Here is a 70,421-nt window from a genome sequence, read left to right on the forward strand (position 1 = left end):
TAAAAGGGCAGATATCTCCCCCTTGAAATATTAAGAACATCATCTCAGGATGCTTGTAATTAAAGGTGCTGGAGAGAGGAATATTCTAGAGTCACATGTTGAGAGAGATAAACCAAGCAATGAATTGGCTCACTCTCAGGGCAATGTCTTCTCCTCACTCTTTTATTTCTTTTAGCTATTGTAACATTCCTATGGATCTTTTTAGTGACTTGGGGTCGTGCTTCCCCGTCTTGTGTAGCATATATTGTTCACATAAATAAACGAATAGTAAAAACAAACACATGTAAAAAGGGCTGCATGTACGGACAATTTCTCTTGATTTGTTAAAATCGCCAAATTGAAAGTGGGATTTTTTTTAGCGACAATAAAAATACAACTTTTTGACAAAACTGTAATGAATTCAAATCAACCCCCACAACGTCCTACAACACGTCTCCGTCGTGTATTAAAAGCATTTTTCGATGATGATATTCTCCATTCACAGCGGAAATATGCCGTGCGATGTTGTGAAAGGCAATCTTTGAGAGGCTGATCTGATCACAACTGTTACCCACAACGTCCTACAACACGTCTCCGTCGTGTATTAAAAGCATTTTTCGATGATGATATTCTCCATACACAGCGGAAATATGCCGTGCGATGTTGTGAAAGGCAATCTTTGAGAGGCTGATCTGATCACAACTGTAATCGGGTGAAAAAAAAATTCTATTATATCCAAAATAGTCGTTTCCCTAATATAGGTAGATAGCCCCTGAGAGTCTGGGACAAGTCGTTGGGTTAAACGACCATTTTACCCTTCCATTACTACCTAACCACATAACCCAAACATGTCTTCAGGTCAAAATGGTCAGAAAGATATTTTACCGAAACCATTTATTTCCCGGTAAACTCCTTATCCGACGTCCGATCTATATGTATTTTACGATTTTTCACTGATCCGAAGACCTCCAATTCTATAATCAATTGTGTAGTTCTTTGTCGTTCTCGCACTGAGGAAGGTTTTCCCGGTTGAATTCATCGTTATTCATTTCTAAGGAGAGAGAGACAGAGAGCTCTTTTCGTCATTCAGTCAGTGGTTGAATGTTTACACTTAATCTCTCAAGTCTTAATCGATACCTACCTTCAGTAGATCTCTATGTTGACGCTCTAAAGTGCTACCTCTGATGCCTCTTTGGAGTTCGATTGACTTCTGCTTTCATTCATTCCTCGGGTTCTTTGAAGAATTGAAGCTTCTTGAAATTGTTTCTGTAGAGTTGAAGTTAGGACGGAGTTAATTGTATGTCTGGGGCTGTTTTATCAACTTTCTGATAGTTGATAGTTCAGTATCTTGGTGGTCTTCGACATGGAAAGGAGTGTCCCCGGAAGACTTGCAGGTTCGGAAATTCATGGGTTTCGTACAATGGAAGGTAAAACGAAAAAGGCATTAGATTCCACTTGTTAGATTCTTTTTCTTTCTTTCTTTCTCTTCAAGAATTATTGTTTTAGCCTTTTATCTTTGATTAGTTTGGGAATTGAACTGTCTTGGTTATTTCTATGGAGTCTCTCTGTTTGGGATATGCAGTAATTTAGTTTGTTTTTGGGTTTTTTTCGTAGTATGAACTTTGTTGGCAGAGTTTAGTATTGGTTTTATGCTTTGTAGGTGTGAGAATAGTGTCTTTGGTTCATACTGTATCCTATTGATGCTCCTCCTCGATGGTTTCACTAATAAAGTATTTTTCATTGAATTCATGGTCCACAAGCGTGTCGGTTATGCTCCATACTTGATCAACTGGTTCTTTTTCAGTGCCAATTTACGACTTATTAGATTTCCCCAATTCCCTGTGATAAGCAGATATTTCTTGTATTTTCTCAATTTCAGTTGTTTAGTAATTCTTTGTTTTCCTTGTTATATCCAGATTTGGATGTCCCAAGTATGATGGAGGAAGCCAGGACGAGGTGGCTGCGCCCAAATGAAATTCATGCAATACTATGTAACCACACTTATTTCACCGTCAATGTCAAGCCAATCAATTTGCCCCAAAGTAATAATCTTTTTTAAGTGTTTTTCTTTATCCGGAAACCTATGTTTAATGTAAAGTACTTAAATATTGTTTTTGATTACATAATATGCAAGAGCTATGCTTATATGGGGAATGAGTAAACTTATCCACCCCCAATACCCTATTATTTTCCTTCTCCTTTATAATTTTTTCAACAGCCTGGATTTTCCATTTGCTTTCTTACCAAATTACTTGTCTCAAGCACTGACCATGTAGACAATGAGACCAATAACACACCCAAAAGGGATCCATGAAACATAAGCATCCCTACTTTACTTTACTTGCTTAATTATTTTTGCATTAGAAGTTATGCCTTAATTGTTTCTCACATGGTAAGGCACATGAGTGCAATGGTTGGTTTCGTAAGTAAAAGCTGTAGCGGTTTTTACAAAGATGGATAACTTTGTTCTCAATCCCTTGTAATTCCTTAGAATATGCAAGACATACAGTTGTTTCTGCCTTTTGAGTTACCATATGCAGCCCTATCTAGGAGTCTAGGATTGGTCCCAAGTTGTACAAGTTTAGATTTGGCTGAGCTTAGTGCCCAAGAAGAGTTTTTTACAAACTTTGATGTATGTGGAAACAGTTATGCCCTGTGAGGTTGTGATGAAGGACATGCTTGAAAAGCATCTCCTTAAAAATGAATCTGGATCTGTTGGAAACAGGTGCAATAGTTGCTATCTATGATACCCAGATACCTCTATACAAGGGTTCCGTGTCATGTTGGATGCTTCAATTTTTAGTGTAAATTTTGCATCTGATACTGTGTCCAACCATGTACTCGCCATATCAGGGTAACATAGGTTGGTACTACACCAAATGAAAAGTAAATTTGTGTATTAGCAACTATACATGTCTTGTTTCCAGCAGATACAGACCATTAAGACTATTCAAAAAATACTTTAGTGCCCGATCCTATACATATAAGCAAGAGGACAAGAATGCAAAGGCTTGCTTCTCTTTTTTTAGTATGGTAGAAATGGATTACAATGCAGACTATGGTTGTGATAAGGCATAGATGATGATAATGATGATATATAGTTGCTTCCACTTCATAAATCGACCTCAACAGAACAGAAAGCTCCTCTGTACTCTCTGCAAAGCGTGAGCACCTGGTTTACCAGATAAACATAAAAGAAGAAATATCAATCTTCTTGATAATTTCTTTAGCTGCCATCGGTATTCCTGCTCATAAAGGAAATATAATCTTCTTCTCATGTATCCTGGAAGTTTAAAAGTTATCATCGGAACTTTTTCCCAATCATTGTGGACATACAATTGCACTTGAAAACAATTCTTTGGTTGGAATTAATTTTTTGCTATAGCATAGATTTTTCTTTTCTCCATTTTTTGTTTAGTTAGGAATTTAGTTTTTTCTCAAAAAAAAGTCTTATTGGCCACACCTATCCTGTTTTTACTATTCTCTTTAGTTTCACCAGTTAAGGCATATTAGTCTGAAATGTCAATTCTCAATTTTCTTCCACATGCCATTAACAAGGAAATATAACAAAGTCAGTGCTGATGAGGAGAATTTGAAATGGACTGGTAAGGTGGTGTCATGTGAAGTTGCTCTTTCCTTTACCTGTTAGTTAAGCACTTCTATATATGTTAGTTTGAGATGGAAATGGTCTTGTAATTCTCACTCTGTGATGGACTGAAAATGTCATTTTGTGGTTCTTGCGAAATCTATTTAGCATAGCTTTTTGACAATACAAATTTGATAAGTGCTTTTAGTTGTCTGAACTTTTTTTTTTTGGCAATGCAACCTAGGTGGCACAATTATATTGTTTGACAGGAAAGTGTTGAGAAACTTTCGAAAAGATGGGCACAACTGGAAGAAGAAAAAGGATGGGAAGACTGTTAAAGAAGCGCATGAGCATTTAAAAGTGAGATGCTTCATTTCGCCAAATGTTTTGTTACTTCAAGGAATTCCACGCGCCTTGCTGAAGTTATAATTCTATTAGCTCAATGAACTAAAGCTACTACTAACTATGCACTTTTAGACAATCATTTCGGGAATATGATTCTGACAGTATTATATGTTGCTTATCTCTGTATTTATGTTGAGCATGTATTTTCCAGTCACCTAGCTGTCTAGCTCACAACCATACCTTTTAACTGGATGATTGTTGTACTTAATGTGCTAGACTTAGTATTGTAGAGTAACAGATATTACTTTTGCACCTATTTGTGGGTACATGATAGATTGGTCACAAGTGGTGCAGACCAGGAAGAAGAAAAAGCTGATCATCCATTTTTCCTAGGAGGCTCTTATGAGCTCCACCACCCTAGGCTATCTCTAGAAGGAACTTAATAGGATTAGTAGGTTAAAAGTTATTTGACTACACAATTTTGGTATTTGGAAGGCTATTTTAATATTTTTTATATATATGTCTGGACTAGACTTCCCATATTGTTGGGACAAGGCTTTGCTGAGTTTAGTTGAGTCTAGATTTGGAGAGTTTTTTGAATGTTATTAGTAGGTATTTATCAGTTTAAGATGAGTTTTAGGGTGTGAAGTTCTAGGAAGTATGTAATGGCTATATTGTGGGTCCAAAAAGTTTTGTTGGACCTTAAGTTGAAATATGCCACTTTGTAGGTCTATTTTGTAGTTATCTGACTGTTTTCATTAAATACCTTTGCAATTACGAACCCAAAAGATCTTGTAAATCGGGAAACCTATGGCCATTTTATTGGTAAGGTTTGAATGACAGGATTGAGTCTTAGTGAAAGTAGGAAAGTTTTTTGTTGTTCCAAGATCTTTTGAAAAGGCTAGTACAACCCTATTGTCTACGTTTATAAGAGGCCCAGAATTGTAATAAAATGAGATAGAGTGAATGAATGGAATAAGTATGAATTTGGTTTATTGTGAAGTGAATCCTATGCCTTCTCTCCTTTCTTTTCCTTTCTCAATCTTCTTCTGTTACTTCTTTATATTTCTCTGCTTCCATCTCTATTTTTTTTTATCAGTAAGTTTGTAGCTCTATTAAAAGAAAAATAAGGTGTACACATATACAGGAACCCTAACGAGATAAAATCAGTTATCTCCTTCCCTCATTCTTTTTATTTTACAACTGCACCCAAAACATCTTTTCTATCCCACCCCTTGTTTTGCTAGAGTTTCAGCCATACAATTGGCTTCCTTTTGTACCCATTGAAATTTTGCTTCCATGATCCTAGTTAGCCACTTTTACTCTCTTCATTTCATTCCTGTAAGTCCAGACTCTCTTTTCTCTGTTCTACAGCCACCCTATTACGAGTTGGGAATCCCCTTCAATAAGCAATTTGTTGATATTCATATCCCTCACTCTTTGTTCCCCCTGCATTACAGCCATTATCTCAGCCCTTAGTGAATCACCAGCTCCAATTTGGCCTGAGAATAATAATGTTATAATGTGACCTGTCTCATTCCTGAAGATTCCTCCCACTCTATTTTCATCTTCTATCTCTCTTCATAATCCACCATGTACACACCAATATGACTGTTCTACTCCCCATTATATCAACATGCTACAAATATTTTTCTTCAAATATAGAATAGCATGTTTCTGAAAGGGGAACAAATAACTAAATTTTCAGACTGAAGCTTATAATGAAAATTAGTCAAGGCAATAACCAAAACTGAAAAAAAGGGTCCACGTCATGCATTTAAGCAACTTTTGCAATCAGGAATGTCTGTATCTTTGTATCCAACAGCCATATGTTGATAGCATCCATCTTGTAAATGAGTCATCCTATAAAGATCATGTATCTCTTTGCTTCCATAACGTCCTTGAATTTCTAGTCCTGATAACAAGCCCTGTTTACCTAAAATGGCCTTTGGTGGATATTTCTGGTTGCATGTCACAGGTTGGTGATGAGGAAAGGATCCATGTGTATTATGCACATGGTGAGGATAATCCGAATTTTGTCCGCAGGTGTTACTGGTTACTTGATAAGTATGTAATGGTTATTATTTATTGCTTTTGTAAAATTCGATTTGTTTATTTACCATTTAGCATGTCATAAAACTTGATTCTATTTTCCTTCTTTGTCAGGAAACAAGAGCACATAGTCCTTGTACATTATCGTGAAACATTAGAGGTTGTTTTCTTATGCCTTATACTTACCTTATAATTAGTTGTTTAACGTAACATCTCATTGAGCAACCCAAGCTGAGCCTTTAAATTAACTTGACCCAGCCAAGCTCCTTTTGTTGTTCCTTGTAATAGTTTTAAGAACAAAGAAGCTTGCAGTCCTATTTATACATTTGCCCCTCCCTGACCCCAGAATGGGTCTATAGTTGGGAATGACAAAATTGTGGAATAGGATTCATGTAGCCAACTCATATGGTCTACTCTGGTATAGCTCACTCATAGTACAGCTCTGCCCTTTGACCTTTTTACTCTATGAATTCGAGTTGAGAGTTTAATGTAATGTTTTCTTTGCTTCTGGCTGGAGTATGTTTCAGGCACAAGGTTCTCCAGTCACACCTGTTAATTCAAATTCCAGTCCAGAAAATTCAGGCCCATTTGCTTCTAGAGTATTATCAGAAGAAAATGATTCTGGAGCTAATCATGGGTTTTATGCTGGTAACAATTATCTTCAGAGTTTTCTAGTTGCTTTTTTTATGCAATTTGGAAAGACACCCATTGTTTTCTTAAAAAATATGAATACTGTTTAACTTTATCATTATCACTTATGATAATGGTTCAACTTATGGCCTTACAGAATTCTTGATCCTAACAATGTTCTTTTTGTTCTCCTAAAAGCAAAATCTCATAATTGTACTAAAAAAATGAATTTATTAGGTTCTGGCTCACCACTTGTCAGTGAATCAGCAGAGCTTGATGATCATTTCTCTGTACTACACGAAATTAACACACTTGAGTGGGAAGATCTATTGGGGGCACAAGATGCCAGTAATCCTAGTCCACTTAAAAGTGGTAATTCTTAGGATCTATTTCTGATTAGGCCAGCAATTAATTTAGGAAACAATTAACTGTAGCTAACTTTATTGGCAGGTGAAGTTGCACACCTTGAGCAACAAAATTTATATGAACTAAGGGGCTCCTTGCATAGTGTAAGTAAAATTACTGGTGTCTCTAAAAAATGATTCCCAAGCCCTTCCCATGTTCCAAACTATTAGAAATTTAAGGAATTTATTGAATGAACTTAATTTTCTAAAATAATTGAATCCACTAATCTTTTTAATCTCTTTGCTTCTTTGGTAACTAGAGTTCCTACATTAATCAATCAGTTATTCATTGTAGCAGGGTAGCTTTCTCCCAACCAATAGTCTACCTACAACATTATCTTCTTTCAGGCATCCGACTGAACAGATGGCTAAGAGTGCTTCAATTGACATCAGACCACCAAACAGTGGTTACGTTCAGACTGCAGGAGTGATATCAAATAACCAATGGAAGGACTTCGAAAGAACAGATGAATCCTTGAATGCTTCTTTTGGAAACAGTTTGCAAACTCAAGATAGTTTTGGAAGATGGATGAACTGCATAATATCTGACTCCCCAGGATCAATAGATGATGTGCAACTTCAGTCCTCTATTTCAACCACTCATGAAACAACTCTATCTGAAATTACTGATCATCATCATCAATCCTCTACACAGGGTCAAGTTTTTAGTATAACTGATGTTTCACCTTCATGGGCATTCTCAACAGAAGAAACAAAGGTTCTTTTCTTCAACCAGACTTTATTAGTGGCACTTATTTACAGCTGCATGTATAGATTTTCATTTCCAACATTGATAATGGCCTTTAACTTCTTTCCCACTGTTCTGCCATTTACATAGTATCTTGTGCACATTAACTTGTTTGAAAACATTTCTTGTATTATATGACATAAACTGAAGAGACCTGAGTCTTGGGTCTTCAAAAGTTACTGCTATGGACACCTCATATCATGTTGGAGTTGTTTCATAGGCCTCCATTCTTTGCATATCATTAATTTTCTGTTATTTATTTGAATGTAGAGGGTTACACCAGAAGAAACAGTTTAAGGAGATAAAATTTAGAAAATCCATAAAATTGGTTCTCTTGAATAAAACCTGACTCCAGCTAAATCTCCTAGAAGAAATTTATATTGATAAACTAGGGGTTGCAGATGACGAAATAGTACATTTTTTAATGTTAATTTGCGTTTTTTATCCATGTAGTTCTGCATTTATTATAAATGTGTTAGTTCTGATGTGGGATGATAGAACCATATTTAAGAACTTGGTTAGCGGTTTACTTTTCAATCTCAACATAAGTTGGACTAGGATTAAAATGTTCATTGTGAGAAGTTAATATTAGCTAATGGTTTTTGCAGGTCATCATGGTTGGGTTTTTCCATGCAGAGTATTCACATATTGCAGAGTCCAATTTACTTTGTGTTATTGGTGATGTATGTGTTCCTGTAGAAATGATTCAAGTTGGAGTATTTCGCTGCATGGCATCACCAAATAACACTGGATTTGTGGATCTCTATTTGAGTCTCGATGGTCGTACACCAATTAGCCAAGTTCTGACTTTTGAGTATCGCTCCCCTTTAATAGATAACCAGGGAGCTTCACAAGAAGACAAGTGTAAGTGGGAAGAGTTTCAAATTCAGTTGCGACTTGCTCGATTATTGTTTTCTACAAACAACAGCCTTAACATTCTGTCTAGTAAGGTATTACCAAATGCCCTGAAGGAAGCAAAGAAATTTGCACTCATGACCTCAGCTATTGAAAAAGATTGGGCATATTTAATTAAGTCAATTGGGAACAGTGGGGTCCCATTTCTGCAAGCCAAAGACATTTTGTTTGAGCTCACTTTGAAGAACAAGTTACAGGAGTGGCTTTTGGAAAGAGTAGCTGAAGGGAGTAAAACCACTATTCGTGATACTCGAGGTCAAGGTGTGATTCACCTGTGTGCTATCCTAGGTTATACATGGGCTGTTTACCCATATTCACGTTCAGGTCTCTCTTTAGATTTTCGAGATGCATATGGATGGACAGCACTTCATTGGGCTGCATTCTATGGAAGGTACTATTATTTTCTTTCTGCGGCATTAAATTTTACAGTATATGTTATCTGCAGATTAGGTTATCACATAATTAATTGTGCTTGTATATTTTGAATTAAAATTGGTTTAGATTTTCCTCTATTTGAAATGAGATCCCAAGTAGATCCTAAATATTTACTCTGTTTTGTATTTTCTTATGGACTATTTTCTGTTTTCAAATAATATAGAGGTATCCTAGTCCTACTCATATTAGTAGAAAAGCAACCTGCATGGCCTCCCTTGTTGGATATCATGTTTGATGAATTGAGGGTATTTTACTGATTTGATAGTGAGATGTCTTGGAAAAGCATCTTTCACAACTTACCAGGTTCCTTCTTGAAACAAGCACAATGGAGAGCAGGTTTAGAACTAGCCAAGCATTTCTCAACAGTAAAAAATTCTGGGCTTCACTATTTCATGACTTCATGTGACTTTAATCAAACTTGTGTTTCTCAAGTCATGGAATCTGTGGTCCAATCTCAAAGGGGTTTTCTTTAAATCTATATTCTTGGAAATTTCCATATGCAGGGAGAAAATGGTTGCAGTCCTTTTATCTGCGGGTACTAAGCCAAACTTGGTCACAGATCCTACCCCAGAATTCCCTGGTGGACGCACTGCTGCTGATCTTGCATCTAAGAATGGTTATGAGGGATTATCTGCTTATCTTGCAGAAAAGGCTTTAATATTCCAATTTTATGAGATGAAAATATCTGGAAATGCAAGTGGCTCCTTGGGAACTAACACAACCACTTTCACAAGCCCTGAAGCATTAAATGAGGATGAACTGTGCCTGAAGGATACATTGGCTGCATATCGGACAGCTGCTGATGCAGCAGCCCATATACAGGCTGCATTCAGACAACACTCACTAAAGCTAAAGGAGAAAGCAGTTCAGCTTGCCAATCCAGAGATGGAAGCATGCAATATAATTGCAGCCATGAAGATTCAGCATGCCTTCCGTAACTATGAGACACGAAAGAAGATGGCAGCTGCAGCACGAATCCAATACAGATTCCGTACTTGGAAGATCCGAAAAGATTTTCTTAATATGCGTCGACAAGCTATCAAAATTCAAGTAAGGTCCTTCACATATTGGTTTATTAACATTCTATTTTTTAGACATTGAATCATGGGGTTGTTGGGGCTCTCTACGAATCACACCAGCAATTGTTCAGATTTGTGATAATTCTCAATCCAAAGAATGTGTGTTGTCACAATTAGATGTTTTAATGCCAATTTCATCCAGAGTTTAATCCAAATCAGCCCCATTCAAATGGTTCTTCAAGCCAGTTGTCTATAGCCCTGTCATATGCATGTCTTAACTCAATTCCTACTGGCTGGATTAGCCTCCAAAAAAATCTTCTTCTTTGGTGCCTGGTGTTAAGTTTCAGAATAATTCACAAAATTTAACTTTACAAAACAAAACCTGCTAAACTTTAGCTGAATGTATTTCAGTCAGAAATTCAGGATTTCATCCACTTATTTTGCCTGGGATTTCATACTTAATACTAGAATCAATGAAAAGAGTAATATAAATTGAGTTTTGTTAGCTTAACCACTATGGTGAAACTCCAATTTTAGCACCCACTTAAAATATGACATGTCAATGAAAGGAAAAGGGTGCCCTGATAAAATATGATAAAAGAAGAAAACACAGACAAAGAAAGGGAAGGTAAAGAACGAACAAAAAAACTGAGGGACCTTCAAGTTTCAGATATCACATTTATGCTTCAGACTTTTCATGAAAAATTCCTCTCAACTTTAGAATTCAATCTACAACGTATCTTTTCCTAAGATATCTCCACCCTTACCACACTTTTCTATCCAATCTTTCGAAGAAACCTCAGGGTATCTCTGCTTTTATTCTAGGAAAAATTCAGGCAGTCATGAAGATTTATGAGAAAAAAGATGGAATTAAGCATCTGCTTTCCCATCAAAATATCCTCATTCAGGGCCCATAACTCTCTCTCTCTCTCTCTCTCTCTCTCTCTCACACACACACACACACATGCATGCATGCATGCATACAAATTAAAAGATTTTTTTTGTTTTAAATTAAAAAAAAAAAGATAAAACATATATGCATTTTCCACATGTTGGACCTCTAATATCTAAAATCATACTGCTATGGTTAAGCTAGCATTTTCAATATGAATGTTAGAAAGTATTTTAGATTAATGTAAAAATTAATAAGTAGACCTTTTTCAGAATACCAAAGTTTTCATTGTGAATTTAAGGGGTCCAAAATGGAAAAAAGAATTCAGGAACTTAAAATCATGCGTGAACATGGTTTGGATCTTGGATCATTGTACCACACTGTATCTCTGTTATGTGTTCCCATTAGAAAATAAAATAAAAGAGGTCATTACCTGATTTTGGCCCCAGAATTGGGGTTTTGGGAGGGATAGGCTGGGTATGGTCCTAACCTTTGGCATTTTTTGCACAAAGTGGTTGCTATCAAACTCAAACCCGCTTTCTCATGCTTGCCAGCCCAAGATTTTACCATGAAACCAAGTAATGGCCCCTATGTTTCTAAATACAAAATCCATATTAAAAAAAGGCCTTTTTACAGTCCACTCCACCTCAGAATTCATAAATTAATTCCCAAATGTATTTATCCCCACCTCCCTGTAAACAGCACCCTCCTGGTGAATCTTTCCCCCTGCTTGACGCTGACCCAAACTGTACGATCGCATTATGAATTTTGAGGTGGATTGAACTCAAATTACTCCCCCCCCCCCACCACCCCCCACCAAAAAAAAAAAACTAAAAAAAAATCTTGCTGACTATTTATGTTTCCCAACTTAGGCTGTTTTTCGAGGCTACCAAGTACGAAGACAGTACTGCAAAATTCTTTGGTCAGTTGGAGTACTCGAGAAGGCGATTTTACGCTGGCGTCTTAAGAGAAAAGGCTTTCGTGGTCTTTCTGTCGAACTCGAACCAACTCAAGAAATGCCAGTAGATCAAAAGCAAGAAAGTGATGTGGAGGAGGACTTCTTCCGGGTTAGTAGGAAGCAAGCTGAAGAACGTGTTGAGAGATCTGTTGTACGGGTCCAGGCCATGTTCCGATCAAAGCAAGCACAACAAGAGTACCGGAGGATGAAATTGGCCTATGATCAGGCAGCGGTAAGTAATTTTTGGTGAGAGCCCTAGGACTGCAATATGGATATATGGGTTAGATGACTAAATAAAACCTTAAATTACGCAGTTGGAATATGAAGGTCTTCTTGATCCTGAAGTCAGAAATCAAAAGTGAAGAAGCACTAGTTGCTCCTGGGTGATTCTGAAAACTCCAGCAGCGCAGCCGGAAAAAAACACCGGTCCATTGCGGGTTTGTGTTTTTCAATCATATACACATCATCTCATCGAAGTAGATGTATAGTTTGATCATTTCCGACCGATCTTTGTATGTTGAGTAGGCCATGGAGCTGTGTTCTTTGTATGTTGTGTAGGCCATGGAGCTAAAACGATTTTTTGTCAATGTAAATCCATATAAGAAACTAGTGATAGTCTATGATTCAGCATGTCCAACCAAAGTGTAATGTTGACAGACACTGTTTTAATGATCCGCAAAAAAATAGAAAGTAACTTAATTTGTAAATTCCCTGCCTATTTTACTGAGTTTCTTGTCTACCTCCGCTGTTTGTATCAACGATCCCTGAATGTTGAAGTCATGAGTGTCAGGGGAAACAAGAATTTGAAGTTTCCCCCAACGCCTCATGTGCATAAGTCAAAGCATTTCTATTTTTAATATTAACCAAACAGTGATTTAATGCAATAAACACCAATGCTTCATATGCATAAGTCAAAGCATTTCTATTTTTAGTATTAAAACCAAATGCACAATAAACACGAACGCCTATGTAACGTTTATGTAATGGTGTTTTCTAATAAAGGACGATGAAATCAAACATAGTCTACAGTATAATGGGTTTCTTTTTACAAATGTTCAGACGGAAATTTGTTATAATAAATTTGCCTTGGGATTTCGCTTCATGGTCATGGGTAGAGCCTTGGAAAAACTTTGGCAACTTCTTAGACATTACATTAGGGGTTTGAGGATTGACTGATCTACGACAGCTTTATCCCTGGTGTTTCGCAGAGTGCTCCCTATACCGATCTCATAGCATGTCTTGGCCATACATTGAGAACATATCCCATACTTATATTTATTATTTATGGGGAGATGTTACCAATACAAAGGTGGAGTGCGGTTGTGAGGTCCAACACTCTTTGTGGGATCAAATCTATAAAATTGTAGGCTTTTTGTGGTAACTAGTAGGGTTGTTCATGGGTCGGGTTGGGTCGGTTTATTGAGGTTTTTTCAATCGACCCGACCTAGTCGGGTTACCTAAACTTGAAACTAAAACCGATCCAGTGTTAAGCAAAACCGACCTGGTCGGTTTGAGTCGGGTTGGGTCGATTTTGGTCGATTTCGGCTCTAAGTTCAACCATGCCCCCCATGTGCCTGTGTGGTGTAAGTTTGGGTTGTCAGTTTGAGAATTTATTCTCACTAGAAGTGAATATGGCAAAAAGAAGACAAATTGATAAGCATCTAAGATTAGAGATTAGTTTCACCACGAAAATTGAAATCATGAACTTCAAACATTATATCAACTTGTATGCACTGCACAAAGGATTATGAGCAACTAAACAAAGTATACAATAACATGCTTCTTTAGCTAAGTCGGTTCGGTTCGGGTCGGTTTCGATTTTCACACAAAAAAATTGAAACCGACTCGAACCATCGGTTTATGATGTTTTACAACCCGAAATCGACCGGTGCTGAAGATAACCTGGCCGACTCGGGTTGGGTCAATTCGGGTTGGTCGGTTTGGTCGGGTTGGGCCTTCTTATGAACAGCCCTAGTAACTGGTAAGGTCTCTTGGGTTGGATTGAGAATTTGTTAATATTTGAATGCATTTTGTGATAACTGATAAGGTCATCTATAAAACTGTAGGCTTTTTGTGGCAATTAGTAAAGTCTCTTGCGCTAGATTGAGAATTTATTAATATTTGAATCAACGTTTTAAAAAGGCCTAAAAATGGAACCGTTCTAGTCACTGGTTTCCGGGTTGATAATCCGATTATTTGGTTCGAATGGATGGTCCGTTTTGACAAATAAATAAAAATAATAATAAAATAATTAAAAATAAAAAAATGGTCAAAAACCATTGAACCGATCGATAGATCGACCGCCTGAATCAAAGAGTTGTTAACTTTTTCAACGGTTTTTGATCAAAGGGTAAAACAGAATTGATTGCCTACACGTCCGACTGTACGAATCAACGGCGGTTTGAAAACCTTGATTTGAATGGACCTAACCCGCGAGCTGCAGCCCTAAAGGTCAGTAGACATCATCCCCACCCCTGATGTGTTGAAAAAAAAAAAAAAACCAACAAAACGACTCTTGTTTTACTTTTATCATTATTTGTACAAGCATTGCTTCTATAAGACTATAACCATTCTTTACATGCATATAAACACACCTGGAAGCCTGAACATGATCACACATCAGTCCTAAGTCCTACTCCTATTCAAGGCAGATTTTGGAAGCCTCCAGGCTCCAACATATGTATTCCACCTTCCATGGGTGTCTAAATTAAAACAACCAATGAGGAAACTTTCTCTCACCACCCTTCTCCTCAATGGTATCTAAGGTGGGCTTCCACCCTTTCCCGGATGCTTGCTTGCTCAAACACAAGAACTCTGACCTTATATCGACCATCTCTGCCAGAAACTCTAACTCTGGTTTCTCCACCAAAGTCTCTTTATTTTTCTTATGCAAGAGCAGTTCTGCCTCTTCTCCTGTCCCGATGCCTGCTGGACATATCCTGGCGAACAGAGGAAGAAACCTTGACGATAAAAGAGATCCTGAACTCAGAACCGACTTGGCCCTCGTAACAATCCTGCGGGCTTCATCAGACGACAATGCTGCTGCCACCTTCCCCCTCTTCATTGGAAGCATTAAGTAGACCTTTTCCATCTCTAGCATGGTATCAGCAGGCAACGGAGCAGGTTTGTTTCCGGCAGCGAGTGAATGGAATTCAACCACAATCTGTTGGGGATGCTCTAACATGAGCTCCGCAACAGCTAAGGGCTGGTCAAATTCATGGACTGAACCGTCCGGAAGTATGACTTTGCCGGTTCTCTTTGCTGACTGATGGGAGATGTAGTTCCCCATGACCGTGAGAGAGGAAGAGAGATGGCTGAAGAATTTATAGAGCAAACCAGCAAGAGAGATCGATCTAGAGAGAGAGAGAGGTGCACCGCTTATTGGAATTGAATAAAGGCGTGATATTGTTTGTGTTTTATTAATGCGGGAGGTGTAAACGATTGTGGGAGGTGTTTGTTTAACCGCTCCAACTTGTGATAAAAAGGAGGGAGTGGTGGACTTGGTAACTCCAGACACAGAGTAAAGATGGAGTCGGTGGAGTTTTTAAGGAAGAAGGTGCTCCTCCATTTCTTTCTTTCTTGAGTCCGTCTCATAAGTTAATACCTGCTCCTCTAAAAGGTACTAATGTAATCTAACACAGAGGATCTCATTAAGCTTTTTCTTTGTTTTTTCAACCTCCCTGATAGCTTGTTATTAACGTGTATGTTTATTGAGAACTAGTTCAATAATCAAAATCAATCTGATGATGACTGTGGTTCTTGTCATAAGTTATAACCTTGTGAGAGCCCCGAGTCGGCACCAACACACCAACCAGAAGTACAAGTCAAGAAGCCGGTGAGCTAAAAAGTGAAAAAGGCTAAAAGCATGTTTCTGGTGTCGTCTCATCTCATCCGATCCAGCATTTTACTCTCTGAGTTACCACGGTCGAGTTCAAGTAACATTGAAATTTGGTAATTACTCACGATTCACGAACCATAAAGCTACCTGTCCTACAGACATAGGGATCAAAATTTGCCTTCTATTTTTTTTTTCTTTGGTAAGCCGAGAGGTGGTCCCACAGAATACAATTAATAGAAACACTCCCGCCAGACATTGTATTACGCGCCAGCCAATCAAAAATTGCCTTGGTGACACTTCAAGCCTCAACAAACTAGGAGAACAATTTGATGCATTCGTTAGTAGAGGTGTAAATCGGGTGCCGGCCAAAGCCCGGTATGACGGTCCATGGGCTGTGGCAAGTTAAATATGATCATGTGCGCCGTGTTGGGTATGGGGCTTTAAGTCCACGGATTGATATTTATTATATTATATAAATATATATAAGTAAAATAAATATTTTTTTAATTTTATTATACTAATTTATTTAATTATTGTATATATAAGTAATTGTATACAAAATTCATATAAAATTAAAATTTTAAGTTTTTTGTCATTTTTTTTAAATAAATAGCTTTGGCCTGATTAGCCCGATCTGGTCCAAGGCTCGACCCACAGGCCAGCCCAGCCCAAGGCACAACATGACATGGCACAGGCCCACACGGGCCTGGGCCATGGGCCGTGTCAGGCCGGCCCCCAAATTGTTCACCGGAGAGGGCAGCACGGTCCATAACGGCCAGCGGGCTAGCACGACACAACATGCACTTTGCGCGGGCCGCTCGCGAGTTGTGTACCTCTATTCGTTAGATGTATTCTATCTATCCTATGAGGATCAATTTTAGGTAGGGTTGTCAATGGGTCAAATCCGACCCAACGTACCTGAACTACTGATTGTGTTGGTTCTGGTTTTCGGAATTGGAACATATATATATATATGTGTGTGTGTGTGTGTGTGTGTGTGTGTGTGTGTGTGTGTGTGTGTGTTTGTGTGTGTGTGTGTGTGTGTTTGTGTGTGTATGTGTAATGTATAATATATTAAATAAATAAATTATATATAGTATACATATAATATAAATTATGATATATATAGAATATTTAATATATATTAAACATAAAATATTTATTTTTATTTATTATAATCGGGTCTATCAACTCAGACCAAATTGTCATGAGAACCGATTGATTTGTTTCGGGTCTAAAAATTACAAACCCTATCGGGTCCTGTTCCAAGTCTAGCTCCTCAACATTTCATGTTGGGTCAGTTCAGTTCCGGTTTCAACTAGTTCTGACCGAGACCCAACCCATTGATAGCCTTATTTTAGGGCCAGTTTTGCCTTTATCTGTTCTAAGGTTGATTCTAGGGTCTATTCATGAAATCTATTGTTTGTTTGATGAAGTGTGAATGTAATTTATACAATAGCAATTGGTGGCACATATTAATATTTAGATTTGATATTTGAATTATATTTGTTATTTATGTAGGTATGCGTGTTATTTGAACATTCTAATTGGATTAAGATCAATAGAATGGCCCAAATCGTATTAGAAACTAGAAAAAACTGTAATAGAATGGTTTGTGATGATGCACGATCCGGTCGGTCTTAGCTGCTGGTAACCTTGCCTCTGACGGAGTTGAAGATGCCTGAAACAAGGAAGAAATTGGAGATCTCTGGGGAAGAACCTGGTGGGAATACTCCGAAGCTCAATTTAATACTCTTGAGAAGGCAAGGGAAAATAAGAGATTTCAAGACTAGAAAGCACAAATATCACATACCCCTTTCTCTGGGGGAGAAGATCTTTTATAACCACCTGGTGCACTCACTCCCAAGTTTCTGCTGAGTCAGGTATAACCGCCTTTGTGGGGGGGCAGACATAACTGCCACTGTCCTCTCTGTCAGGGCCATTCTGCCACAACTGAGATGGCGGTAGCAGGTGGCCATTATGGTGTGATTGCCATCTGTCAGATCCAGACCAGTCAAGCGTGTTGCCTCAGAGTACGGACCTGTCAGGTACGGTTTCACAGTTGCACGACCTGGAGCCGAGGTGCCGGAGTGGTGCGCGAAGTGAAGTCTTGAGTTCGAATGGGAGTATGTCCTATTGTCCCGAGGTGCCGGCATATGGTCTGGACTGACCCGAGGTGGGCTAGTCCGGGCTTGGCCCCTTGTGGGCCTCTGTTAACCTTAGGATTCTTAGGGAGAGCTCGGGTTTCAACTCCTAGGAAGTGTAGGTTCCTTTTTGGGGAGCTCGGGCCTCTTCTTGGGGAGCTAGAGAGCTCGGGCCTCTTATTGGAGAGCTCAGGAAGCTCAAGCCTCTTCTTGGGATATGGCTGTGCTATGTCGCCGTGCCAAGCTGGCGTCCTTGCCAGGTCACCCTGTTTTCTTCCACGTGTCGCACAGCCAAGGGGTTGGGCCGAATCTACCTCCATCAATTGCCCCTCACTCCCCATGCCCGGGGTCTTGACCCGACGTGGGGAGTTCACAGACTGACGGGTGGATTCGCTTCGTGGCGTGCTTAGTCCAGCTCAGAGATTTCCCGGTCTGACCCGCCAACGTTCTTGGCTCAACCAGGGTCAACGCGGCTTGACCAGATTCAGCCCGGGTCACGTACAGCTCACGCACGGATGTCAAACGATTTATCAGCTATTGAACATCAAAATTTGGCGCTAAACCGATTTCACCTCAGGGGTCGTGCAGTCGGTTTTCCTGAGAGTCGTTGGATGGCTTTGATCTCGACCGTTGATGCGTGGGTACAATGGCTATAAATAGTGGGGTCCCTGGTCACTTTTCCTTCGTCAATATTCAGCGATCGTTCCTTGAGCTCGCGTCCAAGGTCCTCAGCTCGTGTCACTTTCCCTAGTTCGATAGCGTTCCCTTGGTGAATCCCCTTAGCCTTTTCAATTTCCATTACTTTCCTTTTGCGATGTCTAGTTCGAGTAGTTCGGGTAGCTTAGATAATCTCTTAGAAGGGCTTGAGGTGGAGACCTCGGGTCGGGCTGACTCTTTTGACAGCCTTCTGGATGAGCCCGAGGTAGGGCCTTCAGCCCAGGTCACCCCGGGTAGCCTAGAGTCCACTTCTCGTCGAGTTCGGATGCCAAACACATCCGGACCCTCCACTATGACGTCTGAGAGACTTCGGTCCCTTGTTCGTCAGTTCAACCTACCCAGGGAGTATGCATATAGCTTACCTTCGGGCAACTTCTCTTGGGAGCACGGTCCAAATGAGATCGTGGTCTTCTGGGAGCAGCTCATCGTCGGGCTACGCCTTCCTCTCCACCCCCTAATCATCAAAGTCTTGAACCACTTTGGCTTCTCAGTCGGTCAGCTTCACCCGAACTCTACGAATATGTTATTCCTTTGGACTTAGAAATTTTTTCTGCTCTTCTCATGCTCAAAAAACAAGCGAGCTTCCTTCTCGAGCACAAGCGGGCTTACTACCCATCTCCCCGCCCGGGATTCAAGCTTCTTCCCAAACATCCAAACAAGGTCTCGGCGTGGAAGCGAGACTACTTCGTTGTCTGAAGTGTTACAGGGTGGTCGTTTCCTACTCAATGGAGGGTGGCTGTCCCTGATCCCGGTGTCATGTTAGATAAAGACATGGCGGAGACCTTTCAGTCCTGGGCCCAGGTCGGGCTCGAGTGCGAAGAATACCTCTCGGAAGCTAAGCTTATTCAGGTCGGTCTAAGTGCAGTCTCCTTAGGCCACCAAGCGTGCTCGCTTGGAGTCTCCTCAGGCCATGGAGTCCGAAGCCCCGAGCCACCCTCCGGTCATCAACTTGGATTCTCCCAGGGAACCTGAGGCAACGGGGCCTATCCCCGAAGTGGTAGCGGAGCCCGACGTTGCAGAGGCTCGGGAAGCTTAAACAACAGAGGCTTCTCGAACTCCGACAATGTTTTCCAGCTCGGGGAGCCAGGAGGGGGGCAGTGTGCTGACTCCGAGCTGTGCTCTCCAGAAGAGTCAGAAGGTCGTTTACCCAAGCGAGGTCACGGCATGGTCCGAGCTTCCTCCAGGCCACATCAACGCGCGTGTTGCGTCTCATGTCATGGTGGTAAGTTGACACGGTTTTCCCTTTGTGCTTTTATCCTTCTTTACTTTCTTGCCGAACTGACTCCTTGTTTGGTAGGCAAACTCCTCCATCCATGCCCTAAATATCCAATCAGAGAGGAACCTGAAGCGAGCATAGACTACCGAAGAGGCTTTAGAATCAGCTCGAGAGCGGGCGCAAACTGCCGAAGAGGCTTTGGGATCAGCTCGTGAGCGGGTCTAGCGTCTTGAGGGCGAGACTTCGGCTCAAGGGAGTGTGTTGGAGAGACTCCGAAGGGAGAACGATGCCCTGAGGCTCGTCGTGAAACACCTCGTGACCTCGAAAGGGGGAACGGAGCACGAGGTGGAATACCTCAAGGCAGACATCAAGGAGAAGTCCGAGATCTTCTTCCAGGCCCTTGAGGACACCAAGGTGAAGGCTATCAACGACTACATAGCATCGGAGTGATTCAACAACCTGATGGTGGGCTCATACCGGAGGGGCTTCAAACTGAGCCGGTGGATGATAAGGCACGCCTACCCCGAACTTGATATTCATGCCATCACCACCTTGCGTATTACTCCGGAGATGGTTGTTGCGGCTGATGAAGATCCAAACTCTGATGATGAGGTTGACCCCCCGAATGTTTCTGAAGTCCCTTTTGAGGGCAAGGGGGATGTAGTCCTGAAGTGATGTGTATCGGGCCTGTGAGCCCGAAGTGATATGTATCGGGCCTGTGAGCCCAAAGTGATATGTATCGAGCCCGTGAGCTCATTTTCTTTTTTTTTTGAACACTGTAAAGCAAACATTAGTAATGAAGTACTTTTTCTGCTTAAGTGTTGTGCAACTATTCTCCTTTTGCCGAAGTGACTATATTGCCAAGCTGCATAGAATTAGGTCCCCGAAACGAGGGAATTCCTTGAGGCGGGTTAACATAGTAAGGCTATATGCCCGATCTGTTCTCCGCCTTGGTAAAGGAAACATCAGTTCAGTAGGCCTGGCTTGGAGCGAGCTATACACCTCGTGTTTCATACCCGTGCTGCCTGCTCTCTTCGCACTAACACTTAGTTTACGTTGATGAGGTCCCGAGGTCATCCTCATCTCGGCGCTTTAGCCCTTGGGATGTTTTCCTAGGTTTTTTGCCCATGCCGGAGAGGCGATTGGGTCTCGTAGTGTCGAGGTCTTTGTTACCTTGGCATTCTGGCCCTTTGGCTCCGGGAGCGGCTCACAGTCCGCCCAATTCGGTAGCTTATAGGTAATATCGCCTTAGGTTGACGATGTTCCAAGCTCGGGGTATTTGCCTACCCTCCAAGGTCTCGAGCCTGTACGCTCCTCCGAGTGCTCTTTTTACTCGGTAGGGTCCTTCCCAGTTCAGCCCGAGTTTGCCAACACCGGGCTCAGGTACCATGACCTTGCGAACAACCAGGTCGCCGACGCGGAAGTTCCGCTTCTTGACTCTGGCATTGTAGTACCAAGCTACCCTTTGCTGGTACGCTGCGGTCTTGATGTATGCGAGGTCCCTCACCTCGTCGAGTAGGTCGAGGTTGGTACGTAGCTCGTCGTTATTGGTATTGTCGCTATATGCTTCCAACCGAAGTGAGGGGATTTCGATTTCAGTTGGGATGACTGCCTCCGTGCCATAGGTGAGGTTGAAGGGAGTTTCTCCGATGGCGGTTTTCTCTGTAGTTTGGTATGCCCATAGAACGCTGGGCAGCTCGTACGCCCATAACCTTTTAGCTCGGTCTAGCCAAGCCTTTAGTCCACGGAGAATAGCTCTATTCGTGACTTCTGTCTGACCGTTTGCTTGTGGGTGCGCGACCAACATGAAGTTTTGTCGGATCCCCATGTCTTGGCACCACTCTTGGAATTTGATGTCTTCGAACTGCTTGCCATTGTCGGAGATCAGTATTCGAGGTAGCCCGAAGCGGCACACTATGTTCTTCTAGAAGAAGTTTTGGACGTTTCGAGTTGTGATTGTTACAAGGGTTTCAGCTTCAACCCACTTTGTGAAGTAATCTACCGCCACTACTAGGAATTTCCTCCCACCTGTTGCTAGCGGGAATGGACCGAGTAGGTCAATGCCCCACTGTGCGAAGGGCCATGGGCTGGTGAGATACTTGAGGTCGGCGGCGGGCTAGTGGTGAATATTGGCGTGCTTCTGGCACTTATCGCATTTCCTGACTAGCTCAATGGCGTTTGCTTTCGTTGTTGGCCAATAGTACCCCTGTCGTAGTGCTTTTTGAGCGAGAGCCCTGCCCCCCAGGTGTCCGCCACACAGGCCTTCATGAATGTTGTGGAGTACAAGCTTAGCTTCGGGAGGCCGCAAGCAGCGCAGGTAGGGGACTGTGTAGGATCTTCGGTACAACCGTTCGTCTATTATGACGTATTTGGCTGCCTGGCGCTCTACTCTCCTGGTGGCATTGCGGTCTGCAGGGAGGGTTCCATGTAGCAGGAAGCTTGCGAGTGGATCGATCCAGCTTGGCTCTGCTTGGGCGACAGGAGTGACCTCCTCCCCCCCCCCTCCCCCCCGAGAATGCTAGGCCAAGGTAAGTCCTCTATGTACAAAGTTCTCATGGTATTGTCACTGGTGCTAGCTAACCGGGATAGGGCATCGGCCTCAGCATTCTCTGACCTCGGGATTTGCCTGATGAAGTGTGACTGGAAGTTAAGCAGAGCCTTCTTTACTTTTGCTACTAAGTAGGCGATCATAGTTGGTTCGCGGGCTTCGTATTCGCCTGTAACTTGGTTGACCACAAGCTGGGAATCGCTGCAGATAACTATGTGTTTCGCTTTTACCTCTTGCGGCAGGGCTAGCCCAGCTATCAATGCCTTGTATTCCGCCTCATTGTTGGATGTCGCGAACTCGAAGCGTAGTGCATACTCCAGTTTCGTGCCACTCGGGCCACGGAGAACTAAACCAGCTTCGCTGCCCTACTGATTTGAGGAGCCATCTACGTGAAGGATCCAGGGCTCTTCATCCCAGTTCGCACTTGGCATAACTAGGAGCGTTACCGAACTGGGTGCGACCTCACGGTGCTCGGACTTAACCAGCCTGGGAGCATCGAGCTTACCCAAACTGGGAGCCTCGTGCTCAATCGAGCTAAGGACCTCGGAGCTGAATGTGCATTTTGCAACAAAATCTGCCAAAGCTTGGGGTTTGATAGCAGTTTGTGACTTGTACTGGAGGTCGTACTCACTGAGTCCGATGGCCCACTTCATCAATCGACCAGAGACCTCGGGCCTGAGCAATATTTGCCTCAAGGGTTTGTTGGTGAGGACGATAATGGTATGGGCTTGGAAGTATGGACGGAGTTTACGGGCCGCAATGACCAGCGCATAGGCTAGTTTTTCCATCTCTGGATATCTCATTTCTGCTCCCTGCAATACTTTACTAACATAATAGATGGGTCATTGGACCCGATCTACTTTCTTTATTAGTACCAAACTGACCACTTTGTCGCTTGCTGAGAGGTATAGTTCTAAAACATCGCCCTCTTCGGGCCGGGTCAAAACTGGGATACTTGCGAGGTATCTTTTGAGCTCGTCAAACGCGAGCTGGCATCCTGGGTTCCACTCAAACCATTTGCTTTTTATTGACTTGAAGAATGGCAGGCAGCAGTCTGCCGATTTGGACATGAAACGACTCAGAGCGGCTATTCTGCCATTTAACCTCTGAGCCTCTTTTACTTTTCGGGGTCGTCTCATATCTAGGATGGCCTTTATTTTGTCTGGGTTGGCCTCAATACCGCGTCGGTTGACGATGTACCCTAGGAACTTACCCGAGGTGACACCGAATACACACTTGTTTGGGTTTAGTTTCATGCTAAATTGACATAAGATTTGAAATACAGAATGCAAATCTTGTATTAATTCATACGAAAACTTTGTCTTGATGACCATGTCATCTACATAACATTCTATCTTTGTGCCAATTAAGGGTTGAAACAGCTTATTCACAAGCCTTTGAAAGGTTGCCCCCACATTTTTCAGTCCGAAGGGCATAACCATGTAGCAGTATTGGCCGAACTCGGTTATGAAGACGGTTTTTTCTTCGTCAGTCGGGTCCATCCTGATTTGGTTGTAGCCTGAGTAGGCATCCAGGAAGCTTAGCAACTCGTGTCCCGATGTCGCGTCCACTAGGCGGTCGATCCTGGGGAGGGGGAAGCAATCTTTCGGGCAAGCTCGGTTCAGGTCGGTGTAGTCGACGCACATGCGCCACTTGCCGTTTGCCTTTTTTACCAGAACGGGATTGGCTACCCAGCTCGGGTAATGAACTTCCCTTATGAAGTCTACTGCGAGGATCTTCTCAACCTTCTCATCGACTGCCCTCCAGCGTTCTGGGGCTAGGTTGTGTTTCTTCTGTCTAATGGGCCTAACTACAGGGTCAGTACTGAGCTTGTGAGTTATAAGGTTAGGGTCTATGCTGGGCATTTCTGCGGTGGACCAAGCGAAAACATCTAAGTTTATGAGTAAGAAACATACCAGTTCGGATCGCAAGGGCTCTTCCAGGGAAGCACCGACCTGAAGTGATCTGGGTGGGTCCTCTACCGAGACAGGGATGGGGACAGTCTCCTCCGTGGGTGCAGCTCGCTCCTCATTCTGTTCCACCGGTCGCTCCAGCTCGAGGTCGCTGGTTACCTTGGTCTTTCCCTTGAAGGCAGCGACGTAGCACTTACGGGACTCGAGCCGGTTGCCCCGCACTACCCCAATGCCAAAGTCCATGAGGAACTTCATAGGTAAATAGTAAGTGGACACCACGACCTTTAAAGCGTGGGTAATCGGTCGACCTACTATGGCATTATAGGGGGAGGAGGTCGCAACCACCAAGAAGTCGTGCCTGAGTCTTACCATGCTATGCCACGTGTCGACTTCCACAGGTACTGTGACCTTTCCCAGGGGTCTGACCTCTTCTCCGTTGAAGCCGACCAACAGGGTGTTCGTGGGCTTCAAGTAACTCTCTTGGAACTGGAGTTTGTCGAAGGCCGCTTTAAAAAGGATGTCTGACGAACTGCTAGAGTCGACGAGTACGTGCTGGACTTTGAAGTCATTGATCTTTACCTTTATGACAAGTGCGTCTCGTGGGGGTAGTGAACCCCGTGCGCATCATCCTCGGTGAAGAATATGGGGTCTTCTGTCATCGGTCGCTTTGGAGGATTTTGTTCTTCTCTGGCGGCCTCACGTGTTGATGCCCGAGCTGCTGCCGAGGTGCATCCTGCTACGATCGATCCTCCAGCAATCACGTGGATCGTTCCTCGAACTGGCCTTTCTTCCGGGGGCTACTTCTGTGACTGTTCTGCTGGTCGGCTGCTAGACTCGGGGGCATCTCTGTTGTGCTCCCCCTGTCGGCCTATCTTATTATTATTATTATTATTATTATTATTATTATTATTATTATTATTATTATTATTATTATTATTATTATTATTATTATTATTATGCTGTACAAAATTTCTTAGGTACCTGCGACAGATAAGTTCCTCTATCTCGTCACGGAGATTCTTACAATGCTCGGTGCTATGACCGTGGTCTCTATGGAAACTGCAGTACAAGTTTTTATTCCTCTCATTCGGGTTCCCTTTCAAACGAGGTGGCCACTTCACATATGGGGCGTCTTTGATCATCATCAGGATCTCAGCCCGCCTTGCGTTCAAGGGCGTGTAGTCTACCCGATCTGCCATGGGAGCTCGAAACGGCTGACTTGGCCTCGCCCGCCGAGTTGAGTCTTTCTTCCTCCTGTCATCTTGGTTGGGGGGTTCGCCTTCCCTCTTCCTTTTTCCAAACCCGCCCTTAGTCCTTTGGTTGATCTCCTCCTCCGTTCTTATGAATCTGTCCGCGAGCTTGAGGAATTCAACTATGGTCATGGGTTGGTTGACCACCATGTGCCATTTGAACTCCTTGTGCGTCACACCCCTCTTGGCGGCCGCGAGCTATACTACTGGGTCTAGATGCGGTATCTGTAAGCATGCACCATTGAACCGCTTGATATAACCCCGGATGGACTCTCCTTCCTTCTGGACTATCCCAAGGAGGCTCTCCTTGGTTCGGGGGCACCGCTTGCTGGTGACAAAGTGAGCGGTGAAGACTTGCACAAACTGGGTCTAGCTCCTTATCAACCCGGGGGCCAGGTTCCTCTACCAGGTGCGGGCCACTCCCCTAAAGGTGGTAGTGAAGGCCACACACATGTAGGACTCGCTGGCCTTCGCCAGGTGCATCTGGGACTGGAAGGCATCAACGTGATCACTAGGGTCAAAGGACTCATCATACTTGTCTAGCGGAGGGAGTTTGAAATCTTTGGGCATGGGAACAACGAGGAGTTCTGATGATAGGGGGAAGGGACTGAAAGAATAGGGGCAACTTTTACCTCGTCCGAGCTTGCTTCTTCTTTACCTCGAAGCTCGGGCAGGACGCGGGTGGTAGTTCGGCGACTTCGCTGACGCCTCCGCTGCTGCTTGGAAGGCCTGGTATTGGCGCTACTTGCTTCGGTGTTGCCGAGCTCAATGGGCCCGAACTGTTGGTGGTAGTCTGCGGCCAAGATGCCGAATTGGTTCTCCGCGAGCGGGAGCCCGAACTTAGAGTGCTGAGGTGGTGCCGACTTGATTGGTTGGGAGGTTCCCGATCCGTCGGTGAGCTGCGAGGCGGGGGTAGTTATTCTTTCCCTCCTGCCAGGGGATGAGGCCTGGCTTCTGGAGGGGTTCTGAGGCTGGGAAGCTTCCCCTCGGTGAAGGTGCTCGCCCTGAGGAGAGGGCTTGACCTGCTTAACAACAGGGTGCCGAGGTGGTAGCTGTGATTGGTTCTGAGGCAGTTGGGGGAACTGTTGTTGGTATTGGTACTGAGAAATGTGGTGTAGTACTTGCTGCTGATGGAGTTGGTGTTGCTAAAACTATTGCATTTGGGCTTGCATGGCCCGCATGCATTGCATCAAGTCATCAAGTTGATTCTGGCTGGTCGCCAGAGGGACAATGGTCGGTTCGGCGAAGGTTGTCTCAATGGAGGGGAGAAGGGGAACATTCACAGGCGCCACTGTTCGTGACGCATTGAGGCTAGGGATTTCGTCCACCGAGAAGGGACGGTGAACTGTCTGATGCATACAGTGGTGGGTTGAGCGTGTTCTCCTACAGCATTCAGGTCGGCGTTACGTCTGTCACTGTCGGAGGAAGCCATGAATGCTAAGTTTTCTTTTGAAGAAAGTTAAAGGTTAGGGGAGGCTTTTTGAAGTCTTCCCACAAACGACGCCAAATGATGATGCACGACCCGGTCAGTTTTAGCTGCCGATAACCTTGCCTCTGACGGAGTTGAAGATGCCTGAAACAAGGAAGAAATTGGAGATCTCCGGGGAGGAACCCGATGGGAATACTCCGAAGCTCAAGTTAATACTCTTGAGAAGGCAAGGGAAAATATGAGATTTCAAGACCAGAAAGCACAAATATCACATACCCCTTTCTCTGGGGGAAGAAGGTCTTTTATAACCACCTGGTGCACTCACTCCCAAGTTTCTACCGAGTCAGGTATAACCGCCTCTATGGGGGGGCAGACATAATCACCACTGTCCTCTCTTTCAGGGCCGTCTCTGCCACAACTGAGATGGCAGTAGCAGGTGGCCGTTACGGTGTGATTGCCATCTGTCAGATCCAGACCAGTCAAGCGTGTTGCCTCAGAGTACGGACCTGTCAGGTACAGTTTCACAGTTGCGCGACCTGGAGCCGAGGTGCCAGAGTGGTACGCGAGGTGAAGTCTTGAGTTCGAATGGGAGTATGTCCTACTGTCCCGAGGTGCCGGCATATGGTCCGGACTGACCCGAGGTGGGCTAGTTCGGGCTTGGCCCCTCACGGGCCTCTGTTAACCTCGAGATTCTTAAGGAGAGCTCGGGTTTCACCTCCAAGGAAGTGAGGGTTCCTTTTTGGGGAGCTCGGGAGCTCAGGCCTCTTATTGGAGAGCTCGGGAAGCTCGGGCCTCTTCTTGGGATATGGCCGTGCTCTGTCACTGTGCCGAACTGGCATCCCTGCCAGGTCACCCCGTTTTCTTCCACGTGTCGCGCAGCCAAGGGGTCGGGCCGAATCTACCTCCATCGGTTTGGTTTAAGAATTTCTCAAACCGGAATTTACTAGTTTGGCCTAAGATCTTCTCCAAACTAGACCATAAACACCCCTAGAACATACATCTTGTGAAATGTAAAAGTATACCTTGTAAAACATGAACCGTTGAAAAGTATATGTACCTATGTACCATATAACGTTACACAATTAATTGAAATCTCAATTTAACATGTAACAAATATTTATAAATTCATCATAATTGGACTAAAAAAACACAAATTCCTCCCTCCTAAATCTCCAACCCCAACCCCACCTCGCCTAAAAAAAAATGATGGCATGTAAGTGAGATGGAGATGCTACCAAACTAGGGCAAAATTTGCAAAATTTACTGTTACACATTCACTTTACACAGTAATGTTGATCTCTTTCTTTCCAATGCTTATAAAAACATTAATTTTTTTTCTTTTTTTCTTTTTTTTTTCTTTTTTTTAAGGGAAATTGTCTAAAACTCACCATGAGTTTTCAGCATTTCTCTTAAACTCACCACAATTTTTCAAATTGTCTAAAACTCACCATGTCACTAACTTGACATTAAACAAATTAACAGGTGTTAATATGTTATCATTTTAATCTTCATAACAAATATAAAATATATACAAAATAAATTAGCGGGTGTTAATATATTACCATTTTAATATTTAGACATGAAAAAAGGAAAATTTTCAAAAAAAATATTTTCAAATATAAAATACATTAAAACATAGAAATTACAAAAAAACATAAAAAATGGTTTTCAAATTATAGAAACTATAGAAATTGAAAAACAAAATCAGAAAATAAAAATTGTAGAAAATACACCAAAAATTATAGAAAAACATAGAAATTGCACAAAAAAATACAAGAAAATTTATAGATTTTAGAAAATAGAAAAATATTAAAAAACATAAACTATAAAAAACATTGGAAATTATAACAAAACACTAAAAATGCAAAAAAGAAAAGAAAATTGAAAAATGAAAAAGACCATTTTTCTCTAACTCATCATTCAAGGGTAATTTGGTCATGAAAATTGTTATTTATGCTGACATGAACACCTTTGCTACGAAGCACTAACGGTGTATTAACGGAATGTGAGTTTTGGAAAATAAAAATGTTCTTACATTGTGAGTTTTGGAAAATAAAATATTTCTTACATCGTGAGTTTGACATTTTAAAAAATTATGGTGAGTTTAAGAGAAATATTGAAAACTCTTGATGAATTTTAGACAATTTCCCCTTTTTTTAATAAAAAACAACGTTGATTAAATAATCATCACATGAATTTTTTTATCCAGTAAGAAACTGCATTAGAGTGACACCAAAATACCTTATAAGTAGCTGCTAGAGTATTGATAGGGTATAATCAAGCCAAGTGGAGTTGAGTTTGGGTGGCTCGAGCTCAACCTCAATTCAAAAACTTGGAGCTTAAAACTCGACTTGAGCTCGACCCCCATTATAAATAAACTGTTATTAAAAATTATAAATAAATTAATATTTAAAATATTATAAATCTTGATTATAAATTTATTTATTTATGTTGTAAATAAAAATTAATACTATAAATATTATAAAGATCAAACTTGGCTTAACTAACTACTCAACTTGAGCCCAAATAACTCGTGAATTGGCTCCACTCGCTTACACCCTAGGCTGATCCTGACATGCACTGGACAATGGCTCCTAATTCCCTCATACAAGGAATTAACAGGAATAAATGTTTTGGAGGGAAACAATGGATGAATGTGAATAACCTTAATCGAAATTGAGTGAGGTTAGTTAGTGATTCTCTTCTTTCTTATATAATATCTTCATCAAAATGAATAAAGTTACAAAGTTATCTATAAAAAGAAAAAGAAAAAGAAAAAGAAAATCTGGGTAAATTAATGGAGTTTCCTGGCTTCCCTTACTTGATGTACTGAGAGAGCCATTTGAAGCCATCACCATAGCCCATCTTGCGGACAATGCTACACATAAAGACCTCCAGCGGGCGCACGTTTGAATCGGCAAGGTTTACTTTACCCTTGCCTGTAGTGAAATTTGTGAGGCCAAGGTGGTAGCGCAGCTCATCCTCTGAAGCTGCATAGGGTATGTCAATCTTGTTACCCAGCACAAGAAAAGGAACACTTGTCAGTGACTCATCTGACAGCAGCCCATCTAACTCCTTCTTTGACTCCGCAAACCTTTCCTTGTCATAGGCATCCACTAGGTATACGACCGCATCAACCTGCACAACAGGACCCACATGTATGCTGTTTATTACTAATTCTGCCCTAAATATGTTTGACAATAGGCCGAAGAGAAGAGTACAAAAGGAAATCAACAGGGATAAGATCACAGGTAATTCTAGGAGTAAAATCAATAAATTAAAGCTTCACTAGATGATCCACAACAAATGGATAAACAACCTAATCCTAGATTATATTAGACAGGCTTCATTTCCACAAAAAGAATTCTACACTAAGTCAAGAATCCATAAAGAACAAACACAGATACAGACACTGAAGGAAATGTGATTAAACCTGAGAAAGAAAGATTTGGTTGGTAAAAGCATATAACAACCACCTTACAAGGAAAATCAGAAGTGCCAATTTCCCAAAAAAAATGACAAATGGCATTAAAAGAAAACCAAATTAACTAACAACTGAGAAATGATCGATTGGGTGCAAACTAGATCTTCATGTCATAAGCGAACTGGACATACTTTCTCACTTCTCAGTTAATAAATAGCTTGGTGAGGGGTAAGGGCCGTAAGGCATGTTCGTTCATCCGCATGGGCACCCCACAGCCTATCCCAATTATATCTTTGGAACATCTCCTCATTACAAGAAGAGGAGATGTTATCAATGCACGCTGAGATGTATGTGCATGTGGAGCATGCACAACCTGATCCACCCAAATTGAATATCCAACTGGAAGAACTTTCACTGCAATGGACTCTCCCCCTTTAGAATTTAAAAAATGCCCAACCTGATCCACCCAAGTTGCACCCATATCTATGTGTCTCACTATCATTAACAATACTAAAAATAAAAATCATATTATTATTATTATTATTATTATTATTATTATTATTATTATTATTATTATTATTATTATTATGAAGGTACAGTGTTACAGTGTCTAAGTTCTGCCTTATCCAAATACAGTTTTTTTTATCATAAATCATTGATTTATTAGCAAGTATTCAACTCTGAAAGGTGCGAAACATGAACAATATTGGATAAAGAATAAGACAGGAAATAGGCTTCCGCTTATAAATTTTTCTATAAAGTCAGAAAGGGCAGTAATATCTTAAATAAATGAGTAGAATATAAATGATGAAATGACCCCTTTTGTCATACTTTTATACCTAATGTTGTGTTCAAACAAAAATCTCCCCATCATGGCATTATATAGTGGGTTCAAACACCATTTGGAACAAAAAAAACCAGAAGCTAATAATCTTAATTCGTTGCTAGCTCAGTGTCTAGGAGTCAACAACTAGTAATGTGAGGACCTACCAATTGCATCAATAACTAGTAGTTCAATCGATTAGATCAACTAACAACTAGCCTGTTTAGCAAGGTTTTAAAAACCGATTCGAAATCGGAACCATTCTGACTAGTGGTTTCTGGGTCGATGGTTCAATTAACTGATTTAAATGAACAGTTTATTCTGATAGAAAAATTAAAAAAATAATAATAATTAAATTAAAAATGGTCAAAAAACTGTTGAACGGGTCGAATGAATTGATAGTTCGACCACTCGGGTCAATGAATCATTGACTAATTTAATGGTTTTTGGCCAAAGATCATGCTTGGGGTAAAACAGAACTGGTTGTCTAAACAATTTCCAAGCCAAACAATCCAAACATTTGGATCAACGGCGGTTCAAAATAACTGTTGTTGTTGACCATAAAGTTTTATTTGTTTGAGCTTATTCTAATTCTTAAATAATATATAGTACATCATTTCTTTTACATACCTAATCATACATGATTGGCTGATGGCATATAAAACACAAATATGACCTAAAATAAAATAGAAATAATATACTAGTTCTTTTAGGTGATGTTTGGCATCGATGTTGTTTTCTAAGAAAACGGCACCATGTAGGCATCACATCAAAAAAAGCAGTGCTTCAAACAACGCCCTCTTATTTGATACAATTTTTTCAAAAAAAAACATTGTTCTATACCAAGCCTTGAAAATCGAGAAAGTGTGGTATGGAGCAATGCTAAATTCAATATTTTATGAGGAAATGAATCAGTGCTTACAACTCCACATGCCAACACCGTTTTTATAAGAAAACAGTGAAATGTTCCAAACACCGATGCCAAACACATACTTGGTCTTATTTCAATTATTAGTGTGTTGGTATGAAGCAAGATTTGAAGTACTGATATGATACACAAATTTGTGTATTGTAAATTTTTAACAATAAGTCGTTTCAAATTCATGGAGGGTTTCAAAAAAAATGTTTGTTAATATAGTATTTACCTTTCAAAAAAATTAAAAAAGGTAGGATGAAGTAAGTAAAACAAATCTTTTAAAGAACAAAATAGGCAGGTGGTATTGGTTAGATCAATTAAAGGAGGTCCATCCTGCTCCACACAAAATCTTATGAATGGGGGTAGTATTTGAACAGGTTTAGAAATACATGAACAATTAAATACATCTGAGGTCTTTAGATACATAATATGGAATACAAATTATAGATTCTTTTTCCTTCTGTACTAGTTCATTTCAACGAAATTAAAATTGCATTTGTCATTAATATCGACTAATTCAACTCATGTTCGTTGTGATTCCTCTTCTAGTTATCTTCTCAATTGCAGAAGCAACAAAATCAGAAAACATCTTGACCTTTTACAATTGAAACATATAATACCTTTGCGTAGTAATCCTTCCAAACTCTGCGAGCGATCTGATGCCCTCCCAAATCGAAGGCCTTGAATTTGATTTTCCCGATGCTTAATTCTTCCGAGGTTGGATGCTGTGTGGGCTGATGTTGAATTAATCGCTGCAGAGGATCCAACAACAGCATCAAATTGAAAATAAAAATTGTATTATCGCATTAAAACAATGTCGATGGTTGGAGAAAGACAGGGAGAAAGAAAGAAAGAAAAGAACCTCGTCTTTCAACATGTGAAGCAGCGTCGTCTTTCCTGCATTATCGAGCCCTAGAAACAGGATCTTGGCCTCTTTCTGCCAAAGGCCGAGCGATGCAAGAATGTCATAGAACCAATTGAAGAAAAACATTATTGCTGCAAATTAAACTCTGATTCCAACAAACCACTTGAAATTAATCCTTAATCATGCAAATGTTCTGTTTCTTATGTCTTTTCTTTCAAAACTGCCTCACACCATAGATCAGGAATATTTTGTGTGGATCCTCTTGTACTACCAAATCAGAACCAATTAGAAATGACACAATTGTGTGATGCTGATGATGCATTTAGGGGGCACATGTGCACAAATTTATGTCTTTGGCATTTATCGGTCCATTTCATTTTGGTCGTGTGGAATTTTTCTTTGTCTTTTATCTTTTGGGAAATTTTCACTTTAGTACTTTAACTTTGGGGGTAGTGTCAAGTTAGTCCCCAAATTTTCAAATGTGTCATTGCAGTATTCAAACTTTCAAAAAGTGTCGAGTTAGTCCAAAATTGTTAACAACGTTAAGTATCATATAAAAGGACAAAAATGCCCTTCACCTATCATCTAATTTTCTTTATTTCAACAGGTACTAACTCTTCTAAGTTCTAACGCCTTGTTTGTTTTTTTTCTTCACAACAATGGCATATGGTTTTGCAGTTATGATTTTTCAGGAAAGCTGAAAGAATCTTTGGAAAGTTTATTCAGATTTATTTTAGTGAAAATTAACGAAACCTTACCTTTGGTGAAGATCTCTGCCAGTCTTGCTATAGAGAAGCTGAAGAAAATCCATCCTCAACCTCAGGTAGAAACATACATAAATTACTATGAGAACATTCTCTTATGTCGTAAGTGTCATGGGTTTATTGCTTTTTATGATAATAGTAAGTGTGCATGTGCTTTGCACATGGTAATTCTAGGTGATGATAGTGATAGTGATAATATATCCAAAATTTTCTATTATATTAATGTATTTTTTTATTTTTGTTTTTATATTTTATATTTTTTTATTATTAATCAGATTTGGATTGTACATAAACATCTCATCCAAATATGTAAAAATCGGATCAAGTTGTGAATTTTCAAGTATCATTGATAAGCCTACTTGCTTGAATAGATTATTCTTTTTGTAATATTTAATTTTTTTTGTTTAAAAAAGTGTAAGACTTAAATAGAAATAATTGAATAGGATGAAAAGTAGAACTTCAAAGATGTCCTGCCCATGAGAACTCTACTCACGTCTACCCACAACACACTACCCCCGTGAATTGGGAACATCGCCCCCTGCATAATACTATGTAGGAGGATGAGATGTTCTCCATATGTGGCTGCAATGCTATGTGGATAGAGTTTGTGTGGGCAGGAGATCAATTTACAAATTAACCTTATTACCAAAAAATTACAATTTAAACCTTATAATTAAATAAAGAACAAATTCAAAATTGAGTATTTTAGTTAAAAAAAGTTTCACAATTTTATTCATATTTTTATTAGTAGTGTAAATATAGAATTATAAATATATTCAATTTTTTCTACAACTTTTTTGTATTTTTGTGTAAACAAATAATTCTAATATGTCACACTTACTTTTTATTTAACATGATAAATACATGATATTATACATGTGCCTAATTTTTTTTTTGCAAAATTTATGTATTTTTATATTTTATTAACTTTTATTATTTATTTATGGCATTAAGGTTAACATGTTTGACCCAAATTTTGAAATATTGATCTTTTCCAAACATTAAAATAATTTCTTTTTTTTTTCAGTTCTAAATTATGTATTTCATTTTTATTACCAATAAAAACAATTGTTATTTAGTACACTTATTTTTTTAATTTGATTAATAAAAATATCACAAAGGTGTCTAATTTTGTCTACATTTTTTGTAAGTTTCTATATTATTTCTATTTTAAAATTTTTATTACCTAACTATGACTTCACAGGTTGATTAATTTTATTTGGATGGTTGAATTGCTTAGCCAACACTTGGATAAAAAATTATTTTGTTTTTTAGTCAATTTTAAAATTATGGGTCTATATTGTTAAAAATATTGATACGTATCTAATTTAATAAGAGAAAATGAGAGTTAATAATTTAAGTACAAGAATTAATGAGAATAGATTAAATGAGGTGCAAAATAATAATTGAAGTTACCTTTTCAACCTTACCATTAGAGATGGACTAAAAACAAAATTATGGGCATTTTAGTAGCCTTTAAAATTGGCATTAAAGTTGTAATAAAATGACTTTTATACCCTTTCTCAAGCAAAGAAATAGAGGGTAATTTTAGTCTAAGGCCATGTTTGGGGGTGCTTAAGTAAAAAATAAGTGCTTAAAAACAAGTGTTTATTTGAATAAGCACTTATTTGCATTTGGCACCCAACTTTTTCAAGTGCTTATTTTTTTAAAATAAGCACTTATTTTATATTCGGTGTTTGGTAGCCTTTTTCTCAAATAAGCACTTAAATAAGTATGTGTGACTATTTTATCTTTCATTTTCTTTCAAATTTTCAAAATATACCCTTTGAAAGCACTTTTGGTAAATTACTTTTATAAAAACACTTTTATGAAAGTACTTTTATGAATGCATTTTTACGAATGCATTTTTATAAAAGTATTTTTATGAAAGCATTTTTATAAAAGTATTTTTATGAAAGCAATTTTACAAAAAAAACCTTTTGTAAAAAGACTTTTATGAAAGCACTTTTAAGAAAATACTTTTAAGAAAGCACTTTTATTAAAGTACTTTTACAAAAGCACTTTTAAAAAGTACTTTCATGATGCTTTTGTAAAAGTGTTTTCATAAAAGTACTTTTATAAAATTCAACTAGGGGTAATTTTATAAGTGGTATTTTAAAATTCAACTAGGGATCATTCTAGAAGAAAAAATTGAATAAGTGCTTATTGTATAAGCACTTAAAAAATGTTGAAAATTTGGGCTTAAAAATAAGTCCTTTTTTTTTTTAAATAATCACTTATTTCATATTTATTTCCCCAATACCAATAAGTGTTTAATGGTTCAAATAAGCTTTTCTTTTGAATAAGCACTTATTTTTAAGCACTCACAAACATTGCTTAAAAAAAATTCACATTGCATTCACACTTTATATGTATAGATTATGGCTTAAGATCAAAGAACAGTGACCAAAGAAGATAATGAAAGCCCCCAGAAGAAATTACAAGATTCCTTTTTGAAAGAAGTCCCATAGCATACTTCTCAAATAACAAATGGAAGAAGACTAGATGATGATGATTTCGTCTTATGTGTTATGGTGTTGTTTTATGAGACTGTTGTGGTCTCTTTGTTCCTTTTCTTTTCTCGGTGACCTCAATAATGAGCTATAGTTTTCTCACCTTTCTTTCTGAATTTCTTAATGTAGTGCAACCCAACTTTGCCAGAAAGAAATAGAAAAGTATATAAAAATGTCCATTGCACCATTGTAATGATTTTTAGTGCAACCCAACTTTTCTTGATCTCTTTGAATGATTGATCATCGACCAAACGAATGAATTTGCAACGTCTAAGCACTTTGAGAACCCATGTTTCCATGTTCATCACTTGATGGATGGGTGAAGAATGTAGAATATTATCACTCCTTTATCGTATTCCGTATACACAGTCCGGTGCGACAATTCATCTTCAATATTAAAAATGAAAAATTGTGGATATTTCAAAAATTGAAGATGCAGTTCAATAGGTTTTTTCTTCTTCATGAATTTCGCTTGGAGGGAGAACCTCAGTCGTTAATTAAAAAACCAGAAAACGATAGTGGTTTTACACCTCAACCGTTCAGTCTCATGGTAGAAAATAATGATCATTGTTTTTATTTTTAAGGTTAGTTTTTGACATTTTGAAATTTTTTGAGTTGCTAATGTCATTACGTGATCAGATAATTGGAAATCAGTTAAAGGCAGGGACTAACTTGACACTTTTTGAAAGTTTGAGTACAGCAATGAAACATTTGAAAGTTTGGATACTAACTTGACACTACCCCCAAAGTTCAGGGTACTAAAGTGGAATTTTCCCTTATCGTTTTTTCCTTCACTTCACACCCAAACCTCCATAGTCATTTTCATTTTGAAGAGGCCTCGACATGTGTATAGATGTCAATGGGTTGCCTTAATTGTGACTCATGAATTCAGATTAACAGAATACTTTAGCTGTGTAGCGAGCTGTGGAACCAATAGTAATGCCCCACACTAATGGTAAAATACATAGGACCCATAACAGGGGTTGAATTATTGTTGATAAAATGGCTTGTAGATATTTGAATGAAGATGATACCCTTTGGGTTAAATTACTTAGGCTCAGTTTTGAGGAGTACAAAATACAAATATATAGAGCAGGGGTGAGCTTTATTTGATTAAAACCAAAAAATTGAATCGAAAATTTTGGTTTCGATTCTTTTAGTTTGGTTAATTCGGTTTGTTTGTTTTTTTTTTTGGTTTTTAAATATTTCAGTTTCAGTTTTGATTTTTAGAATTAGAAATTCGATTAACCGAGAAAACTGAATTAACCAAACTTTGCTATATAGCATGTAATATATAATATATAATATATAATATATAACATGTTATATTTAATATAATATATATATTAATATAAAATATAATAAAATATGATCTCATAATATATATTTATATATTATATGTTATGATATATAATATATAATATAGTATATATATTTTTGAAATTCAGTTTTAACAGAATCAAAAATTTCTGTTTTAGTTATTTCAGTTTTCCTCTAATTCAATTTTAATTCGGTTTTTAAAATTTGGATTTATTCACCCCTATTATAGAGTGCAAATACATATAAAATAATGCAAAATACAATGTTTTATACTTTACATATTTGTATTTGCACTCCTTCCAAAATGAGCCTTAAGACTAGATGTCTTGCAAATAATGATCGGGTGTCAACGCTTCTCATGATTGAAAAGCCATTGGAAAAGGCAATAACAAATTTGTATGATGAAATTGCTGTTCAAATTAAGAAAATTTCTGAGATTAACATATGGAATTTACTTTGCATCGTATCCAATGGTGGGTATAACCTATAATGCCCTTATTTGGTCCTCCAAAGAAGAATCAAGTGTCTTTGTCTATTAAAGATTTTTTGATTGCTAATAAGTTGAATGAGATTTTCTCAGATTTTGTAGTTCAAAATGTGTTCAATAGTCAATACTCACGTTTTAAAGCAGATCAGCTAATATGGTAATTTGGACTATCTTTGAGAAGGGTGTCTTCACTATAAAAGAGTTTTGTATTAGAGAATGGTTGAAATGTGGCTTAAGACTGAGTGATGAAAATATGGAAATTGAAGATTACTCCTAAAAGTATATATATTTTTTAAGATTATGTAGATGGTTCATTGCCTCGTTGGTATTAGGTGTGAGTTTCCTTTTGGGTAGAAAGTGACTGTTTGGAATTGATAAGTGGAATGACTTTGAGCGAGTTATTTGGAAATATGGCATGTATTGTGAGTTATTTATAAATACGTTGATTAAACTATCACATGAAGAACCTCATAATTTTTTACTATAAAGGGGTGTGTTGCAGCATAGATAGGGTTTGGGACCATACATTTATAAACCCAATTGTGAGAGGAACAAATCATAAATTTTCCTATATTATAATTTATAAGACTGCTTTATCTTTTTAACTCATTTTTCTAAAATAATGGTTCTCACATGTTTTCGACTTTCTTTCAACAAAGTTCATCTTAGGAGTGTCTTGAAAATGATCAATTCATCAATGCTTTGATAATGATTTTGTGATTAAGAATGGTTCATCATTATGATATTTGTTGTTTTTGTCTATTAGTCTAGAGAGTATTGAATGGGTAATTTAATAATTTTACTTTCACAGTTTAATCTATTAGTGGGTTAGGCAGCAAAGCTCAAGAATTAAGGGTCTTTATTTAAAACAATTAAGCTCAAATGTTCTACCCACAAGTTGTTCCCACATCCCTACCAATGGGACATTATATTTGCATATTGGGAATATCTCATTTGTCATTTATAGGAAGATATCCCTAATACATGCCATGAATTATTGCATCGATGGGTAAGTTATTTACCCTATCTAAGGAGGATAGTCCTTGCCCAAGTAAATGAGGCATTCAAGAATCATTCTTTTTCTGTAGAATCCACTAGGCCACTAATACTAAAATACAAATGCAGATTTATTTTTTTTCATGGGGCCCACCAACTTACCTACATCCACTTCCCACAAAATGAATGAGGCCTAAATATAAGATGGCTATTTGGGAAATTTATGATAGTAGAATATATTGAACTAATGTTTTAAAAAACAATCTGGAACTAGAACCATTATAGCCATTGGTTTTGGGGTCAATGATTCAATTGTCTAATTCAAATTGATAACCCATTTTGACAAAAAAAAAAAATTAAATAAGAAACGACCAATAACCACCGAAGGGGCCGAATATGTCTACAATTTGACCACTTTAGTCAATAGGCCATTCACCAATTCAATGGTTTTTTGTTAGGGACCATATTTGGAGTAAAACAGAACTGGTTGCTTGGACTATTCCTAGACCAAACGGTTCGATCGTCTAGATCAATGGCGGTTCAAAAACCATGTATAGAACCCATTTTGAAACCCTATCTCTAAATTATCCAATTTTTTTTTCACTTTTTGGCCGGGGCATATTGTTGTGATAGTGTATGGATATCCCCCCCCCCCCCAATACCCTTCTTCCATCAAAATTTAATTATGATGTAGTTGTAATTATTATTAAAAAAATGATTTTATAATAAAATATATTTTACATCTAAAATATATATTGCAATTGGTAAAAATTAAAATGCCATTATTTATTAATATCAAAAAGATATTTTTATAACATTTAAATTTTTATTTGATTTTTGTTACAAGAACCTACTCCCTTTCTAACTTTTCATGCCCACCTTTAATCTCATATAATAAGAAAAAAAAGTTATCCATTACCCCGAGGGTATTTTAATGAAACCGCAGCCCGCAGGGGATGTACCAGGTATAAGGGTAATAGTTAAGTTACCCCAAGTAGGGTTGTTTTCGTCATTCGAAATGCTATAAGAGATAGGGTTTTGGACAACCGTATAAATCGTATTTCGCGAAACATAGATTGTTCTTCTTCACTGCCGAAACCCTAACCCTAGAAGAGTTGCGAGAAGGCCTGCTTCTCTCTTCCTCGGGTATGGGCATCTTCACGTTCTCTAAATGCTGCTCGGAAATCAGAAATTGACTCTTAATTTGTGAATTATCTTAATAAATCTTTTGATTTTGTATTCAGAGACATGGCGAAATCGAAGAACCACACAGCTCACAATCAGTCCTTTAAGGCCCATAAGAATGGGATCAAGAAGCCAAGGAAACACAGACACACTTCCACCAAGGGGGTATGATATTTTATGTTTTAAAATTTCCGTTGTCTGGGTCTTACTGTTTATAAGCTCTTCTTTGGTGTGTTTCATGGTTTTCATGTTTATCTATTTGCATTGCAACAGATGGATCCGAAGTTTTTGAGGAACCAAAGGTACGCGAGGAAGCACAACAAAAAGAGCGGGGGATCAGGGAGCGAGGGCGAAGAGTAAACACAGCCATGGAGGCATGAGGGCTATTTTAATTAGGGTTTCTTTCAAAATCTAGGTTTCTGTTTTTTCCTAAATATATCCCCCCCGGAAAGATGGTTTCATGGCGATGGACTGATTCCATCTGTTCATGAGATGGTAGATCTCCTATTGTTATTGGTTACATTTTACTTGCAAGTAGTATTGACACCCTGAATGTTGTTTTTTGATTGAAGTGATCAATGGCTTTTACTATCTGAACATATACGTTTCAAGGTGTTCTGTTGGATAGTCCTTCCTGGGTTGCAACTGAATATAGAACGAGCTTAGTCTTCGTTATTTCATTCGTTAGACAACTTTATTATATCCCTCGTCTCTGCGTTTGCGTGCATGCTGGTGTGGGAATGGTGGATCTTGTTCGTCTCTCCACCACATGCCCCTCTATCAGCTCTGGCCGGTAATCTTGCTTCTGATTATACTTGAATACTATTTTTTTCTGCCAAAGAAATCCATTCATCAAAATACTAATCCGCCTGATCATTAGCCCACCCTGAGTCTAAACTCTTTGCTCTCTTAGTCTTCGATATAATTTGAGATACTATATGATTAGCAACATTAAAACATCTGCAACTCTCTCAGTCTAAAGATGACCTTGAAGAGCTTTACAAAGCCTGTGGTGGTAAGAATTTGTTTCCAGAATTACCCGACGAAGATTTGAATCATTACTGAATGTCTTTAGCTGTGTTTGATTGCTATTCTTCTACCATTTCATCATGAGTGACAATTCAGCAATTCATTATAGTTTCAAATTTACTGGAAATTTTGGTTAGGAGTATCGGGTCCCAACTCCCAACCTTGTTGGGTACGTGGCACCATATTTCAGGCAATGGTTAGTATGATGCCTTGATCTTTGATAGTAGTTGTAAGAAAAGGGTCTGTTTAATGATGTGAAATTCGGTGTAAGTTCAGTGTGGTGGCCTCGATTATGGGCTGGAAGTCTGTCCATCGAGGTTTGTATTTTTTTTTTGTTCTCTTTTGTTGTGTGTTATGTTTCTGTTTTTCGGTTGAGGATCAAGGAATTTCTTTCACCCAGAAGAAAATGAGGTCCGTTTGCAGGAGTAGGGGTCTGGAATTGGAATTCGCTATTTTGATTCCAATTTGATTGGTTGGACAGAATTTGGGTGAATGGCATTCCTCCATTTGAGTGAATGATCATTCCCAAATTTGGGAATGAAATCTCGTTCCAGCTGAGTCCAGTTTTCATTTCGACTCCTATTTGAACCTAATAGACTATGTAAATAAACCATTTTGATTACGATTCCTAGGATTTCAATTCCGATTCTAACTGCTAAACAGAGGTTAGGCTGGCTCCCCAACCTGGTGTAATGTGGGCCATGTACCGTGTGCCACAGTGCCACGCCATGCCAAGTACGGGCAACACACCCTAGGCTGGCTCGCCCTGTGGTTTAAGGCCTATCCCCTATGGATCAGCATTCAGCGCCGAGCAATACAAGAGGGGTGTTGATCGTAATTGCACCAATTATAGGAAACAAAATATAATCCCTCATACGAATTTTTTTTTGGTATTCACCATTAATAATTTCCCCCTTGCCCCATTTTTTACTAAATTGCTGGTTGTGGGATTTGATTTTATGTCAACACTGGAACAAACCAATTAACACACCGAGTCAGCCCTGACATTAATAATTTCCCCCTTGCCCCATTTTTTATTAAATTGCTGGTTGTGGGATTTGATTCTATGTCAACACTGGAACATACCAATTAACACACCGAGTCAGCCCTGGGTTGGTTCCTCATAAGAATTTAGAAAGCAACATTGAGCTGCATCGCTTCCAAATAAATCTAATAAATCCTTTTCTGGTTGCTAAAGTCAACAGGGTGAGAGCTACGATGCTTTTCTACCCGGGTAAATACTTAAATACTTGCAGGGTGAGAGCAACGGTGCTTTTTTGGTACATCGGAAGTCTCTAACAAAGGCGAGAGGTAGAGCTGACCCTTAGATCCCAGGGCCTGATTCTCTCAATCACTGCTTGACCATTATTGCAACTAGTGGATCCATCACTAGTAATGAAATCAGCAAAACAAATTAGTTTCGGAAAGAACATGATTAATTCTAATGATCTTGCCACTTATATTAATTAGCTTCCTAATCTTCTCAATACTCCATGTGGTATGTCGTCTGAGCCTCTGAGTTTCAAGGCTTCGACAATTATTTCGGAATCTCCTTCCATGATGATATCATTGTCTTTGAAGTCTAAAGCCATTCTAATAGCATTTTTGGCTGCTAATTCTTCTGCCCTTAAGATTTCACATGTGCCCAATGTCTATTATTTAAACTTTGAAGTTCTGGATTCCAACTCCTATGACAAGGAGAATAGAATCAGAATTGAAACGGCCCATTATGATTTTAGCTGTTTGGTTGGATCATGGATGGAATGAAATTCTGATTTTCATTCCTAGCTGAATGGCATTCCCCTATTCCCTGAAGTTTTTCACTGTTGCTCAAACCTCCCCTGAAGTTTAGTAATTGCAGTTACCTTGTCTGGACTTTTTACAGTTGCAAGTTGGAGCCATTTGTTAAAATCCTTTAACAAGAGGCATGAAAATGGTCCAAAATACCCATGCAGTTACTATTGAGTGGTTTCTACAGTAAAAACAATACTTTATGAACAAAAGTGTATAAAGTTGTAATTTTACCTTTGAGTGATTGATGTGAAGGACAAGTATGAAGAAAAAAATCAATCAAAAAAGATATTAGAAGGGCTTGGGTAGAAAATAAACATTTTAATAAAAAATAACAGCATGAGTGTTTTGGACATTTTGTATCAACTATACACTTGCAATCGTGTCACAAATTTCAGAGTTTTCAGCAACAGTCAAAAACTTAAGGGGAGGCAATTTATCCAAAAAAAAAAGGCTGACTTAAAAGCCCTCCAAATCCTCTCTTTACCCAACACAACCCTCCTTGGGAATCGTGCATATCTTAAAGTCCGAATTTGATTCCTCTAAACAAAAGCGGGGTAGGGGGATAGACAATTTCAGTTCTCATTCTAGGGGATTTTGATTCCAATTCAACTGGCAATTAAATGAACCCATAATATACACGTATGGGAGATATTCCCAATGTGCAGTATTTTGACAAAAAATCGGTTGAGATCACACCAGTGAAGAATTTCGGTCTGACCAATATTTTTCTTTTTTTCCTTTGCATTTAACCTGGCAATTTAGCATCCTCCTTCCAATGTCCTCGTTTCTTCATCCTTCTGCAAGTCAGTCTCCTTTTTCCCTTCCACTTTTCACTCCAATATTCCTATTGAAAGAGATTAGTGATGGATACAAAAATCCTCAATGTCCATTCCCAAAAGGTGCAGGTATAAATATAGCTGGCCATCATTCCCACTTGAAACCCCTTGTATAATGACTAGTCAAAACTTCAGGCAAATCAACTTTTCTGCACTCTTTCTCTCGCTGAACCGTAAATCCAGAACCAAATCTTAGCACGTTCAAACTCAATATTTAAATTGAATTCAAAAACAACCAGAATTCTTATAGATTTTGCCTGAGTTGAATTTGTTGTTTCCATTGCCGTTCCATATACTTACTCTGGATCTAAATCGTCCTAGGCTGGGCTTCGGTTTATGCAATTGATCCAGGTCCAACCATGGTTTTACAGGCCCACACCTGGTCATGTTGAATTCCTTTTTGAAAAGCACTATTTCCCCAACGTTACGGGCCCTTTTGCTAGTTTACAAAAGTTGAGGCAAGGGTAAATTCTATTGCAAATAGTTCAGAGAGATTACTATACGGTCTTTGAACTGGACAATAAAATGTCTACAAGGGATTACTAAATATTAATAAGATTAAATAAGAATTTGATCACAACGTTGCATAATTTAATAACCATTAAAAGATAGTCAAATACAACATGGTAACCACTTACTAAGATCGACAAAATTGTAATCTCGTTCTTCTTGCAATGTTGGCGAGAGTTGCTACACCTTTCGTGCTGTTGCACTTGCGCTGGTCTCTTATGAGAGGATACGCAGCTTCCAGAGGCCCCCTATTACAATGAAGCTTCTTCACAAACTTATAACAAATTTTGGGAATCTTTAAACTGCCACTGGCTCATTGACTGGACTAGAAACACTAGAGTTAACCTGCCCCAGAAAAAAAACGGAAAGAATATTGAAAAGGGGGAAACAATAAAGACTTCTTTCATTCCCCTTAAACAGGGAATGGTTTCTTCAATATATAGAAACTTGGCAATTGGATAGGCAAAAAACAAGGACACGATGAAGACAAGCTATTTATTCTGCTATAGAAAGATTTTATGAACTCATTAAACCAATAAGGAAATATCTAGAGTGTGGGAGGACGCCTTCCACCCTGGAATCATCCTATGTAAACACATTAGGTGGCACCATTTGGGAGATTGTCCACGCATTTGGATGTTTAGCATCTCATCTGTTCCATTCTTTCAAGCCTTTAGAGTGAAACTATTATTAACTGCAACAATTTAAACAGTTACAATATAGAAGCAGTCTTGGTCAACAAAGTCAGAAAAATACCTTGGCCAATTTAAACAGTTCATCAAGCACTTCGGACAAAGTTGGATGTGCATGAACAGCGAACTTTATGTCCTGAGTGGTAGAAAAGAAGCAAACACTTACAACCATGATCCATGAGATGACTTAACACTCATTTAGAAAAGGAGAGACTACTTGGCCCGTACAAGGGAAATATTTGAAGAAAGATGAGATACACCAGAAGTTGAGTCTAGCATTTTAACATTACGGTAGCCTTTTTTGGTGAGCAACGTCAATGGTAGCTCATATTTAAACTAAAATTACTTGCAAATTACAGGAATGGCAAATAATGTAGGTACAGATAGAAATCATGTTATAGAACTAATAGAGTAAATCTCACGAAACCATTTGGCTTGGTTGATGCCTTAATGTAAGGGGAATCATATTAAGGGAGTTATTCCATGACACTGACTAAGCAGAATTCCACTGAAAATTTGTGTCAGTTTGTAAGCATAGAAGAAATCTATTGTTGTTGTTTGTTTGTTTGATTGATGAGTTACTGCAGACATGTTTCGTTTTTAGTTTTTGGTGAGCATCATCCAGTATTTTTCAGCTTCTTTTTGTACAACTGTTCACGAGATACCATCAGGTCCTCTTATTCCTCTCTCGTGAAGGATTTCAATCCAACATTGATATCTTTTTGTGTGTGTTTTGTTAACATAGTTGGTGGGTTGTTTAGCACCCCAGCACCTCCCCCCAAGAAATAAATTAAAAAGAAAGAATAAAGAAAACATTGGTATGATGTTGCTTAATCCAACATGTTACAAAGCCCCATTCAAGACTTCTTGGTTAATGCAACTCAAAATAATTTAAAGCAGAAATTACCTGAATACGCGTTCCCAAGGTTATTGCATTAGATGCTTCATGAATGAGGTCTGCAGCATGAATCCCAAAAATATGAACCCCAAGAATCTCCCCATTGTCGGGCCTGTAAATCAACTGCATAAAAAGTAGGGAGGTCTTATTCTGTGTTGAACTACCTTAATCTGGACCAATGGAAAGAACAGAAAACAAGTTGATGATGATGATGATGGTAATAATAATGGTGCAGATATGTATACAATAAAAATTAAACAAACAATTCCTGAAATCATTAAGGTAACTAGTAACTCCATTGAGACCCCTGAAAATGAGGAAGATAGTTGTAGAACTTTACAGTTCTGCGCAAAAGCAATATCTATCTATTAATTATGGTCTCAACAGGATTCTTTCTATGCTAACACGTATAAAAGAATACAAGGACAATTTCAATTATTATTGTTAGTGCTGTTATTATTATTGATAGCAAGGTTCAAATATCGATATGTATCGGGCCATATCAGGGACTTCCCAATATGCCCCTACAGGGGGTGTTTTGGGGTCTTGACCAGTTCAGAGGGTGGGCAGACCTTAAACCGGCCCCTCTGAACCAGATTCGGAAAAAAAAAAAAAAAAAACTAACTAACTAAAAAATTAATAAAAAAAGCTATCGATAGGCGTATTGGGTGTATCAATATTTTGAACCTTGATTGATAGCAAGGAACTAAGGATAAAAAAATGATTTAACTCATAACACCCCATTATCATCATTATTATTATTATTGAATACAAAGCATTTTCCATTCAAGAAGGTCGACCTCCTCTCTCCAATTCTTTGTTTTTTCTTTATTCACTTTTGAGACTTGAATTATATTGAATTCTAGTGTGTCTCAAACTGAAGGAATTCATGGGACCCACATGATCCCAGGTGGTTTTTAAGAACTATATAATGGCTGTAACCTTCTGTATGGCAAACAGTCTTTCTTCTTTCTTATTTTCATTTTTGCCTCTGCATGGTCTGATTCTTGTTCGCCTCAAATAGCACACACAATTGTGTATGGCCTCAGATTTATTACCACAGTTGCATCAAGTAGACAATCAAGATTAAAAAAAATAGCCTTCCAAAAGAATTTTTGGAAAGTTATGAACCTCTGGGTCAGGTGTCAGGTCTTGGAGGAGTTTTAGCTACGGTAATGAACATATTTTGACCACCTACTTGGAACCAGTAGAAGAGGGCAATTAGCACTACCAAGCAATGAGGGTTGTGAAGCACTCTTCAGTACAGAAATATTGTGGTGGAAGGCAACTCAAGAGCGGTGATTGGGTGGTTTCAAGATAATAGTCTTGGGCCTTGGCAACATTTCCACCTAACCAGGGAAGTAAAGCAGCTGGCTGAGGACCTAAATGCAACCTTCCATTGGGTTCACTGATCAGTTAATGGGATAGATGAATAGCTGATACACTAGCTAAACAAGAAGCACAAAGGAATCAGATTTTCTGGGGGAAATATCCGATGGGAGATAGACTGTTAAAAGAAAACTATTAGAGTTGTAAACAGAACAGTAGGCAGCAGACATTGACCTTAGTTCTCATGGTGTGCAAGGCACACATTCTTTTAATTCTTTTCCACATTTAATAAAAGTACTTACAGTTATCCATCAAAAAAATATCAATTGACCTAGAAATATTCTTATCCATGCAAATTTAATTATCTCCATCTACAATTCAAATAATTTCATAAAGAATGCAACCATCACATAATACCTGCCATATTGCTTCTGCACATGAGTAATAAATAAAGAAGACAAAATTTCAGAAAGATCTCACCTTAGCAAGCCCTTCTCCTTCATTCTCCGCTAGGGCCTTTGTATTAGCCTTAAAACTTGTCTTGGCAATACTTATTTCATAACCTTCCTTTTCTGCTCTCTCCCTTGCTTGAGGCTGCAAAACTTCACATTTTCTTATTCAGATTGAGACTAGATAATAAAAACAAATGGTCTAAGAAAATCTCATATTCCAACAAACTAGCAATAGAAGGCAAGAGCGTTGAATACATGATAATGTTAAGTTATATATGCAAGACACAAAAAGAAAAAGAAAAGTCAAAGATGTTAAATCAATTACAAGCATGCCAATCTATGGCAAGCCTCAAGCTTTTTCCCCATAAAACATGCTTAAACATCTCAATTTTCATATAGTTCCTATACAATAAACCTTTGAGAGTTTATAACTAAAATACTTCTGTCCATTATAGGATTTATTTTTCTTTCTAAGGAGTTCTTTTAGTTTTATGTACAAGCATGTTTTTTGCTGTAGAAGGCTTCATATATTCTTGATGGTGAGAACTCCAACCATTCTTCAAGAATTACTGTTTATTTTCTAGTTTCTTTCTTTATACCATTTCTTTCACTTGTACTGTAAATCTTTGATCTTGATTTTGAGTTCCTGAAACTACACATCTTGAAAAGACGTGGATTCGATTCCCGCAACCAACTATGGGGAGGGGGTTATTAGTGTGGTGCGTATCACCACATTTGCCTCTTCAAGTCCAAGGCAGTGCAAAACTATATACTAGTTTAGAGACAAAATACAGGCAAGTAACTTGTGATTCTAGTAATTTTACTTTAAATAGGATCCTCTTTAAGTACTGGTTTTATCTAACAATTATAAAGGAGATAGAAGGGTGTAAATAACTTATTTTCAATAAAGACTTTTCTTTTAGAAGATGCAATTTCTTGTATGAATGAAAGAACTCAATATAAACTGATTGGAGCCAACATGAATGGTTACCACACTATAGGGTGTAGACTAACAGATGAAATGTGCTTAACAAATGCCTTACTAACAACATAAGTACATGTTTAACATAACTGTTTGATACTGTGAATCTGTGATGTGATAACAGAAGGAATGAATTGAATAAACATTGCATTAAAACCAAGGAAATGCATCTTCGGTATATTTTCCACATTCATAGGAGTGCATCTACGTTTCTGCTTCATGAATATGATATTTTATGGGCATTTCTAATAATATCAAGTTTTATTCTTATTTTGCCATTTCTAATTTCTGGCGTTTTGGCTCCGATTAGGGAATTCTAGTTATGAATCGGGTATAGAACCAATGGGTGATGCTTGGTTACAATTCCAAATCCGTTATTATATGTTTGCTCTAGTTTTTGTTGTTTTTGACGTTGAAACGGTTTATCTATGTATTTCCTATTGAAATTTCTCTGCTATCTAAACAGGAAAAAGATTATATAATGCAGTATGTTGGGAATTCAAAACCGAAAAGCATTCTAAAATGCAAATTTAGAAAGCTAGCATTTTTTTTTTTGAAAAAAGTTAACAAAAGTGCAAAGTTAGAAAGCTAGCAATTCACCTCTGTCAAACCAACAAAACTGATTTCAGGGTGAGTGAAGCAGGCCGCAGGGATGCTCAAATGGTTCAGCACATGATCTTTTCCAGAGACTTGTTCAACAACTATTATCAGAGAACAATGCAAGGGCTCAAATGGTTAAATATGTAAATGCAAACATACTTAATACTTGATTGAGAGGAAGCAGAAGATATGAGCAAGCATCGTTTTCCCTGGAAAAGATAACCATTTGCAGTTATGTAACTGCAGAAGATAACCAGAGTTTACCAGAGATCCCTTGTGCACTTGCAGCATGAGCAAGCATCATTTTCCCATTTGCATCACCAATGCAATAGACATGGGGAACCTGATTAATATAACTTCATGTTAGAAATGGTTTCTAACATGGTTTCCATGTTAGAAATGGCTTCCAGTAGTAGTAGTAGTAGTAGTAGTAGTAGTAGCAGTACCAGATTGCCATTCTTGTCAATTACTCTCATGCGCTCATCAACAGGAACAAAACCACGTTGTGTCTCCACATTAATCTGCAGATAAGCCAAGTTTATAAACCAATTAATCTTGTCCTTTACAAATGGGTTTGGATAAAAATCTGCAATAGAATTCTATTGCACTTACATTCTCCAAGCCAAGACCTTTTGTATATGGCGCCCTTCCAGTTGCAATAAGTGCAGCATCAACCTACAGCAACAGTGTAATAGACTTTTGTTATGAACACGATAGGGTTGTCTAGAGACCAGGATACTTTTCTCTTTCTATCTCTTCTCTTTTTTTTTTCTGTTGGAGTAGTTAAAAGCTAATATCATGGATTGGGCATATCATGTTCATTGTAATGCCCAACAATAGACACTTCTTGTCAGTGATTTAAAAGGCACACCCAGGCACAGAGGCAAGGCGCATTTTAAGGCCCCAGATGCAGCACTTTCAAAAGGTGCATGCCTGGTGTGCCTTGTGCTTCAGCCCAGGCGTGCACACTGCACCTTTTCAAAATATGTGTTTTTTTTTTTTTTCTTTTTAAGCCTAGTGGCTGGGCTTAGCAAATAGGGGGTTCTTGGAGCTTCAGTGAGCAAGCAAATCGGAGCGGTATAAACTGAGAATTTGTTTAGATCAACATATAATCAGCCAACAGAACACTACTCATAAGTTAGTTTTTCTTGCATTATCTAACTATTTAGTAATCCTTTTCTTTATTTTTTTGGTATTTCTATACTCAGTTATCATATGATAGATTTGTTGTTTATTTTCTCCAAAAGCTATTATACTGCCTTTACTTTCTGTGTCCCCAGGATCAAAGCAAGAGCAAGAGTTGAACGAGATAATTGCAGGTAGCAATGGTCATATCCATGTACGTCAGGTAATTGAAGATTACCTCTAGTGTATCTCTTGGTTCCTTTGTCTTTGCATCAATAAGCTCAATAATGACAGGTTTTCCATCCTTTGCTGGAGTGATCTATAGCAAAACACCAAAGAAAAATAGCATACTTCTGTTATCTTATTTAGAGTTAAGGAATTTCAAAAGTACTAGTTGTGAACCAGAAAGCACCTTGCTCGCAAATACACCAGTATGGTAATCAATCTTCCGAGGATTTATGAGAACTCTTTGAGCTAATTTCCCAATCTCAGGATCAAAGCCAGGCATAAGCTGATCTAGTGCTTCAATAAAGGTAACCTGTGTAGCTAACTCCATGATTATATTGATCAAACTTCAGGGAAGAGAAAAGTACTGTACTGAAATTATACAGAAAAACAAAATAGAAGGATGAAAATCTAACCATAAAGTATAGGCAAACCACTTTGAAATGGTATTACTTGTGTCCACTAATAAATAGGAGAAGAAGCAAGAGCTTATATCTTCAAACCGTAAGATAGAACTAAGTAATTGTTTATGATTATTACCGCCATAAGTTCCAAATGTACTGATAAAAACATTCCAGATGATGTATACACATCGTCACCCATTATTGGCCCTACCTCACTTCCAAGTGCTGTATACACATCACTAAATTCAAGACCAATGTAACCACTTCCTACAATAGCAATCCAATCAGGAACAAACTCCAGCTTGAGTGCATGGTCACTGGTAATCACAGTCTTCCCTGCACGGACATTACCAAGGTATTCAGTACTCCTATAAACAGACAAAGGAAATTTGAAAATTATCCACTCTGAAGTACTGAAAAAAATACCAAGGTTTTGGCCATAATCAAGAGGCAAAATATACGGTTAAATTGATTTTAAATTTTCTTTTATTGATAATAACGAAGTATATTAGCAATCAAAGAGAAAGTAGATGGCAAAAGGAGAAGGCAACAGTTACACGAGATGAAAGCTGATGGCTATAATGGACAACAAAGAACAAAATGGAGAAACCTAAAGGATCTTTTTAATCAAGATGCAAAATATACCATTTACAAAAGAATCCCCAAAGAGAAATTTGAGTTTATTACCCTACCAGAATTCCAGTCTTAAGACCTTGGTTTGGACAAGTTATCAGAAGAGTATGGTGACCTGGCAGAATATACTATTCAATCTGGACACCAAAGCACAAGCTCTCAAACATACTTGTGAAGGCACCAAGGATCTCCAAATTCATCTCTTGCCCCTTCAATCTCAATCCTCTCCAAACCATTAGCTTAATAAGGCCCGAGACATTAAACCAGTGACAATCTATGCCTTAGATAAACCCCCAACAGCTACAAAATCACAAGACAGCACAGCACCACCAGACCAGACAAGGAACAACTACAAAGGGGGAAGTCATCAAAGTTAAGATTGACAATAGTCCATAGTCCATGCACCTTAGCAAGGAGGCATCAAGAAGGGACTTTGGAATTTTAGCTGAGATTTTCCAATATGCAAATTAAAAATGTTTGTTGCAGCTATTAGTTAATCCATTCTAGGTGATCCATGCAGTGATGGGATGCAATCCTCTGAAAATGAGGCACAAGAACATTATACACCCTAATACCAAAAAATGATATTATAGACCCTAGTTGTTATGTGGTTCTTGTAGTCCCCGGACCACACATTTCCTGCTAACTTTCCTTCATAAATGTGATACTCAGTAAATATAGTTTTTCTAACCACAGATTCCACTTGAGAGTGTAGTACTTGGTAGCTGGTAGTCCAAATTTGAGGAGCCCCAAAGATGATAAGAATAAAATTGAATTTTGATGGTCTGCCTTGGTAACCCAGATACTTTCTGGGGTTGGTGGTATCTTTAGATATTGTGTTGGAAATACAATGCCAAGCTACTCAAGTTTGGGAGGTGAAGGCATATCCTAAAGGCCTGAGCTTCTTTTTATGTTCTAAGTCCTAAAACTAGCCCGTTTTCTGGGCTGGAATCAGTGTTTTAAAAGTGCAGGGTGCAAGGCGAGGCATATGCCTTTTTGAAGGAAGCACATGATTTTTAAAAATTCAAGAAATGCTTAAAATTCAAAATAAACAAAAAATATTAAAAATAGTATCAATTAAAAAATGCACTTTAATTTTAAACAAAATGTTTTAAAAAGTCTATTATGTCAAATTAAAACGCATAAACATAACATATAAAACATATTCAAAGTAAAAATGCAAAAATAAAATCAAACATATACAAGCATGTCAAACATTTGATCTCTTGATTTCTTTCCCAATTGCATTACTTCAAATAGCTAATGTCCATTCCTAATATGCCGAGTAGTGTTTCTACCTTTTTTTTCTGAGAAACAGTAACAGAATTTCATTAGCAAACAGCCACCATGCCTCAAAAAGCACAAAATTTAATTGAGGCACAAAGTGCACTAGGCACACTTCACATGCCTTTAAGGGGCTGCACTTGGGCGTAGCAAGGTGGAGGCCTTGAAATGCACCTCACTTGCATGCCTAGGTCACCTTTTAAATCGCCGGCTGGAATGACCTATGTTACCTGGATACATCAAGGACACAGCTGGATACAGCATTGAATACAAAATTTACACTAAAAAAATGAAGTATCCAAGTATCCAACTGCACCCTTGTACAGGTATTTTGGTATTCTAAGGACTAGGGAATGACTTGATAGTGGAGACCAGTTGTCAAGTGATAATGGGTTGGATCCAAGCTAAAGTAGAGGATTCCTGGTCCTTGGACTTTCCATTTAGGAAGAAAAAATTTGTCAACTAATCTGAGGGCCAGATTGTAGCCTTATTTTCTGATCCTATTGGTCAGGGAGACTCCGTTAATGCAGAAGTCCAAGCTGTACTTAAACAAGTAGAGATTGCAAAGGATCTGGATGTGGGACCTTTGATAATTGAAGGTGATTCTAAACTGGTTATAGGATGGCTGAAAGAGACAGTCAGAGTTCAATGGGAAAAAAGATCAGCAAATGGATGGCAGATTTTCCAGCCAAACAAAGGGTACATAGGAATCAGTTCTTCTGGGCTCAACTGTAAGCTGCGTGATATAGTTCAGAGGCGGCACCTTGCACCTCATTGTGGAGACTTTGTTCTATGTAACCTTTTACTTGTGATTTTTATTTAATAAAATTCGATTACTTATCAAAAAAAAAAAAAAAAAGAAAAAAAGAATTGCTTATTCTGATGAGTCCTGAGATCTGCAATGTAATGGCAAACTTGAGCTAGGAAGGGGTCAATAGAGAGGACGATCTGGGACGCACCCCTTGATTACTGGTGCTGATTAAAAAGAAAAAATCTTGATGTTTAGGATCTTTGATGCAAAGAAGCACCTTTTTTGAGGCAAAAGTTCAAATAATCTTACAGTAATCTTACAGTACATAAGCATTGAAAGCAGCACTTACCATCAACTTCAATGCCTTTTGGCACAAAGGGGACAGAACCAGTAGCGATAATTATGTCTTTTGCCGTTATAACTTGGTCAGAGAACCCAACTTTTCCATACTTCACCTTTTGTGGACCCTAAAAAGATCCACACATTACATCAGTATCAACATCACAACCAGCATGCAATTATATTTAAAGTAATGCAATAAACTAAAGGTGTAAGGTAAAAAATGTACAAATATGGGCTAACAGTCTACAATAAATAAAAATATCTATTTTACAGAATCTACATGAAAGCATGCTATTATTTACCGAAATAGATCCAACGCCTGACAATATGTCCACACCAAGAGCTTTCAGTGAATTAGTCAAGTTATTACGAATTTTTGTAGCAAGATTATTTGCATGATCGGCTACACCCTGTCTGTCATACCCAGAAGATGAAACCTATGTGGAAATTATAAGATGTCAGGGAAATATGAAAGAAGTAAATAGTTTCACTTAATTTGATCACAGATAGTATATTGTGTAGCCACTAGAGGAGAGGACCATAGACACCTTGAACAAGGAACATACGGGAATTCAAGCACCATGATCTGACTAGCAGATCTGAGTGCCGCAACTACAGAGTTGGTTAATTGAAAGTGCTCCATAAGTGTATTATGCATGCTAAAAAGAACGGTAAAGAAGAAGCAATAAATAAAGAAAATTTTAAACTATGAAGTTTTAGAGTTGGGACTTTCTTAGACTGCAATATGCTACTCTGTGACATTACAATAATAATAATAATAAAATGCTTGTTTGTCTGCCATAATGCAAGCATATGTTGGTGATAACATAAGAAAATATAAAAATATTTCCTGTACAAACTACAAAAAGAAGTTCTGTATCCGGAAATTAAAAGTTTTCGATCACCCAGAATATTGAAAAGTATTAGGATTTTTAGAACGACATAAGCAATGCCAAGTAGAAAGTGCAATGCAGAAAAAGAATTGTGCAATAAGAAACTGACACTTAGGATGTACCTCAAGACTGCAAAGTGTACAAAATACAAACCAGCATGCATTTAAAAACGGTTAAACAATCATTACTTTGTCCAAGAAAGGAATATATGATACATAATTTGTGTTTGCACATGTTAATTCAACTTTTAGGTGCATAAACACTGGGGAAAGAGTGATTGCTACATTACCTGCAAACCCAGAGCTTTCAAGTGATGCTCGCTTTGAAGCTCACGCATCCGACCACTCACAGCAAGAAGAGCTTTAGAAGGAACACAACCTCTATTTACACATGTGCCTCCAACCACATCTCCCTCAATTATGGCCGTTTTCAACCCCTACAGCCATTATTTGTCAATCTCAGAGAAGGAACAAAAGAAACAAAAGAGAAAAATAGATATTCCACTCAAAATGCACTAAGCAAGTGTATATTACTAACTCCACGGATAGTAATAAGGAATCAATTCAAACCATATTGAGTCAATGTAGGGAAAAAAATTCACCTAGCGACAAGTGTAAAGATAGAAAATATTATCCTAAAAAGCAGTTTATGAGAGATAGAAATATTTTTTTTTATAAGTGAGAGAAACAGAAATATTCTTCTGCTTTTCTTTTCTTTTCTTTTCTTTTTTTTTTGTGTGTGTGTGTGTAGATGCAATAGCATCTGCTATGCTCAATTGTAAACCATAATAGAAAATCGACGCATGATAAATGGTTTCCCTGACATTTCTACAAAGACAGTACTTCTAGCGAATACTATGCAGAACACCTTTCGGAGGAGGTCTAAAACTACAAATGCATCTTGCAAGTTCACATGTAAATACACAAAAAAACAGCGTTTCCAGGGCGAACATTTTCATTTTTCGGTAAATAGAAATAGAGCCATTCCATACACGATTAGGTTCTCAGTTCCTATCCATTAGAAGCAGGTCATTCGAGTGGAAGTTGAAACAGCAGTACTAGAGGTCTGGAACCACAATCATTAAGCACGCTGATTGAAACTCCACTTCATCAGCTAACAATTATTCTTAGTGATGACATCTCTCCTAATAATAGCTTCACTTCCATCTTGGAAGCCCTCTTCTTTGTTCCGATCTTACAAAATTAGAGACAGAGAAGGGGAATAAATGAAGTAAGATAACTAAGAGTCAAGGCATCAAAGTAAGCTTTCGGTATGAAGTAACTAACAACAACATTTCAAATGCTATATTAGCTCGTCACTACGCAGCCAATTCAACTAAACAAAAGCAACAAACTCTGCATTTTCATGTCAAAGAAGCACAAAAGTAAATCCGCTATGAACGATATATAGATCTTAGCGCTTCCAATAACCAGTTTCATTGCCGACTGAGCTAAACCAACGTTAACAAGCTCTAATTCTAAGATCAAGTCAAGGAAACAAGGCAGAAAACCTTCTCTACGGCATGAAGTGCAGCTCCGTGACCTCCGACACCAGCTCCAATTATGACTAGATCGTAGTCAAAGCCTTTCGAAGGAACTCCGTTGTCCTTCAACGAAGCAGAGAACTTCTTATAGAACCTCCGCTGTGACAATGCAACTCGACTAGAACCATGAGGTTTTGTAATAGATAACCCCAAAGCCTCTCTTCTGAGGCCACAGAAACGGAAACTTGAAGGCTTAGAAGCATTGGTGGAGAATGATCCGACTGCGCGATCGGATCTGGCAACGGCGGGTGAGGAAGGAGAAACGGTGGAGAGAGATATCAAAGCCTGCATTCTCTTTTCTTAATTCTTGGATGCACGTCGGGAGATTGGTTTCACTTTTCAGGCGAGAAACGAGAGGAGAGATTTGAGAAAGAAATGAAAAGGGGCTCAGAATCAATATGGTTTAAGGGGGAGTGGCTTTTGCTTGCAGCAGAGGCGGAGTTATCGAAGTGTGGCAGATAAACTACTCTTTCGCTGGTTACCAACGAAACTATATTTCGCCACTTCTCCTCCGGTCCGGTCCGCCCTTCGACGCGCGCTCTCTCCCTCTCTCTCTCTCTCCCCCCACTTCGAATTTGGATTAATGGGCATATGGGCTGCAACATGATCCGATCTTGAATTTGAACCTGGATTAGGTCATTTGGGTTCGATCCGACTTGAATTTGTACTCGATCCTTCGTCGGATTCAGATGTCGATTTAACCATAATCAATTTGAATGATTTTAAAATGAGGTCCATTTATTGATTGATTTAAGTTTGCATATTTTTTAATTTAATTTTTTGTATTATGATTCGATACAGAACAAAAATTCTTCCGAAATGGGTGCAAGTGTGGAACTTGGGATTTAGATATACCTAACTAGATTTTATTAATATGAGGGGAGAAAAGGATGATTCTCAAGTCTCAACTGATGAATATTTACATCATTCACTAGTCATTTGTGCATTTTGCAGCTATTTTGGATACAAGCAAACATAGGCTCCAATCATCCTGCAAACGGATCGGACCGGATTCGGTAAATGGTATATCCGGTCCGATCTGATAAGAAATTCCATCCATTTGAATTCGATAAGAATTTATCGGATTTTTGAAACTATGATTCGAATTTAAATTTGAATTCGATTACCTTATTGGATATCTGATTTGATTAAATTTGTAATAAAAAATTGTACGATGTAATAAAAATAATATATTATAATATATATATATATATATATATATATATATATTATAAATAATATATATAATAACTAATAGATTGGATTGGAATATATTCAAATTCGACCTGTTTCCTAAATGGATCAATCTTTTTTATTCGATGATCAAGGAAGTATGCAAATCCGTATTTGAATTTGGATCAGATCCAATTCACTTATTCGCAGCCCTACAATCGTCAAAAGTTAATGTTGTCAACAAACCCATATAGCAGAATACAGAATTATGGGGTGAAGAATGGATGCTTAGAACTTATCCCAAGAGACCTTTATATAGATTAATGAAATTATAATATTTATAGAGAGACCCTTCTGGATAACAGAATATAATTACATTTGTAGAATTGAATAGAAAATAATAAAATATGCATCAATTAGATACAATACAATATTAGTGAGTTTCTTCACAAATATAGCAATGGTAGAATTAATGATACAAAACTGGCAGCAAAGTTCGAATGTGGACCAAACAGAACTGTTAGGTAAGTGGATGGCGTTTGCCCCGTTTATTTGGGATAACGGAACAAGGCCGTTATCAAAGTAGTTAAGCCAAACCCAATAAGAATTCAACATTGGAGCGTACCTACCAAACTCTTGCACCGAAAGACCTCCACATTAGTATTCCTATGCTGCAAAATAAAGCAACAGTCATGCATGACAACACTTGTTTTACCATTTATATTGATGTGTAAATAAATATTGTTCATCATCACTGCCATGGCAATGAATGTATCAAATCAGGCACGACATATTCATGGAAATACACAAGTCAACCAATATTCACGACGAGTTCACAATTCGGCATGAACGTACAATGAGTTTAAAGTCACTACAGATTTGTAATGAGTTTAAAGCCATCACAGATTTGTTAAGAATTCAAAGCCACGGTAGACATACGATGAATTCAAGATCGTCATGAACCTACTATGAATTCAAAGACATCGCGAACCTGCGATGAGCTCAAAACCATCACAAACTGACGATGAATGAAAATACAACGATTAGCTAAAATTGTTCATGACAGAACATCAAGTAAGATTAAGTAGGACACATCACTATGTTAGGCTAACCCTGATATCACCCACGCGACACCAATATAAGAGACCTGCAAAAGGAAGTAACACACATGTATTATGAGAATCAAAAATCCCCTGACAACTGACACTGAATCAAAGATCCCCTTTCTAAATAGGAATCAAATTCTTTTGTCATTTTCCCTTCAGAAGTATCTCTCCCTATAAAAAGAGGCATAAATCATAACAAACACATAACTCTGTCAATAGAAGATCGTAGCCTACACTTACTCTCAACCTTACTTCATCCTTCAAGAAAACCACTACATTTAGCCTTACCACACCACTCACAGCTGGCTCTTTTGTAAATTTGCATGAACCCGCAATAAGAGATGTTAATTTTTTGCCATCCAACTCTAACTGTAAATTTGCTTAATAGTTAGTACAAGTTGAATGTGGGCTCTCCTCTGTGCACTAACTCAAGCACATGTTCTTGGGAAACACAAGATTCGAATCTTTGTGGTTGTCCAAAATATAAATAGGGGTGAGCAATAAAAACCGAAATAGCAAACCGAATTCAAAATCAATCGAAATCGAATTGAACATCTAATTTAACCTAATCGAATATTATATTTTTTTTATATTATAAATTAATAAATATATATTATATACAAAATATATATATTTATAATATATAAATATATTATTTATTATTTAAAATATAAAATTATATATATTTCTAGTTTTTATTGTATATTTTTATAATATATTTTGTAAATATAAAAATTTGAAAAACCATCAAATCAAACCAACAATTAGCTGATTGGCACTGTTATGGCCATCAGTTTTAAAAACTGGTTTCAATTAACATATCCAAGAACACATAGATCCAATGTTTTAAAAAATGACTCAAAATTGGAACTATTATGGCCATCGATTTTTTCGGGTTGATGGTTTGATCATTTGGTTCGAATAGATAATTTATTATGACAAAAAATTTTAAAATAAAAAACAGCCAAAAACCATTGAACGGGTCAAACAGATTGACGATTCAACTGCCCAAGTCAATAGGGCATTGACCAATTTAACGATTTTTTGCCAGGGGTCGAGTTTGGGGTAAAACAGAACTAGTTGCCTAGATGATTCTCGGGCCAAATGATCTGATCATCTGGGTCAAAAGTGGTTCAAAAACTATGCATAAATTATTTGTTAGTTTAGATGCATCAAAATTTATTTTCAATTTATCTCGCTTTGGGGATCCATTTTACTAAGGGCAGAGCCAAATAGACTGGTGTCGGGGTCCTTGTCCCCCCAAACCTTTTGTTAAATCATTATTTATATAGGGTTATTAATGGGAGGTTGGGGGCAAAATGTAATAAATTGGGTCCCCTCCCTTCCCCCCCCCCCCCCCCCATCCCCTCCCCCCCCAAAAAAAAAGAAAAAAAATCTTGAATTAAAACATAAACGATCATATTTTTCTTTAAAAAATATGTAATAGATTCAAACCTTCTCAAACAATTTTTCCCTATACCCTACTTCTGCTCCCTATCTCATTTTCCTGTTCAACTTGCTCCCCCCTCCCATTCAAAAGAAAAATCCTGGCTACGCCACTACATTTTACCCATATGTTTGGTTTTTCATGCCTTTTCTTATATTGATTCATCTTACTTTGGGCTTCGATATATTCTCTACAAATTAGTAATGCTTGATCTATGATTCGGGTGGGTTATAATTCTTGTTTTTGAATATTTTTTCATTTCTATTTTTCTATGGGCACCACACGGTATAACCTAATTTTCTCCGACATCGTATCCGATTCTTTGAGGTGTTTGTTTATGAATTTCATCCAACCATTCTATAATTCTTTGGTGCCTTTTCTAATTCGGCCTACAATATTATTACCCATTGTTCACCTTCACCGTACTTGGTCTTGCAGTTTAAGAAGATGTGTATTGAATCCTCTGCCTCTCCACATATTTGGCAATCAGGATGTTGGTAGATAGTTTGTTAATAACTCTATCTTTGGAGGGCAGATTATATTGTTTATTTTTTTCATTGCATTTCATTTGGCTTTTCCTCATTATTAGCAATGGCAACAGGGTGGGTTTGGGGTGGGGAGTACATTCCCATCGGAGACCCGAATCCCCGAATTCCCCATCGGTGATGATGATTGTGACGATGACGAAGGTCGGTAGTCGGCGAATTGGTGACGAAGACGAAGTCTCTTCTTCAATTCTCTAGCCTCTGTCGAGACTTGAGACTCGAGTATCTCTTCCTCTCCTCTGTTCGATGTCCGACGGGCGAGTGGGCAATAGTGATAGTCAGCGATGGCAGTCGGCAGTCGACGAATCGGCAATGAAGACGAATATAGGGTTTAGTGGTTCTGTGGTTCAGTCGCCTCTCTTGAGTATTGACTCTGTCGAAGAACAAAGACTGGTTTAGTCGAGGGTTAAGGGTTTTCTAACTTTTCTTGATTTCTTCGAGTTATGTTTTAGTTTTTACTGTTTTATGAATAAATTAATAATTATTATACTTATATAATATAATATATTATGTATTATATATAATATTAATCGGGGATGGGTCGGGGTAGGGATTGCATTCCCTGTCCCCGTTCCATCCCCGACCCTTCCCTGCCCCGACCCATCCCCGACCCCGACCCCGCCAAGGTAGCCCCCATCCTCGACCCAATGGGGTCAGGGAGCCCGAGTACCCATCGGGGACAGGGAAAATTGCCACCCCTACTCATTATTCATAATCTCATTGGTAGATTTCGCTATAAGTTCCCCACTAGGTTCCCCACGTTATCTCACCATCTTTATCATCTAAGGGAAGTACTATCGATTTAAAGGGGGCTCTTACGTGCTAAAGGGGGAAGGCCATGAATGAGGCAATTGTGCGCTGAAGAAAGGTGATTGAGCACCGATGTGATGGATCTCCTGTATGCCGATGACGTGGGCACCTGTGTGCCATGATGAGAGGCAACCGCTTGGGCCCGGAACACACCCGTGCGCTATGGGCAACGGGATAACTCATTCAGCTTGGGCAAGGGATTGGCGTGGTGAAGGGTCATGCTTGAGCCAAGCCCGCATGCCAAGCCTCCCTTGAGTGTCGGTAGTGCAGTGCCGATCCATGCACTGTCCCCATGAGCATGTGTGCGCCCATGAGGAACCCTAGTAGCCATGCTATCCATTAACCAGGGCCGCCCCGCAAGGGAAATTGGTCTAGGAGTGCCAAGGTTAGGCATCCAAGGAGGTCGACCACCCCTCCTCAAAGAGTACGTTAAGCTTTTGGTGGTCTACTTGAAGATAACATCAATTCTCCCAAAAATCTTACAAGTGAAAATGACAACGGTGCCCCTTAACGTAAGCCCGCCAAGCATAGGCAAGGCTAAGCCTATGTTAGATTGTAACAGGCTCCCCCACTCAATCCATTGTCATCCTCGACAATGGCTCCTTCTGTGAATGGGCGTTTGTGTCTCGTGCCATCCACTTGTCTACCAGTTTTTGGGCTCGCCTAGCCAACCATGGGTGTCCATTTATGGGGATGAAACCATTTCACCATGCCAGTCTGCCTGGACTTCACCCTCTGTGTTGAGGTTACTCAAACCACGTGATGGCTATTCCGTTGAAATGTGTAAGAAGGGCCCTCAAAGAAATTGCATTTGTGCTTCGAGGATGTTCGGCCTATGTATCATCTTTACCTCAAGGCTCAACCGTTTTCTTGGTAGCTTTTTGGTGGTGCTACCGAACACATTGTGATAGGTCTACTCCTGCTGTTGGCGATGTGTTCTGGGTACCCTTTCACCATGCTGGCCTGGACTTCACCTCGCCGTGTGCGGGTTACTCAAACCTAGTCCATGGCTTATGCTCTCTTGGCCCTCGAAACTACACTTCGCCTCGCCAACTCGGGCTACCTCTTCGCTCCGAGGGGGCCCCAATGTGTTGCTACCTCAAGGAGATCTGACCGCTTTGTGTGCGAGTGGTGGCAACTTTTACCCATGATGTTGCCAAACACGCACTCACCTTGTGATGAGTTGTTGCTACTGCAAGTGTTCCACCTTGTTGTTGAACTGAGCATGTCCTCCAATGCTTTGCCTGTAGGGCCGCCATGCTCCAATGGCCAGTGTACCCACATTCCCATCATTCCAATATTGTGGCTTCAATCAATGACCCATTCTGTGCAAAACTACCACTTCAGTGATATTCCTTGACCAACCGTCGACACCAACCAATTTCAAACTGCTGTCCCCGCCTTAGTAGTGCCTCAGACAAAGCTACGAAACAATGGCCCATCCGTCATGAGACCAAGATGTAGGCGCACCGCCCACAATTCACTAAAATGAACAGCAACTGATGTCCATGAGGAAGCATGACTTTCCCCCACCTAAACTACCACAATATGCCTTCCATGAAAAGGCTCATGCATCTGCCCCCGCATGAGTACAGCGACCAATGCGTTTGCCCCCACAAGGGCACTGTTTTAGGGTCATTGGAATGGGGACACGAGGAATGGCCTCTTGCCAGGCCTGATATGCACTACTGCTTGCTTGAACCCAAGTGGAAGTGCTTAGGGACCGCACCCCATGATGTGTTGCTTGTCGAGATGACCGCTTCAACTGGCTCTGGGCTAATATGCTCTGATACCAACTGCAGTAGCAGTTGGCTAGCTTGCTCTGATACCAACTATCACGGGGGTAGTTTTACAACGAAAGAAACCCGTGCGGCATTCAGGCCAAGGTAGGCCAGTAGGGTTGTTCACGGGTCGGGTTGGGTCAGTTTATTGACATTTTCCCAACCGACCCGACCTGGTCAGGTTACCTGAAATTGGGTCAGTTTCGGCTCTAAGTTCAACCATGGTAATAAATTGGTAGATTGGAGAAAGAAGACTGAAATTTGATGTAAAAAAGGACACCTAATTCTATTAGAGAAAGAAGACTGAAATTGGTAGGGGGCGGACCAAGTTAGAATAGAAGTTATCAAGAAAATAGAAAGTCAAACTATATTAGAGAAAGAAGACTGAAATTTGTATATTTCAAGAAACCTTCTAATCTAAGTAAAAAAGGACACCTAATTCTAATTGTAATTGGTTGTCTATTTGGTGTAAAAGACCATAAAAATTAAGATCCTTTGATTCTTTTCTTTAAACTTTTCAAAAAAAATTCCTTGTCTAGTTGTCTTACAATACTTGCCATTAATGTAATTCGTAACTAGAAGACTAGAAATTAAGTTAGGTTGTAATTAGGATAGAGACAACTTAGTTAAGTAGGAACTAATTAGGTTGTAACTACTAACTAGGAACTAATTACTAACTATTAAGTAGGTTCGGTTCGGGTCGGTTTTGGTTTTCACATAAATCGAAACCGACCAGAACCATCGGTTTATGATTTTTTACAACCCGAAACCGACCGGTGCTAAAGAAAACCCAACCAACTCGGGTTGGGTCGGTCAGGGTTGGTAAGTTTGGTCGGGTTGGGTCTTCTTATGAATAGTACTATAGGCCAAGACAAGCCTTTGTGTGATGCGAGGCTAGGAGTTGCCTGATGAGATGGCTCTGCCAAGGTCAGTAGCACTGGATCATGACCTCAAGTCGCATGGCCGGGGCACTCGACTGGCTCTAGCCGATCCATGGGAGGCACCTCTTACGTGCTAAAGGGGGAAGGCCATAATGTGAGGTGACTGTGCGCCGAAGAGAGGTGACTGGGCACCGATGTGATGGGTCTCCTGTATGCCGATGATGTGGGCACCTGTGTGCCATGATGAGAGGCAACCACTTAGGCCGGAACACACCCGTGCGCTATGGGCAACGGGATAACTCATTCAGCTTGGGCAAGGGATTGGCGTGGTGAAGGGTCATGCTTGAGCCAAGCCCGCATGCCAAGCCTCCCTTGAGTGTCGGTAGTGTAGTGCCGATCCATGCACTGTCCCCATGAGCATGTGTGCGCCCATGAGGAACCCTAGTAGCCATGCTAGCCATTAACCAGGGCCGCCCCACAAGGGAAGTTGGTGTAGGAGTGCCAAAGTTAGGCACCCAAGGAGGCCAACCACCCCTCCTCAAAGAGTACGTTAAACTTTTGGTGGTCTGCCTGAAGATAACATCAATTCTCCCAAAAATCTTACAGGCGAAAATGACGATGGTGTCCCTTAACGTAAGCCCACCAAGCATAAGCAAGGCTAAGCCTATATCAAACCGTAACAATTTCCTATTTACCACATCAATCATTTTTTTTTAATTCTATATTTGATAGCAAACACCCTTCAGATCCAACAACTCCTCTTTTTTAGCTCGGAGGATATTTGCTTTTCACTACTTCTAAGCACAGATTTTTCGTCTCATATATCCTCCATCCTAACTTCATTAGGCTGACATTGTTGCTCCATTCCAAGTTCCTAACCCGTAATAAACCATTTGTTTGAAGCCTGGTCATGATTTGCTATTTTTCTAGGCAGAGAGGTGTTTTTTTGTTCCCCGATAGGAACTTGCCTTTTAGCTTATCCATTTCCTTGATCACCTGGTTGGGAAATTGGAAAAACGCTCATCGGGTATTGGGCTATATTGCTACTGCTTTTGGCAGAGAGGTATTTTTTTGTTCCCCAATAGGAACTTGCGTTCTAGCTTATTCATTTCCTTTATCACCTGGTTGGGAAATTGGAAAAATGTTCATCGAGTATTGGGCTATATTGCTACTGCTTTTTGAAAAGCATCACTCACTCTCTCTCTCTCTCTCTCTCTTTTGATAGGAAAGGGTATCCTAATGGTGAGCAATCTAGTAGTTCCTTTTTGGAGGACAACTTGAACGTCAGATTGATGAATTCGACAGGCCAAGCTGTAAAAAAACAGTGTCAAAATATCCGGAGTGGGCACTCTGATACTTAAATTAGCGATGAGTGAAAGAAAACAACAAAACTAGAAAGTCAAGTCCTTTATATAGGTGTTGGGGCTCGGATTCTGTCTAAAATATCCATGGATGTTGGATCTTATCGGCCTGTTATCTTCAGGGCATATTCTTCCCACATTGGCGGCATTCGTCATCCGATCTCCTCGAGTTATACAGAGGAAGGGATCATCCACGCTATGTGGGGATTGTGCTACTGCCCGACTCAAAATCGATTGGCATGCCACTCCGAGTAAGGTCAATCTGCCTCACAAGTCGTTAGATTGGCAGGTCGGCTGGCTACTTGGACCTCTCGCTGCCTGGGCCGAAGGAGAAGTCCAGATCGGCCTTCGACCTTCTTTACCGAGTGGTATGTGCTGCCTCCTTGTCAGTATCCTCAAGTCAAGATATTTGTGATACGTGGTTCCTATGTGATATCAGGCAATTTGGATATGTGACGTATCGTTCCATGATAGGTCAACCAAATCACCCCTCATCTCCTCCCCCACACATCAAGAAAACAAATATACAAAAGATCCTTATTCCTACTAGTCTCACCCTAACCTTCATTAACGAGCCAGTCTAGCTTTCCTGCATGCAAGATACTATTAGCAACACAAATAGAAAAAAGAGGGGAATGAAGAGAAGCTAAATTAAGATTAACGGACTCCGTTGGAGCAGATAGAACTTCATGCATCAGTCAATCAGCCACTTGGTTTGCCTCCGGATAGATATGAATATATGCTAGACCTCTTCGAAACTCGTCCTTTAACTTGATGCAGTTCTTAATGATGTGTCTTATTTTCCAAGGAATTGGGATCTTCTGCTTGAAACAGGAAATTCCATAATGATGGGATAATCTCTAAAATTCAAAGTCAAATTATGGCTTTCCAAACCACCCAAGTTTCTGCAATGTTAATTGAAACAGTGCCAAGCTTATAAGCCTTGATGTCTAAGACTTTCCCGAAATGATCTTTAGCAATACTCACAACCGAGCAAAAACCCACCCCAATGTATAAGTTGATCTTGGTATGATCGATATTGGGAGATTTTTAAATAAGTGTCTTACAAGATTTATCCACTTTATCAATATTGGTCTCAACATGCCTTTCATTGTATTCTCTAAACAGATCAAGGGCCTTGTCAATAACTGGTTGAAGTGGGGCAACCACTTTTTTGGCACTTTCTGGTTTCTATTTTTCCATATTTTTCACAGAAAATATATTATTTTTTCTTTTTCCATTATAATAGTTTATAATGCAACAAGCTTTTAGCCATCTCATGGGCCTCAAGCGCAGCCCATCTCAAAAGCGTTCCCCCGTCGATTTCAGAAAAGCCTTCCTCTTGAATCTTTTGGCGGAAAAATTGTTTTGGGGATAAATCTAGAAACATTTCCTTTAATTTCATTCTTTCAAAATAGTTTTGGTGTCACCAATGTTGAAACAAAAGCCTATTTAATAACCTCACCTAATATTATTTGTCCATGCTTCAAGCCTGAAAAAGGGAGAATGACGGTTCAATCCAGAATCAGAATTTTTAAATGTTTATAATTTTACATTAGAAATAAAAAATCTGCATGGGGCATATCCTTACTTCTCCAGAAAAAAAAACGAAAAAAATACAAATTAGCCTATTACAAATTTCACTGCAAACTGAACTGTTGGGCCTAAGAATTCTGATCATGGCTGAACCGTCATTCTCCCCCCCAAAAAAGTTCAGAGTAACGCATGGCCGGCCTCAGCACCATTATTAGACCGTGATGTTGTGTATTTTAAATAAATTTCTATCCTAATATTTCGTTGTCACGTACAAACAAAACCATTGAATCCAGATTTCTTCTTTTTTTTTTTTTTGCTAATTTTGGGAACAATAATCTAAAACGACCGTTAGATGCGCGATGGAAGATGGAAATTTATTTAAAATACACAACATCATATACAATCATATCAGTTTGGTTCCAATCTGCATTATAATTACACCATGCACCGCCCAACCCTACTAACCCAACCTAGATTTCTCAAGCCCAAGCGCAAATGTTCCCAAAAAATAGAATCAATTCTTGGGTCGTTTCACAATCAAGACGGGACACTTGGCGTGCTTTGCACAGTAATCGCTCACACTACCTAGAACAGTCCTGCACACACAAACACAGAAGAAATTAGTCGATTACAATCCATTTAGCGTTGAATACGAACATGTACAAACGCAAATTGCTACGCACCTCTTGAAGAAGCCATAGCCATGGCTTCCCATGACCAACAGGTCAGCTCCGAATTTCTCCACCGTCATACATATCACCTCCCTCGCATCTCCGCTCCCCACTTTCTTCTCTACTTTGATCTGCATCATTAAATTGATTAAATTGTTAGTTTTTAACTCCTATTTTCAAAGAAAACATTTGGTTTAATCGTAGAAACTTACGTTGCTGTGATTCTTGTAAATCGCTTCAGCTCTCTCCATCACGGAATCGGCCAAATCTCTACTGTACTTCTCCATGGTTGCGATTACATCACTAGCGAACAAATAACCTGTGCCATCCAAAGAAGAGTAGACGGGAGGAGGGGGCTTTGCGTAGAGGAGGATGAGGGTAGTCTGTGCATCTGGAGGAATGAGGTTTTTGAGACACCAAGACAGCGCGTACATGCTCTCCTCGCTCTCGTCCACCGCAACCATTACCCTCCGCTCTTTCGCTTCAAAATCAGCCATCGGAAGCCGGATCCCTGAATCTGCTTCGACAAACAAGAGATTGTTGTGTTGACGACAAGAATAAAATCGAGTGTGCTAGAACTGATAACTATGCAGAAATGGTGTTCGATGAATGGTTTCTTATAGGAGGTGAATTGGTTTGGCGGTTTCTGGTTTTGGTTCCGCAGATTTTCGTTCTGGCTGCGGACCTGCGGTTTTGGGAGCGAACGGAATACAATGGTTTTTGAGATTAAGTTAATTCTAGTTGGAGCAAGTTGTTGTCCTTGTTGTCCCCACACACACGGTCACACGGTGTCAGCGTCAACACTGATGAACTCATTGGAAGGATTGAAAGAACCTTTTATTTTAACTTTTCTTCGACAAAATATCTGTTGATTCTGTTACATGTATTGATTCAACATGCTGTCCGATGCAGTGTCTTACTTGTTAACCGTCTGATCGGTGTCCAAAGGGAATTATGCTGATACAGGGTGTTTATTGATGTATTTTGTTAAGTAGATTCCAATCACAAACGAAGTTAAAAGAAAACTATTTGCAAGTCATTCAAGTTGCTCAAAAGTTTTCGCTTTCCCTGTATTATTTAGCCGAATTCCATCCAAATAATCAAGCTTAATATATAGGCGGCTTAGGTCTATATATTATTTTCCTGCCCTGCCTCTAAAAAATATAAGCTCAATTGTTAAATTGAATTGAGTTTAAATAGTATGAATCTCACAAATCTAATCAAAATTATATATAATATTTTTAATTTTATATGTATGATTATATATAATTTTTATTTTTATGTAAATCTTAATTCACCATCAAGAATTAAAATAGTCTAATATTTAACTCAGCTCGGCTCCTATATACTCCTACATGTAACGTTATTTAAATTTAGAAAAAAAAAGTAGATCAATAAAGTCTTCTAGTAAATGATAAACACAGCAAATGAAAGATGAAAGAATCTTCTAGAGATCTATGCCACAAATTGCTTTGGCCTAAAAATAGCCCGATAAATTCTTCCCTTTCTTGTTCATGAATCTAATTTAGGTTCAAAGCTGTATGTAACTTTTTTCGTATAGGAATTATGTCATTAAACATCTATTCAACTTTCAATTGAAAATTATAGTTCATCTCACCTTACAAAATTTTATTTATTTTTTATTTTTTACAAAATCCCCCTTTATCAGTTTATCACCCATCTACACCTTTCAAATTGTATCAAATTTGATAGGTGGGGAATCAAGAATTTGCCCATCATTTTATTTTCAGCATTTTGTAATAGATAAAGACAACTTTTTGCCCCGAATATTAATAAAAGATAATATTGTTATAAAATAATAAAAAAAATATTTTCTTTTTTCAAAAATATCCATAGCAATGATACTGTTCATCGCAGGATACTTGAGCTTGAAGAGAACGGGTTGTTCTTGGCGGTTTTCCGTTCCGATGAAACATCACGTCCGAATACACTGTTCATCGACGCTCTTGAAGCAGGTGACGGACGAAATGAAACATCACGTCCTCTCCTTATGCGACGAAAACATCATGGAGGTAGGAACATGGCCGCCTGCTTGTTCTTAGCGGTAAAAGACAGAAAATCTGGAACGGTAAACCAGGTTCCCCGTACTGGTAGAGATGCCTGCTTGTTCTGAAGGAATCTATAAGGTTCGTCCGTTACGAGGAAACGGAGAACCTGGTTTTCCGTTACCTTACGGAAAACTGGTTTATCGACGAAATCAGGCTCGTTACTAAATCAGGTTCGTCCGTTACCTACTTTCGTCCGTATAGGAAAACGCAGGTATCTCAACATTGCTCGTGCTGGTTTACTGTTACTGTTAGTGATATTCGGTTTTCCGTTTTTTCGGGAATAAGAAAGCGATGAACAGTGTCATTGCCTTTTTTTTATATTTTAAAAAAATTAATATTTTATTATTTTATAAAAAATTATCTTTTATTGATATTCAGAACAAAAAATTGTCATTTTTTACTAATTGT

General features: G+C 38.9%; 6 protein-coding genes across 16 annotated transcripts; 2 read left to right on the forward strand and 4 right to left on the reverse strand.

The window, feature by feature from the left end:
* The first annotated feature begins 638 nt into the window (after positions 1–638).
* Positions 639–12,670, forward strand: LOC148867689 (calmodulin-binding transcription activator). Of its 8 annotated transcripts, none has more exons than XM_088975546.1 (13): positions 639–1,406; positions 1,896–2,021; positions 3,810–3,925; positions 5,889–5,977; positions 6,077–6,122; positions 6,490–6,610; positions 6,830–6,964; positions 7,043–7,101; positions 7,292–7,714; positions 8,353–9,050; positions 9,598–10,144; positions 11,878–12,195; positions 12,278–12,670. In XM_088975546.1, the coding sequence occupies exons 1-13, from the start codon at positions 1,343–1,345 to the stop codon at positions 12,323–12,325; spliced, it is 2,790 nt and encodes a 929-aa protein (XP_088831672.1). In that variant the 5' UTR covers positions 639–1,342; the 3' UTR covers positions 12,326–12,670. The 8 variants fall into 8 exon arrangements, with proteins under 8 accessions (XP_088831672.1, XP_088831673.1, XP_088831674.1 ...); XM_088975547.1 differs by having other exon boundaries at positions 846–1,406; positions 7,295–7,714; XM_088975548.1 differs by having other exon boundaries at positions 846–1,406; positions 6,860–6,964.
* Positions 12,671–14,452: 1,782 nt separating this feature from the next.
* Positions 14,453–15,393, reverse strand: LOC148867690 (multidrug resistance protein ABC transporter family protein). The gene has a single exon (XM_088980808.1). It carries the CDS (start codon positions 15,250–15,252, stop codon positions 14,671–14,673), a length of 582 nt encoding a protein of 193 aa, XP_088836934.1. The 5' UTR covers positions 15,253–15,393; the 3' UTR covers positions 14,453–14,670.
* A 14,311-nt stretch (positions 15,394–29,704) lies between these two features.
* LOC148867691 (small COPII coat GTPase SAR1A-like) lies at positions 29,705–33,421 on the reverse strand. Its single transcript, XM_088974420.1, has 3 exons — positions 33,044–33,421; positions 32,802–32,933; positions 29,705–30,156 (listed from the first exon to the last, which is right to left on the reverse strand). Exons 1-3 carry the CDS (start codon positions 33,170–33,172, stop codon positions 29,836–29,838), a joined length of 582 nt encoding a protein of 193 aa, XP_088830546.1. The 5' UTR covers positions 33,173–33,421; the 3' UTR covers positions 29,705–29,835.
* A 6,785-nt stretch (positions 33,422–40,206) lies between these two features.
* On the forward strand, positions 40,207–40,910 carry LOC148867692 (large ribosomal subunit protein eL29z-like). Its single transcript, XM_088975554.1, has 3 exons — positions 40,207–40,272; positions 40,371–40,476; positions 40,585–40,910. Exons 2-3 carry the CDS (start codon positions 40,375–40,377, stop codon positions 40,669–40,671), a joined length of 189 nt encoding a protein of 62 aa, XP_088831680.1. The 5' UTR covers positions 40,207–40,272; positions 40,371–40,374; the 3' UTR covers positions 40,672–40,910.
* Positions 40,911–44,496: 3,586 nt separating this feature from the next.
* Positions 44,497–57,270, reverse strand: LOC148867693 (dihydrolipoyl dehydrogenase 2, chloroplastic-like). Of its 4 annotated transcripts, none has more exons than XR_016109358.1 (15): positions 56,601–57,182; positions 55,380–55,526; positions 54,500–54,634; positions 54,205–54,322; positions 51,399–51,523; positions 50,971–51,096; positions 50,797–50,877; positions 50,046–50,108; positions 49,880–49,954; positions 49,698–49,776; positions 49,434–49,534; positions 47,880–48,001; positions 46,080–46,193; positions 45,237–45,308; positions 44,497–44,728 (listed from the first exon to the last, which is right to left on the reverse strand). XR_016109358.1 is itself a non-coding variant. In XM_088975556.1 (15 exons), the coding sequence occupies exons 1-15, from the start codon at positions 56,922–56,924 to the stop codon at positions 44,778–44,780; spliced, it is 1,722 nt and encodes a 573-aa protein (XP_088831682.1). In that variant the 5' UTR covers positions 56,925–57,270; the 3' UTR covers positions 44,497–44,777. The 4 variants fall into 4 exon arrangements, 2 of the variants coding, with proteins under 2 accessions (XP_088831682.1, XP_088831681.1); XR_016109357.1 differs by having other exon boundaries at positions 44,497–44,825; XM_088975556.1 differs by having other exon boundaries at positions 44,497–44,825; positions 47,880–47,993; positions 56,601–57,270.
* Positions 57,271–67,626: 10,356 nt separating this feature from the next.
* LOC148867694 (universal stress protein PHOS32-like) lies at positions 67,627–68,752 on the reverse strand. The gene is made up of 3 exons (XM_088980699.1): positions 68,157–68,752; positions 67,957–68,075; positions 67,627–67,869 (listed from the first exon to the last, which is right to left on the reverse strand). Exons 1-3 carry the CDS (start codon positions 68,439–68,441, stop codon positions 67,788–67,790), a joined length of 486 nt encoding a protein of 161 aa, XP_088836825.1. The 5' UTR covers positions 68,442–68,752; the 3' UTR covers positions 67,627–67,787.
* Positions 68,753–70,421: the final 1,669 nt, after the last annotated feature.

Source organism: Nelumbo lutea, chromosome 3, assembly GCF_056320005.1.
Source record: "Nelumbo lutea isolate HS-2025 chromosome 3, American lotus-T2T, whole genome shotgun sequence".
Classification (NCBI taxonomy): Eukaryota; Viridiplantae; Streptophyta; class Magnoliopsida; order Proteales; family Nelumbonaceae; genus Nelumbo; species Nelumbo lutea.

Coding starts and splice junctions, on each gene's coding strand:
- LOC148867689 (XM_088975546.1), top strand. CDS start 1,343: ATGGAAAGGAGTGTCCCCGGAAGACTTGCAGGTTCGGAAATTCATGGG. Junction 6,123..6,489: donor ATTATCGTGAAACATTAGAG/GTTGTTTTCTTA, acceptor AGTATGTTTCAG/GCACAAGGTTCTCCAGTCAC. Junction 6,611..6,829: donor TAATCATGGGTTTTATGCTG/GTAACAATTATC, acceptor TGAATTTATTAG/GTTCTGGCTCACCACTTGTC.
- LOC148867690 (XM_088980808.1), bottom strand. CDS start 15,252: ATGGGGAACTACATCTCCCATCAGTCAGCAAAGAGAACCGGCAAAGTC.
- LOC148867691 (XM_088974420.1), bottom strand. CDS start 33,172: ATGTTTTTCTTCAATTGGTTCTATGACATTCTTGCATCGCTCGGCCTT. Junction 32,934..33,043: donor TTCACATGTTGAAAGACGAG/GTTCTTTTCTTT, acceptor GATCCTCTGCAG/CGATTAATTCAACATCAGCC. Junction 30,157..32,801: donor GGAAGGATTACTACGCAAAG/GTATTATATGTT, acceptor CCTGTTGTGCAG/GTTGATGCGGTCGTATACCT.
- LOC148867692 (XM_088975554.1), top strand. CDS start 40,375: ATGGCGAAATCGAAGAACCACACAGCTCACAATCAGTCCTTTAAGGCC. Junction 40,477..40,584: donor GACACACTTCCACCAAGGGG/GTATGATATTTT, acceptor GCATTGCAACAG/ATGGATCCGAAGTTTTTGAG.
- LOC148867693 (XM_088975555.1), bottom strand. CDS start 56,924: ATGCAGGCTTTGATATCTCTCTCCACCGTTTCTCCTTCCTCACCCGCC. Junction 51,097..51,398: donor ATACAGCACTTGGAAGTGAG/GTAGGGCCAATA, acceptor TTAGCTACACAG/GTTACCTTTATTGAAGCACT. Junction 50,109..50,796: donor AACCAAGAGATACACTAGAG/GTAATCTTCAAT, acceptor CTGTTGCTGTAG/GTTGATGCTGCACTTATTGC.
- LOC148867694 (XM_088980699.1), bottom strand. CDS start 68,441: ATGGCTGATTTTGAAGCGAAAGAGCGGAGGGTAATGGTTGCGGTGGAC. Junction 68,076..68,156: donor TTTACAAGAATCACAGCAAC/GTAAGTTTCTAC, acceptor TTAATGATGCAG/ATCAAAGTAGAGAAGAAAGT. Junction 67,870..67,956: donor GGCTATGGCTTCTTCAAGAG/GTGCGTAGCAAT, acceptor TTGTGTGTGCAG/GACTGTTCTAGGTAGTGTGA.